General features: G+C 31.2%; 3 protein-coding genes across 3 annotated transcripts; 1 reads left to right on the forward strand and 2 right to left on the reverse strand.

Moving 5' to 3' along the window:
- Window positions 1-4,518: 4,518 nt before the first annotated feature.
- On the reverse strand, window positions 4,519-43,417 carry LOC143059220 (microspherule protein 1-like). Its single transcript, XM_076232699.1, has 13 exons — window positions 43,172-43,417; window positions 29,568-29,872; window positions 28,842-28,886; window positions 26,575-26,655; window positions 17,941-18,050; window positions 16,940-17,048; window positions 16,413-16,551; window positions 15,598-15,673; window positions 13,844-13,872; window positions 13,113-13,205; window positions 12,327-12,409; window positions 10,028-10,243; window positions 4,519-5,094 (listed from the first exon to the last, which is right to left on the reverse strand). Exons 1-13 carry the CDS (start codon window positions 43,329-43,331, stop codon window positions 5,008-5,010), a joined length of 1,533 nt encoding a protein of 510 aa, XP_076088814.1. The 5' UTR covers window positions 43,332-43,417; the 3' UTR covers window positions 4,519-5,007.
- On the reverse strand, window positions 21,301-25,214 carry LOC143059311 (uncharacterized). The gene is made up of 3 exons (XM_076232791.1): window positions 24,779-25,214; window positions 21,908-24,264; window positions 21,301-21,305 (listed from the first exon to the last, which is right to left on the reverse strand). Exons 2-3 carry the CDS (start codon window positions 24,231-24,233, stop codon window positions 21,301-21,303), a joined length of 2,331 nt encoding a protein of 776 aa, XP_076088906.1. The 5' UTR covers window positions 24,234-24,264; window positions 24,779-25,214.
- A 44-nt stretch (window positions 43,418-43,461) lies between the features above and the next one.
- LOC143059221 (dnaJ homolog subfamily B member 11-like) lies at window positions 43,462-54,419 on the forward strand. Its single transcript, XM_076232700.1, has 10 exons — window positions 43,462-43,565; window positions 45,874-46,033; window positions 46,951-47,042; window positions 48,940-49,072; window positions 49,690-49,832; window positions 50,292-50,374; window positions 50,558-50,615; window positions 52,788-52,899; window positions 53,508-53,667; window positions 54,061-54,419. Exons 1-10 carry the CDS (start codon window positions 43,492-43,494, stop codon window positions 54,132-54,134), a joined length of 1,089 nt encoding a protein of 362 aa, XP_076088815.1. The 5' UTR covers window positions 43,462-43,491; the 3' UTR covers window positions 54,135-54,419.
- Window positions 54,420-60,794: the final 6,375 nt, after the last annotated feature.

The following is a 60,794-nucleotide window of genomic DNA, read 5'->3' on the forward strand; positions in this document are numbered from 1 at the left end:
AATAACGTGCTCCTATAAACCGTCTATCAACAGTTTTCATTTATACTTACCGTCGATGGTCAATATAACGTATTATATGGTCCGTATATAGTGCTCATATATACCGTCTGTCAAAAGTATCTGAATTTACCTACCGTCGTGGTTAACATACAATATAGTGCTCCTATATACCGTCTATTAACAGTATTTCTTTATACGTACCGTCGGTGGTTAACGTAAAATATAGTGTTCCTTTATATACCGTCTTTCAATAATATTTCTTTATACCTACTGTCGGTGGTTAACATAGAATTTAGTGCTCCTATATACCGTCTATCAACCGTATTTGTCTATACCTACCGGCGGTTGTTATCAAAACAAACTATTTTCAATCGACGGTCCAAAGTTTCGTATCTATACTTCACTCTGAATGACCGATGACATTTATTTGAACAGTAACATTCCCTATTGTATTCATTATTTAGTTTTCTCCCTGAACTTGTCTGAAATATTTGCGGCTGTACTGATGGCAAACAACAAGCAATCAATTTCTTAAAGTACTTCTTAATCTAAATAATATATTATTTTTTAATCTAACCAGTAATATGTGATCGGTGAATGTACGTATGACAATTACGCCAATTTTGAAAAAGCATATTTTTTTTCATTTGCGCACATTGACATTTTTTAATTTGCGCCAAATTGATTCGAAAGGTTAGGTCTGATAAATTTAGATGATAAAATTAAACTTGTTTAACCAAACGTAGCAATTCAATGAACACAAGCTACAATATAGATAAATGTGTGTATAGACACATGTTGAGATCATGGGTATCATCATTTAATCACACTTCTGGTACCCGAACATTTACTTTCATATATGGAACCGATGCCATAAAGAAAAAAACAGGCTTTAACTTATAAAAATTTTGATAAAAAAGGGGATGCTTTATTGTAGGGAAGATATCACAAGGTTGCAGTTCAACAGAAGTGTTGCATGACATTACTCAGTTAAAAAAGATTTGTGCATATGCAAATGTGCTTTTTATGTCAAACTGTTACAATCTTATTTTATAAAGTGCTACTTCAAGTGTGATGTACACTTGCAATAAACTTATCCTGCTTTCAATCCCCCTCCTCCTCCCCGTCACGTGTGAGCAAGTGGCAGGTGGCAAAAGGCCAGAAGGATTTTTTTTGTTATAATATAAATAAATTCTATACATCTTATATGCCTCATGACTTGTGTTTACCTGTTAATTTGTGCAAATGAAGAAAATAAATTGGGCGCAAAGAAATAAAAAAAATAGGCGCTAATTAAGTGCAGATTGGCGCAAATGGAAAAAGCCGAAGCAAATATAATCTTTTCTTGTATCCAGATTTCAAGATTTTATTCATAACCTCAGACACATACTTGTGTACAAGAGGACAATAATATATACAACCATATTAAGATAATACATAGCGAGACAGGACAAACGAAACACAAATACATAGTATATTTTAAAAGACAATTGGTATAATTAGATTAAGTATTTTATGATTTTCTTCACGAAAATTGATAATTTCCTTTGAACTTGTACGTTACATATAGACAACAAGCCAGTGAATTTCTTCTTGCTTGGATTCATTACATAGTAATTTGGTACAAACTTTGATCTAAGAGCAGAAACATCAGCATTTTTACAGGTAAACAATATATGAAACTCATTCCCTATTCCCTCATTACATAATGTACATATTCTATTTTCCCTCGCGATCCCCGCCCATCTACCCGTCTCAATAGGTAACTTCAAATTCGAGCATCGAAGTTTAGATATGTAATATCTGTCCTTGGGTAATAATCGCAATAGATACGGTTCCAAACCAAACTCGAGTTTGAATAAAGAATAGAATTCACCCCTATCAGATCAAATTGGTGTTTTCTTTCTTTTTTTCGTTCAGTTTCATCTAGTCCATTTGTTCATTTGACTCTGTTTCCATCACGACTAGGATGCATTTTAATTTATAATGTAAAGTCGTTCAGGTTTTTGTTTTATTATATAAAAAAGAAGATATGGCATGATTGCCAATGAGACAACTCTCTAAAAGAGACAAAGTGACACCGGAATTAACTATTAAAAAAACCTTTAACAGATCACGGTACGCTGACGGTACAGATGTCTGTAAATTCAGAAATTAATGCGAGGTTTTTATTATTGCGACAATAATTAAGACTCGCATTTTGAAGTATTGTGTTTGAATTAATCAGCATTTTTTCTTAATCGTTGTAATCAAAATCTCATTTGAGGCTATAATGACACTCATCGCATAAAATATTTAACAATTGCACGCAACAAATTCATATTCAAAGACTATGAATTTGATGTATATTTGACAAGATAAGTTCGTTTAATTTGCCAAATATTCTATAATTCGTGTATTATTCTCCCAAGTTTATTTGAAAAGGTATAATTCCTCTATACAAATGGCAAAATCTTTCATAAAATATCCAGTAAGTTGGATAAACGTTTACCAAATCATCCCAATACAGTTTGATTTATATATTCACTTTGCTATTCCGTTCTTGCACAGTGATATAGTTCATTTTGCGTCATCCCATATACTAGCAAAGGGAGATTATCTCAGCATCACCGTTACATTAGTAATAGCTCTCGTACATAAAATAGCTAGCTCGAACTGTATGATCCTGTGTGAATCTGATCTTTATATTAAAAGTGCATAAATGGTTCACATATGGGTCTTATTTAAACATTAAACAGTATCAAAACAATTAGTGCATTATAATATAACCAAATAGGCATGCAAAAAAGAATCAATAGGCAAAATATGCTTGTCTACCGTCTAATTCTAATTGCTATTATTTACTGTATTGTACATAGCTCAATTCCATTCCATTCCATTCAATTTTATTTATTTTTTAATTTTCAGAAGAAAACAGTATTTCTAACAATTAAATTGAAATAATTTGATATGACGTTGACACACGGTAATCCACTCTCATGTTTTTATTTACATCGCTGTCAATCATCCGGTAAAGATGAATATTCATTACTACCCTCGGTAGTTAACGTCCCTCGATGGTTAACTTTAAGTGCCTACCTAGACATATGGCTTGCCTGTTTGTGGTATTCAGAAGTAAAATGAGAACGTTGAAATTAAAATATCAATACTTTAACATGTACTTTTTTAATAACTGTAAATCAAAAAATTATTGTGTGCATTTATTATTGTAATTTTGGCATTTTAGACTAAAATATTTTTTTTTAATTTTGAGATATTGAGAAAAATTCTGTTTAATTCATATAAAAAATTTCAAAATGTGATTTTAAATTATTGTGATATAAACCTGCCTCATTTTTCTCCATAATATAACATCGCAATAATTTCTGAATTTACAGTATGCAAATTGTTCAAAGTCAATGAACAATGACTGAAGATACACAGGCAAATGCTCTCCATGAAAATGCTATATGTTAAGGTTAATACAACTGTATGCTTTAAAATACTTTTGACCTATCACATCAATAGGGATTCCTTTTAACCTAACCTTATCACAAACTTCGAAACAATTGTGGCCACAGACCTGGTTAGAAACATCACATCTTAGTCTCACTGCAGAAACTTCCTCAAGGTTATTTATTAGATTCCAATTTCCCATCTTCATCCACATTTCACTGTTGAAAGTTTCAATTGTGTGAAAGTCTTCTTTTCCCCAAAACCAAAAATTTATAATGCTATCTGATGATACATTTGGTGGAGACAACTCTTGCAGCAAAAAAAAATTCAAATGCATGTGTAGACAACTCTTGCAGCAAAAAAAAATCAAATGCATGTGTAGACAACTCTTGCAGCAAAAAAAAATCAAATGCATGTGTAGACAACTCTTGCAGCAAAAAAATAATTCAAATGCATGGGTAGACAACTCTTGCAGCAAAATAATGATTCAAATGCAAGTGGAGACAACTCTTACAGCTAATAAATGTTTCCAATGCAAGTGGAGACAACTCATGCAATTGTTTTATTATTGAGTTTACATTTTGCGTTTTATTGCACCAAATTCAATATAAATTACCAACTAATCTGTTTATGATATAACTCAGACGAATGGCCGAAGCTATAACTATCTGTTCTCTCTTGGTTTTTTTGCATAATAAATTTTTTAAATACAATGGGAGACAACTGGCGTCCTTAATTAATATAATTACTGTGGATTTATTGTCATTCAATGGATACCAAATTTCATGGATTTCCAGAGTATAGGGGAACAATGAATTCCTATGTTACTATTTTCATGGATTTCCAGAGTATAGGGGAACAATGAATTCCTATGTTACTATTTTCATGGATTTCCAGAGTATAGGGGAACAATGAATTCCTATGTTACTATTTTCATGGATTTCATGTGTGTATTGGTGAACAACAAATTCTCTGGGCATGTAAATATATATGAAGACTTTGGCAGAACCATGAAATCCTCAATCATGGAAAAATGGTAGAACATCAATTACATCACAGTATAAATAAATAAAAATCTAAAAAAAATGTTTACACCATTTAATTGCTTCATAATTGAATTTATATTTCATTCAACATTAATAACTTTATTTGCAACACAATTTTTGTTCAATTCTTATATACGAGTATCTGTAATAATGTGTTTATACAGATTTAGAATTTCATACAAATATCATAATGTGTTTATGCAGATTTAGCTTTTCATACAAATATCATAATGCGTTTATGCAGATTTAGATTTTCATACAAATTTCATAATGCATTTATGCAAAATAAGCATTTACTACAAATTTCATAATGTGTTTATGCAAATTTAGCATTTCATATTGTGTTTAAGCAATTTGAGTATTGCATACAAGTGTCATATTGTGATTTTGTACAATGTCACTTCATAGACTGTCACAATGTGCTCTTGATGATTTTGATGCCATTTGATTGTTGTCAAATTTCATCCATTTCTACCGATTGTAACAGTCAGATCCATTCTCTACCAACTTCTTTGTTAAGCATGTATCATGTATTAGCTTGTTTCTGTGCCTCAGTTCGTATCACGTTTATTAAATCCTGGTTGATCAGAAATATAAACCGTAAACAGGAAATCTGCAAAAAAATAAAATAAAAATTTATTGATCCATATAACTGTTGTATAATGAATACACATATATTTTTTTATGAATTAAATTATACTTGATTTGTTCCATTGAATAAATGATTTTAATTGTGAGTTTTGGTTTGTAGTCGGGAACAGTGGACCTTTCCTGAGTTCACCTATATTTTTAATGGGGTTTTGTCTCAGTTTCTAGTTTTCTGTGTAGAGTGCACCTATCTCTTAAAAGATACTTTTTATTTTGGCCATAGTGAAGTCTTCCTTTCTTAAACTTGTGGTCTTGATAGTCCACCTAGAAAAACATGTCCACTACTTCATTTTTTTTATTTATCGTATGATATTTGAAATCCTCTTGATTTATCCATGTAATGCAAATAAACATTTTGCTAACCACTACTTTTCTTTTCCTAATATTATTACTAACTGTTTAATAGCAATTTTTTTTTTTAAAAGTCCTTGTTATTTCTTCATAGTTTTTTTGAAAGAAAAAAGGTGCCACTAAATTAAATGTAATTTATTCATACCACAACAACAGAATTATTGCTCTGTTAATTAAAAAGAATTTCTTAAACTGACTTTTTGTGTTTTTATAATTTATTCATACTTCAACAACAGAACTATTGCTCCGTTAATCAAAAAGAGTTTCTGAAACTGATTTTTTTTTGTGCTTTTATCACTCATTCATACCTAAACACAGAATTATTATTCCCTTAATTGAAAGAATTTCTGAATCAGATTTTTTTGTGCTTTTAGTTTAAATACTTTATTGAAAAGCACTTTACGCCCATATGGACCAATGGCTTAAAACATTATACATAATATACAGTTTACATAAAACAATGAAAATAAACAATGGACACACTTTGAACAGACAGAACTATAATTTGTCTTTTTTTTTTAAATCAATATATATATATATATATATATATATAAGAGATTCAAATTATATCAAGGACTCCCTGCCCTCAGTCTTAGTGACTTTTTTAAAAAGGAGCCTAATTTGCAAGTGTCCTGTTTTGTTTCAGGATTGAGAATATGTTTTAATTTATCTATATCATTTAAGTTATTATATTTATTTTCATTTAAAAATTCTTTTCTTAATTGTTCATTTATTTTACATTTAAAAAAGAAATGAAACTCATCATCTAGTACATCACAATGTGTACATAGTCTTAAATCTCTGGGAATTTTCCTGTATCTTCCAGTTTCTATTAATAAGCAGTGGTCACTTATTCGAAATTTAGAAATTAGTTGTCTATATTCAAAGTTTTGAGAAAGTAGGTATGGTTCAAAGTTATAGCTTTTCTTTATTTTTTTAAAAAGTTGGAGTTTGCTATTCTCTTGTAAATTTAATATTTTATCATTATATAAATTTTCATAGGAGTTTTCTAGATTTTTTTTGTATATTAGCCTATTATTTTTATCCTTATTTTGGTTAACAATTTCTAAATCATTTTGACTTCTGACATGATTTACATAGGAGTACCAAGAATAAATACCTGCATTATGTAAAGTTTTTGCCAAATTTAGTGTCTCTTTTAGTAAGGGACTAGTTTCTTCCCTTAATAGTCTATCATGAAAAAGAAGAGTTTGTCTTTTTATAAAGCAATCAATAGGGTAGCTGCCTAATTCAGATCGAGCAGCTATATTGCAGGAGCATTTTTTTACTCCTAAAGTTAACTTATTAAATTTATTTAGTACTTTATCAGGTGGACTTTTGTCAATGAAATTTAGAGTATCTACTTTTTTGTTATTTTTATCTCCTTTAATTGAAGCTTTATAAAAGGATGAGTATGCATCCATATACCATATTTCACTGTTATAAGTTAATATTGGTCTGACGAGAGAGTTAAATAAATGGTTTGACAAATTTACAGGAGTCTGATGAATCGAATTACAATATGTTTTTATAGAATACATTACTTTCATAGATTTTTTGGCTAATTCTTGTGCTGAATGAATAAGATTTCCATTCTGACTAATGATATTACCAAGAAATTTAAACTTTTCCATTTGCTCTAATTTATCACCATTATAATTAAAAGAATGGTTAAGATTTTTCCTATTGTTACTTGTGCTTAAAATCATAGTTTTAGTTTTTTTACAATTTACAGTTAACTGCCATTTATCACAGTATTGAGACAAATGGTTTAAACTTGACTGAAGACCCTCTTTAGTTTCAGACATTATCAAAATATCATCAGCAAATAGGAGGCTTCCAATATTTGTCTGTTCTATTTTCAAGGGATCACAGTCATCCTGTTTAAAAATTTGAGGTAGATCATTTATGAAAATATTGAATAGGGTGGGACTTAAAGAATCCCCTTGTCTTACCCCTCTAGTTACTTCAAACCAGTTAGTGAGTTTATTATTAATCTTTATTGAAAATTTAGTGGTTGAATACATATTTTTTATTACTTGATACATTTTACTGCCGATACCCTGGGACAAAATTTTATATAATAAAGCTGTTCTCCAAATGGAGTCAAATGCTTTACGTAAGTCAACAAAACAAATATATAATGGTTTCTTTTTTAAATTTAAATATTTATTAATCAAAGTTTTAAATACAAATAGACTATCTGTAGTTCTTAATTTAGGAAGAAATCCAAATTGTTCCTGGCTAAATTTGTTTTCCATATATTTAATTATTCTGTTATTTAAAATTGAGCTAAATATTTTGGCAATACCATTTATAAGAGATATTCCTCTGTAGTTATTTGGGTCTTTGGAATCTCCCGACTTAAATATTGGCACTAATAGAGAATATTGCCATGTTTCAGGGGAACATCCTGAATCAAGAACAAGGTTATATAATTTTGTGTAGCATTTAATAGTTACTGGACTACAATATTTAATCACCTCATTTACAATGGAGTCTGGTCCAGGGGATTTTTTCATTTTAAGGGATTTTATAACTTTATTTACTTCTGATATAGTTGTTGGGCTATCAGTTATTTCATTAAATCTATTTTCACTCTCTTTGTTTTTCAAAAAAAGGTTTATCTCATCTTCTGCTTTGTCGCAAGGTTTGTTCCAAAGACCTTGCTTTTGAAAATGGTTTGTTAGGTTATCTGATTTCATATTAATTTCTGTGGTATTCATATCATTTCTTAGAGATTTAAGTAGTTTCCAAAATTGTTGAGGGTCTTTAGTTTGAAGATTTGATAGTTTTTCAATCATTTGTTGTTGATATTGGATTTTTTTTCTTTTTACTTGCTTTTTTTAAATATTTTGCAGTTTCAAAAAATTGCTGTTTTAAATTTCTATCAAATGGTTTATGTTTTAGTTTTTTACCTAAATTATTGATTTTACTTTTTAAATCTTTTAATTCATTGTCTGACCAAGGGTTATTTTTATTTTACTTTTCTTTTGCTTTATTGGAACTTTTATTATACATGTTTTAGAGGCTACATTATCTAGAATTTCTGTTAATGATTTTGAAGCTTCATTTATGCCTTTTTCATTTCTTACAAAGTGGGTGATTTCAAAATTTAAAATCTTATTTTTCACTTCATCAGAGTTTAATGTTTCATACATCTTACCATGTGACACATCAGTCCATCTGTATGTTGTGAATTTTTTCATATTATTATTATTAAAGTCCTTTTTATTTATATATTGTTTTCTATCACATTTTAGTTTAAATGAGATCTGTACATGGTCCGATAAAAAATTCAGATCAGAGGTACAAAAATATTCTACTGAGGGCAGGAGATCCTTGCTCAATATTGCATAGTCAACTGTGCTACAGCCATTTTTAGAAAAATATGTGTGATAACCCAACGAATCTCCTAAATATCTACCATTTAAGATCCTAAGTCTTGAGGATAAACACATGTTCAGTAAATTATTACCTTGTTGGTTTAAAATATCTAAATTATTTCTTTTAATAAGAGAATCTAGATCATAGTCTTGGGGTAACATATCCTGTAAAAATTGGATACTATTATTTTCATTTTCAATGTAGTCAGCTTGTTCCCCAGTTCTGGCATTAAAGTCCCCAATTAGGGCTATATCCCCATATTTTGAATAATTTGCTATCTCAGCCTCTAAATTAAGTAAATCATCTGCAGTGTGTGTTGAATTTAATGGGGGGATGTACACCGCACAGAGATAGATATGTGTTCCTGTCCCAAAAAATGTTTTATTCAGTTTAAGCCACATTCTATTTGGTGACTGAGAGCCATCCTTTAGATATTCTATTCCTGGATATATTTGTTTTTTTATATAAACTATAAGCCCCCGCTATGTCTCTTAGACCTTTTATTTTTTTTCCTAGATTTTGAGATTGATACAACTCCATTTATTTGTGTATCTGCACTTTCTCCTTTCCATGTTTCAAGAATTACATTTATATCAGATTTAATATTTTCAATAAAACTAGGGTCCATGTATTTATCCCCAAGACCATGAATATTCCAAGACGCTACTGATAAATGCTTTTGTTGAAAAGTCATAATTACAAAAAAAGTGAAACAAGTTTTAAATTCTGGTGGGATAGTTCCAAGAGTTTTACTAAAGTATAACAGTTATCTTTAAACATATTTATTTACTTTAAACATATTTATTTATAGGTAATTGGGAAACAAATTATCACAACTTATATTAATCCCTTTCCACCTTGCGGGTGCAAGTGCCTCTTTGTACGGCATTAGTCTGCTCTTTTTCGAAAAATCTATATAAGGGTGTTTTTTTACATGCAAGAGATATAATGTTAACTCTCTCTTAACATGGGTCAACCATTTATTGTCCACTTCCTACGGACTATCATTTCTCAAGACCATACAAGCAAATGGTGTCAAGGGAGAGCCGAAAATAACGTCGCTGATATTTTCTCCCCAGAACAGGGATCAAACCAGGAACCGCTTTATTTGTAGTCCAACCACTACACCATGGCTTTGTGCTTTTATAATTTATTTATACCTCAACAACAGAATTATTATTGAGTTTCTGTTTGATTCCTCCTAAAATTGGTTTGCCATCTACATAAATTGGTCTCTTCCCCTCGTTAGATATAAAGAACTCTCCCGTACTCCGTAACTTTATGACACCCTGACGACGTGAGATTTTCCAGGCGGGTCCTTCCAATGCTAAGTCTACATCAACTTGGTTGTCTTTGGTGGCTTTTCCAAGTGTTATCTAAAATCAGAATAATCAATTAATTCATAAATCTAGTTTAATACAAATAAAATAAAAATGTGTCCATAGTACACAGATGCAAAATTCGACGAAAAAAAATACCCATGACCCATTTTCAATAATTAAACTTCCCTTCCTACCCACCAAAATACATTTAAATGTAATAGGCATAAAAGTGTGATAGAAGAACAATTATCAATCTTTACACAGGTTATTTGAAATATTCAAAGGATATTAAGGAAATCCTTAACCTTTCAACGCTACACAAAAAAAATAGAAAAATGGCTGCTGCTGCATTTTTTTCGTGTTCATTCATTAGAACAGTATATTCTTTTTCAGACTGCTGTATCTTTTTTATTATATGAGATAGAGAAAGTTATTGCATGAAAAATGCTCAAGAGAGCATGAACTGTAATGTTAGGCAATTATCTTAATGAATTTTTTATCAGGTTACCTGCATTTTCAGGTAATTAACAGGTAAGAGATGTAATGTATTACATTTGTATTGAATTTTGAATAAAAACTACTTTTAGTCTTCATTTATTTTGTTGTTTTAATTCCATATGATAAAGAAGACACCAGATACTTGATTCCGTAGCGTATTGCACCATACACAATGTTTTAAGTAATCGTGGCACAAATAAATGGCTCTGTCCTAAAAAAATTCAGTCAACCTCCGTTTTCCCCCCTTTTTCTATGTCTCGAAATGATCGATCAAATCATATTTTCCACAAGAATTCAATGTAATTAACACATTGAGATAACTAGAAACCTTTTAACTAATCCTCGTTGTTAGTTTCGTCATAGAAATGCTGAAATATTTCCATATTTACAGCTTCGTTTCCGATTTCCGCCATTTGCATTTGTCAAAATATTTGTTCTTTTTTTTCCTTCTTTTTTCTTTCTACTGTATGATTTTACAATAAAAATTGCCGGTATTTCAAGTGCAAATGAGACCTTGTATATCCGCGATTCAAACGAGGAAAAATTAGAGAGAACCCAAATGAAAACCGAATGGTTTAAGAGTCCTTATGAAAAATCCTTTGTCATCAAGGCATATGCCACGAATAGCAGTGGGGAAGGGCATACGTCATCGCGGCATATGCCGTGTATAGCATTGAAAGGGTTAATACAAAATTTGATGAGGGCTGATAACAAAAAACATCAGAACTAAATATAAGGGTATTTGGATTAATATGTTGTTTGATTGAGCCATTTCAATTGATATTTTATAGTGTGTCTTTCTATTAATGAGGAATTAAAAATTAAACCTGCTGCAAATGTTTGCACCTGTCCTAAGTCAGTAACCTGATGTTCAGTGGTTGTCGTTTGTTGATGTGGTTCATAAGTGTTTTTTTTTTTTCTTGTTTTTTATATAGAATCATATTCAAAACAGTGTAGCTGTGGCCATTGATTGACAATCTTAAATTATCCCATAGACTGGGGCAGATTAGGTGAACGTGTGTCTGTAACGACAACTGCTCACTCCTTACTTATTATAGAATTTAAACTGTGGGGTCACCAAAGGTTCTTAACGCCTTTAATATTAAAATAGTTCGAAAAATTAATCAGGAATAACTTTATGTTTTGATTTATATTATTGATATAAATCAAAACATCGTGTTATTCCTGATTAGTTTTTCTAATTTCTTTATTTAGGTGTTGAGAACCTTTTGTGACCCCACAGTTTAAGTGCCTTTAACAAGTACATAGTGAGCAGCGGTTGTTACAGACAAACGTTCACATAATCTGCCCCAGTCAATGGGATAATTTAAGGTTTTCAATCAATGGCCACAGCTACACTGTTTTGAATATGATTCTAGATTAGACCATTTGTTTTCCTGCTTGAATGATTTTACACTAGTAATTTTTGAAGCCCTTTGTAGCTTGCTGTTTGTTGTGAGCCAAGGCTCTGTGTTGAATACTGTACATTAACCTATAATGGTTTACCTTTACAAATTGTGACTTGATTGGAGAGTTGTCTCATTTGCTATCATACAAAATCTTCCTTTATCAATTGTATAAAACAAATGCAATATTTTCTACTTGTTTTTTTATAAACAGCCATATAACTTTGACTTACCTCCCTTGACCTCATTAAGTATCTCACCAATCTTCCTCTCAGGACTGCTAATGTTTGATTATCAAAATCTGGTGGACTAATACCTGTTATATAAGAAGAAAAGACAATGTGTCAAGAATTTTGGGGACATACATGAGTTGATACTTTTCAAAAGTTTTAAAATTAACAGACGATGACTGTAGGGTTAGGCCAAAAGATTTTTAGGTCTTTTCTTGTATTCTATCTATTTGTGTATCTCAGTGTCATAAAATCTGTATTTGTTTTGCTTATTTCTCTGAAATTTGTATATTTTTACCAATTATTCTCTATTCTGTAAACGCTATCCATTGGCTAATTGTAATTGCTGGTCTTGTACTCTTTCTGGTGTTAATGAATTAATATCTCCGTCACTGATGAGTCTTATGTAAACCAAATGCGCATCTGGCGTATTAAATTATAATCCTGGTACCTTTGATAACTATTAATATCTCTGTCAATTATTTTTTGTATTTGTTTTATAATGTAAACCAACTTGTTTTTGAAGATACTTTATTTCGCTTTAAGTTGTTTCATGCCCATTTTGCAGCGATTTAATTTTGTGATTTTAAAATTTACTTGATGTAGTATTATAAGGAAAGGTTCAAGTTTACAATTTGGCGACATTTAATATTCTTGGATTTTTCTCTTAGTGAAAGCTGAGAAAATAAATCACTCCTGAATGAGTTTGTGGGCAAGTAGACAAACCTACACCTAAATTTGATTGTTTAGTTTTTAGTTTCAGAAGGTTTTGTTGAAATATCTTTTTACCTGTAACACTGTCAACAAGGACCTGCCATTTTGGTAATTCTTGTTCTAAATGTCTGATTTCTTTTTTATTCCTTCTGTCTGCTACAGCTAATTCTGAAAAGCAACCAAAATAAAAAATTTAGCAAAAATTATGCAGGATTCAAGGATGAAATAATTCAAATGTACTAGGAAAGACAACTCTGAAAGTCAACAAAAATGTATCAAAGAAGCAAGTTGGAGGACTCCTCTGTGTGCTGGAATTTCTCGCTGCACTGAAGACCTGTTGGTGACCTTCTGCTGTTGTCTGTTCTATGGTCTGGTTGTTGTCTCTTTGACACATTCCCCATTTCCATTTTCAATTTCATTTAAGTGTAACTGTGAGCTATTGCTAATTTTTGATACCCCTATTATAAGTATTCAGTAAAAAGGAAGTTGAGGAGGAATAAATTTAAAACAAATGACTCTTAGAATTTTGGATCCTCAATGCTCTTCAACTTTGTACTTGTTTGGCTTTATAAATATTTTGATATGAGCGTCACTGATGAGTCTTATGTAGACGAAACGCGTCTGGCGTATTAGATTATAATCCTGGTACCTTTGGTAACTAATTAGAGCTACTACTTTCTTATGATACCCCAACCGCTAAAAGTATATGGTAAACAGGAAGTTGTTGAGTGATGAATCTCAAAACACATCACACAGTATAGCCGACTCATATAAACCCTGAAACCATATACAATAAAAGCCCTTACCATGTTCTAATATTTCGTCTGTAGGATCTCTGAAATAAAGCAGAAGAATGTAAGTAATTGAACAAAAAACTTTACATGTGTTTATTTCCATCATTTACAAAGGATTTAAAATACCATTGAATCTTATCATCAAACTATTATTACTGGCATATATTGTATTCATCACAATAGCAAGAAACTAGGAGACAATATCTGTATACATGAATTCTTTTATTTTCTAAGAACCAAAGTTTCATAGATTCAGTAAAAACTTACATGTTCTGGGATATTTGATTTAAGGTTTTGCAAATGTTAGCATAATTATATACTCATAAATTCAGAAATTATTGCGATGTTTTTATCCTTGTGAAAAATGTAACAGAGTTATAATCGCAATAATTGAAACTCGCATTTTGATATTTTCATTTAAATTAAACCGGATTTTTCTCAATATCGCAAAAATTAAAATTGAATTTTAGTCTAAAATGACAAAATCGCAATAATTTCTGAATTTACAGTACTTATAGAAAATTTGTTATTTATTGAACTTTGATTTTGTGATTCACTTGTTCCCACAAAATTTACAAAATAGATATCTCAGGACAGTGAATCACATTACTGGATAAATACTGTATGTATTGGTATACTGTGGATTCTTTTATTTTCATGGGTACCAATTTTTCATGGATTGAGGGAAACTTGCATATTTGTGGATAGTTAATTTCGTGGTTTTGGCAAAGGTTACATATTATGATTCTTTAGAAATTTTGTAAATCGTTGAACTTTAAAATTCATGGTTCCCCTTTACCCACGAAATCCACAAAAATTGGTATCTAACGAATATAAACGAATCAACAGTAGTGAGAAGGTCAATTGCAGAATAAAACAAAACTGTTCTTGAGTTCTAGTAATATCAACAAAGATCCAAATAATACCCTATTTGAAATTATCAAAGGTTTGTCACCTCAACATTAAAATTTAAAGACAGGTTTCATCAAATGGTTGTTTAAGTAATCAAATTCATCACAAATGTCTTCTCTCAAATGGGTAAATCCAGAAAAGCGCTTCGGAAATTTAAACTATTAAACGTGTTGTTTTCAATTTTATACATTACTGGATCGATACCTCTGCTGGAGGACTATAAGTCCCCGAGGGTATCATCCCCTCAGTAGTCAGTACTTCGGTACTGACATGATTTAAGAAACCTTTCTAAAATTGTCTGTTTGTAAATTTTGAAATTATTAAGAAACTAAGGGTTCAACTCCCTCAGGCAAATTTGAATTTAGATGAATTTGGCTATTTATTTTAAGTATTTTTGACATATAGCTCTTCAACGGTTTCAGTACTTATACATCCTCGGATTTCAAATGTTTTGCCTTGAGCGGTCCTGATGAAGGTAAATCCAGAACAGCGCTTGCGACGCATTAAATTATTAAACGTGTTGTTTTCAATTTTTTTAGAATGATTTTCAATGAATTTCATAGATGGCCAAATGAGTTGCAAACCAATTTAATGGCTTAGAGGTGTAAGTTAACAGTATGCATGTATGCATCACTGTACATGCTTATTTTGGGGATTCCCCATTTCCGTTCTCAATTGTATTTTCTTTGCCTATGGTTTTGTTTATTTTGAAGGATTTTTTATTTGTCCCTTTGGTATCTTCTGCCCATTTATTTTTATTTCTGTGGATTCTTTTATTTTCACAGTGTATTTTCTATTCAAAAAAGGGGGAGGGGAATTTGCCACTGTTTTTATCCTTATCTATAGATACTCACTTTAAATCATCATCATTCAGCATATCTTCAGCATCAGAAAAGTTTAAAACATGATCCCCTCTTGGCATTGGTTGAACTAAAATAAAAAGAAAACAAATAAATAACACTAAAGGCTCAAAATATCAATGGTTTTATAAATGCAGTATATAGGTTTTGCTTATTTATGAAGGCTGTATGGTGACCTAAAGTTGTAAACTTCTATGTCATTTGGTCTCTCGTAGAGAGTTGTCTCACAGGCAATCATACCACATCTTCTGATTTTTATATTATTTTTGATTTGATGGAAATGATTAGATATGATACATTAAAATGTGTGCCACAAAACGGCTAAATCAAAACATTTAAGCTTTTCTGGTGATTCTCCATTGGAAAGTGACAAAAAGCCTTGAAACATAGTTTTTTTTTCTTTAAATTACTGTCTAAAGTGCTTAAAGAATATCAATCATTCTACTGACTTAAAGAAAATTTGCTGAGGACAAAGACTTTGACAATTTACTGCTGATCTAAAATAAATTTTGAAGTCATAATAAAGAAAGACGTGTAAAATTGAATTTATAGATTTTTTTAATATACAAAACCGAAATTGCAGTCTTTTTCTATCCAGGAATATGATTTGATTAAATCCCAAACCCACCTAATAACAGACAAATACTGATGGAAATCTGTATATCTATCAATAACTGCTGAATATTCATATCTTACCTGATTGGTCTGGTAATAAATGATACTGTTTCATCAACAACCAATGGTTATGTAGAGATTTAGGGGTTCTTAAGGGGTAAAATGATTCTTGATTCCTGTCTATCAATTCTTACCTGATTGGTCTGGTAATAAATGATACTGTTTCATCAACAGCCAATGGTTGTGTAGAGATTTAGGGGTTCTCAAAGGGTAAAATGATTCAGGATTCTTGTCTATCAATTCTTCAAATACTTCTATATTAGGCTGGCTTGTCTGTAAGGAAGTAAACAAACAATTTAGTATCATTGTAAAAACAAGAAGGTATATAAGAGGTTTTTTATTTGACAAATTGGCTGTAATTTTTTTTTTTAGTACATATTTAACTTATTTTTCAGGGAAAAGCCAACTTAGTGTGCCTCTCTCTGCTGAATATCATAGTATGTCCTTTATATAATTAGCTGTTGTTTGTAGATCTTTGTTGTTATGTATCTAAAATTAATTTTCAACTTTAATCATTTGGAAATTCCTTCCTACTTGCACATCACAGATGTCAAAATCTTACTTTGATTTCAAATATTTCAAAGAGATAAGGAAAAATCTTCCAAAACCCTCCAATTTGCATTAAAACAGTGCATAAATTTTAACATATACTGGTACTTACAGACAATACTGTTCCCAGTAGTTTTTCCTCCTCTTTACTGAACAATGTTTTAGACTGGACACTAGATATTATATCTGGATGTAACTGTTTAATGGCCTGCATTCCCAATCTAAAATTCAAAATGTTTAATTCGATGCTAGTTTTAATAAACATGTGCTACTTCATCATTCTGTGCATTTTTATGTTGCATAAATCTAACTGCCAGTTTGCCTCAATAAATTGTTTTACATTTAACATTTCATGACAGGCTGTGCAATATGGCTTTTTCTCACTGTTGGAGACCTATAGTTGCTAACTTCTACATCAGTTTTTCTATGGTGTTCAAATCATATCAAATTTTCTTATTTTTATATTGTTTTTCTTTTTAAACTGTGCTCTGTCTGCCTGAAGTATGAAGAATTGTAGATTCAATCATGGAATCATTGAATAAGGCTTAGGAAATATTTTGGCGGTTATTATTTTGGCGGATTCAAAAATTTTATCAATTCCTTTGAATGTGAATTTTTAAATTGGCAAAATTTATTTTGGCGATTTTGTTCTATCAGTGAAAATAAGTGAAAATTTACATCCCGAAAAATAACTGCTATACGGTATATGTAAGGGGTCAAGGTTTTCTGCTTCAAGTTATTGATTGTTTCCCTTGAGAAAAGATCAAAATCCGTTACAGTGGCTTATTTAACAAACTCAAAATCTGGATTATAATTGATGCATGAAAATCTGAATAATATCTCCAAAATCAAGATAGTTGACAAGTCTGAAGATTGATTGATTTGCTTAATGTCTGACAGTTATCTTTCACATTAACTTGTAAAATAAGACTTTTTTTGCTGTTAGCTATAATATTTCAGTGATTTGTTATTTCTTTGTAGATATTGTCCTTTTAGAAATTAATGTTTTATTTTTTTGTCCCTTGTATGGCCTCTCATTGATGTACATAATGTATATTCATCACGTACTATATCTTGTAAAGTTTTCTGATCAATTTGCATGTAAAATCTTACTTTGATATAATAGGATCATACAACAAGGCAAACCATCGCTCTTGTATTTCCTTCAATGTAAATCTACAGGAAAACTTTATCCCAAGATGTACAGCAGTCAGGTCACTTGTCTGAAAAATAAAAATAAATTTTGTATTTACTAAACACTGTTAATATATACAGCAATACCTAATCTGTTTGATCTCAAATTTGGATAAAACAAATTAAGACTGTTGCCCGAAATTTTACTTCCAAAGTTTAATCTTATCTTAATTATTTTTAACAGCATCATTTTACTCACAAACTGAAAATGTTTGTTGGATTTTATTCAATGTATGAGTCAATCTGCCAAGAATATCATCACTTATCTCCATTTAAAAAATAAGCATATATTGACTTTAGTCAGGTTTCAAACTTTTCAGGCGCCTATCATTCTGTGGTTGTTGTTTGTTTCTGTATTTTTATTTGGTTTTTTTATTTATAGATTATCTTTGATCATCTTAACTCAATTGATTTTCGCGCTTGAGCCGGTACGGCAAAAGTGAGAAAAGCAATCGAGTTGAGATGACCAATGATAATCTGTTTATCTCTATTTTACCTATGACTTGTCAATTTCATATCAATTCTATTAGCAACGCCACATGTCTCCTTAGATCCTAGCGATCATTTTCCATCTCAATTGAGTAGCATGATATGAAAAATTATCACAAAAAAAGATCAAACCAAAAATGCACAAAATAGCAATAATTTTTTAAACATAAATTATGCCATTCATTTTCTGTTTGAATTGTTGAATTTACATTTGTCTTTTTGGAGCTTTTTATAGCATATTAAGCAGTATGGGTTTTGCTCATTGTTAAAGGCTGTACGATGACCTATAGTTTTTAATTTTTGTGTCATTTGGTCTGTGGTGAGGAATTGTCTCATAGGCAATCATACCACTTTTTCTAATCATATATTTAGTTTTTGATTAAGTGTTAATTAAACCTTCAGAAAAACATAATCCTAAGATCAACTGCCCTCAAATCATTCGTTAAGAAATAAGAATATTTTAAAGCATAATTATTTATCCTTTATTATTTTTATTAACTTTGTATCAGTTGCATTCAGGTATCACATATCAAATCTATTTGTTCATTGTGTGCTAATTTGTGTTTTTTGATTGAGTTAAGCCTTCCAATTGATATTTTATAGTGTGTCTTTCTATGTTGTGATGTTATACTATTGTTTCATAATAGGGAGAAGGTTTGGTACCATTTAAACGTTTAATCCTGCTGCACCTGTCCTTAGTTAGGAATCTAATGTACAGTAGTTGTTGTCTGCTTATGTAGTTCATACGTGTTTCTCCTTTCTCGTTTTATATAGATTAGACTGTTGGTTTTCCTGTTTGAATGGTTTTACACTAGTATTTTTGGGGCCCTTTATAGCTTGCTGTTTGGTGTGAACCAAGGCTCTGTGTTGAAGGCTGTACCTTGACCTATAATGATTTACTTTTAAAAATTGTTACTTGGATTGAGAGTTGTCTCATTGGCACTCATACCACATCTTCCTATATCTATAATCATGTTGAAAAAAATCTGGAAAATAAAATGACTTTTATATGTACAATTCAAATGGCCTAAAAATTCCTATGTTTATGGAAGTGTGGGCCATAGAGCTACAGTTCTGCCGCTAGTATTACACATGATTCAAAGACCAGCCGTCTCAAACTTCTGGTCTGAAAATTTATTGAGTGAAACAATAAAGTGAAATGAGCTGAAAATTTATTGAGTGAAACAATAAAGTGAAATGAGCTATCTTGAAATTGACTATAGTTTTATTTTTTGTTTTTGTTTTGCTGTGTTTTTATCTCTTAGTAAAGTTCATGTGCACAAACTGATCAATCGAAATCATTAATATCAGTGGTGTATTTCAAAAGCAATGAATTTCTAGCAATAAAAACTACTACCAGTATGTGATATTTTCAATTTTAATAATTATAAAACATTTCTCTCTGAATGTAAATGTATCTATCTCATAAATGGCCATATAAATCAGCATATGTACACATTTTTTATACATAATTTGTTTATGAAACATTACAACTTAATAAATTAAAAAAGTTTAAATAAACACTGTGTAGTCATTAAGTAAATATCTCATATACACATACTATATATATATAAATTAAATAGTTTCTAAAAATATATATATACAATTTACACGTAAAGGTTACATATTTTACAGGTTAAAGGTCAAATGTTCTATTCACAGAACTTTATAAATATAACAAATTAAATAAATCAGAATATAAAAAACACATAAAATAACAAATCTGCTCAAAACAATGTTCATATATTCCAAGTTTTCATAACAACAATTTAACAAGAATGTGTCCACAGTACACGGATGCCCCACTCACACTATCATTTTCTATGTTTAAAGGACTGTGAAATTGGAATAAATTCTCTAATTTGGCATTAAAATTAGAATGATCTTATCAAAGGGAACATGTATACTAAGTTTCAAGTTGATTGGACTTCTACTTTATCAAAAACTACCTTGACCAAAAACTTTAACCTGAAATTTGCACTATCATTTTCTATGTTCAGTGAACCGTAAAATTGGGGTCAAAACTCTAATTTGGCATTTAAATTAGAAAGATCATATCATAGGGCACATGTATACTAAGTTTCAAGTTGATTGGACTTCAACTTCATCAAAAACTACCTTGACCAAAAACTTTAACCTGAAATTTGCACTATCATTTTCTATGTTCAGTGAACCGTAAAATTGGGGTCAAAACTCTAATTTGGCATTTAAATTAGAAAGATCATATCATAGGGCACATGTATACTAAGTTTCAAGTTGATTGGACTTCAACTTCATCAAAAACTACCTTGACCAAAAACTTTAACCTGAAGCCAAAAACTTTAACCTGAAATTTGCACTATCATTTTCTATGTTCAGTGAACCGTAAAATTGGGGTCAAAACTCTAATTTGGCATTTAAATTAGAAAGATCATATCATAGGGAACATGTATACTAAGTTTCAAGTTGATTGGACTTCAACTTCATCAAAAACTACCTTGACCAAAAACTTTAACCTGAAATTTGCACTATCATTTTCTATCAGTGAACCGTAAAATTGGGGTCAAAACTCTAATTTGGCATTTAAATTAGAAAGATCATATCATAAGGAACATGTGTACTAAGTTTGAAGTCGATTGGACTTACACTTCATCAAAAACTACCTCGACCAAAAACTTTAACCTGAAGCGGGACAGACGGACGAACGGACGAACGGACGAACGAACGGACGAACGGACGCACAGACCAGAAAACATAATGCCCCTCTACTATCGTAGGTGGGGCATAAAAACAGAAAAGTTAAACTAGCAGTCACTCTGTTGAAATAAAGCACGAAACACAGGTAATCTTAGTTTCTGGTTGAATAAGTCGTTGATAGATTGGTGGATAAAACTGACACACTTGTGATGCCAGATATGAGTAGTGATGTGATACTGTTGAACAGTAGCATTTCTAATGGCCACGATCAGATCATTGTCTAGTGAGTCTGTATTTTTTCCTGATTTGGATTTTCCACCATAGAGTTCCAACAAGGTAAATAAATGCCATACAAGATCCCGGGCAAATATGTGAGGCTTGGAGCTCTGTGAGAAAACATTGGAAACCAATTCCATAGAGATCTCCTTAGTAACACAATTGTATCCTGGTACCTCTAGAAAATTGTGTGGATAGTTGTTGATAAGGTGCACGAGAAAGGTACCAGTCAGCGATCCTTGTAGAAGGTATGGTTTGATGTGCCATAGTTTCTCCATATTACAATGACTCTCCAGTTGATGAAATCTCAAAGGATTAATAAACTCTCTGTGATCAAGGCTGGTCCTGAACATTAAATTTTGATCACTAAGTATAGGACGAATGTTTGTAATATTTTCAACTATGAAAGGATCTGCCAAATTATTTCCATTTCTAAAGATATTACTGGTTCCATATCCATGATTTACATCAAAGCCTCGGTTGTCATTGAAACTAACAGAGTTGTCACTGGAACTACTGACTTTCCTTTCTACAACAAACAATTCACATTTCCCTGACCCACTTCTATAACTGGTCTGACTTTGTGCTTGACTATCATTAACACTAGGACCAGAAACTATTTCTTCAGCTTCGTAAAACAATGAATTGTCCATAGTGTCATCAACAATGTTAGTTATATGATCAACTGGCTCAATACAGGAAATGGCGGACAAACTTTCCAACGGTGCTCTCTCCATTGCCAAGTCATTGTAGTACAAGTTTGTGTGTGTTCTAAGTTTTAGTGGCAACACCATCTGAATATGATCCTGAGTATGTGGGCTTCTATTTCTTGGGTTCACTGATAATTGTGAACTTTGGTCCTCTGTCAACTGATCAGGCATGTCCTCTCCACCAGTTGTATCATTCAAAAGTCTTTCTATTGAAGCAATTTGTTTATTAAACCAGTGGTTGTAGTTGGTTTCTGACGTATGGAATGGTTCTGTCTCATCTTCAGAACTATTGTTCCCACTATAATCCAAATTTTGTCCACTGAAGTCCAGTTTGTGACCACTGAAATCCATATCAAACATACTATTATCTAAATTATTTGACATACCAGTTAGAAATGAGAGATCACCAAGTCTATCTGAAGTAGCGTTTAATGATTTATCAATCCCATCGTCAGAGAAGTCGTACTCAAAGAACTGAACCCCTGTTGAACTGGCTTGGACCGATGACGAGGATGTGGACTTTTTCTGAGTTTTACCACCCCAACTTTTCCTCTTGAATTTCTTGGTAATGAAGTTTTTAATTTTGGTAGCCCGGACCATCATAGAACTTTTGGACTTCTTGATCTTTCTCTGCTTTGTATCAGGTTCATTAATTACACACTCAGACTTGGCATGATGTAATTCTGTAGAAGGCCCATCCTGGTTCAGGCTGTCGTCTGTTCCCTCCTGAATTGTATAATATGGACCAGAAGCATTCATTGCTTTTCTAGTCTTGAATGACACTGGATTGCTCTGGGAACGTCTACGGAAATCCTCCCTTTGGAATAATTTATCATATCTATTCAAAGAATCAGATCTTTTCCTTTGGAATTCAATAAGTTCTGGTAATGGACTTTTATCATTGTCACATGATACAGAAATATCATGTGACTGTTTTGACTCTGCTTCCTGCTGTTCATTTTGAGTGGAAAACACAAGTTCATCATAAATGCAAATTCTATCTTTATCGTCAGCACTCATAGTTATCACACTATAGTCTTCACCATGTGACAGACCGACAGGAAGTGTGTAGGACCCTTCACTGGAAGACGATGGCAATCTTGTATTCTTATTGGTGAATTCATTGGAATCCGAAAGTAATCCTGAATTCTGATTGGTGCTTTCTGTATCACATGACTGACCATCATCTGCTGCAGATCTTATATCAAACTGGTTGCCATCACAGTTATCTTTTTGTTTTGAATCCATATCATCCTTATCTTGAAGATTTGTGAATATGACTAAACAATGTTGACCTAAGTTTTCAAGATGACAGAAACTACTGCCTACATTTTCTTTAGCAGTCTTGATTTGTGAGAGCCACATATTTAATTCTCTTTCTTTTTCCAGAAGTTCTTTAACCAGCCTAATCTTGAGTTCTTGGCATTGATCTTTAAGATAATTCACCCTGCTGCAGACAGTCTGTGAGAAAAGATGTAAAACACTGGAGCATTTTTCACAGCAAACACATGGTTGACTCTCTAGAGTAAGTGAATGTTTGAAAGACTCTGCATTTGGAACAGGACTGTTCTGATTGGTTAATAATGCACCATGTGATTTTTGTGAATGAAGAACAGGAAAGCTTGGGTTGGTTCTTATGTTACTTCTCCTTACTGATGCATTGCGATTCAAATTAGCATGAGATTTAGGAGTCAAATTTGCTTTTGCAGTTGACATGGAAACTGCATTCATTTTCTCCTGAATAAAGTCAACATATTGAACATGACGATCTACTTCTTTCTTCACAGTGAAAAGTATTCTGGGTAATTCCACCAAACAATTTGAGCAAACAGTTTCATCATGGCTTCCATCCAAGGGAATTGTGGGATTGCAACTTTCTTTTGATGGTTCTTTGAAAAACTGTGGTGTCCAGCATGTCCAGAGAGCACTTTGAGGACTGTGGCCTTGAGACAGATTTTGACTGACCTCTGTGTCAATTTTCATCAAGTTGACATGGATGTCATTGATTGCTGTCTCCAGGTAACTGAGCATGGAATTGTGGGTAGAACAAACTGATGCCATTTGGTGTTGGATTTTCAACTGCTTTCTAGGTCTGAAAGAAAAATAATTAAAAGAATCAAATTGGCTAAAAATGTAATTTCAAAATTCATCTTAATTGTTATAAATGAAAAAATCATTGTTATAAATTAAATATTCAATGTTATAAATGGAAAATTCATTGTTATAAATGAAAAATTCATTGTTATAAATGAAAAATTCATTGTTATAAATGAAAAATTCATTGTTATAAATGAAAAATTCATTGTTATAATTGAAAAATTCATTGTTATAAATGAAAAATCTTTAACTAAACTGTTTGTAAACTATGAATATAAATATGATCTATTAAAAAATCTTAAAGCTTTTTTTATATTTAGAAATTTATTTCCATTACAATAGTCACATTTATTAGTCATTCTTAATTCTTTAAACACATAATTTATTATGATGATTAGCAAAAATTTAAAAGTGAAGAGAATTTAAATATTAAAATTTCATATTAAACAATCATATATCATTTCTTTATTAATTTTTTTTCATAAAAAATTATAAAAAATGTAACTTACCAAAAATGTTATCTTCCAGCCAAAGCAAACACCTCAGTGTTACTGCATCAATGAAGAAGGAATTTTCACTGGTTCCAGATGCATATAAATATCAATAAGATACCAGTTTTGTAAAAATTCAAACAATCTACAATTTTCTGAAATTGTGTGCATATGATTTGATATTGATTAATGATATGTCTTCTTATCTGTCAAGTTATATATATATATAAACAAGTGCATCTGAGTAATTATCCATTTAAAGTAATCAAAACTCAAACTTGATGTGTACTCTTGAATAAGTAATGTTTCTCATGCTCATTAACATTGTTTGGATAGTCAGGCTTTGGCTAATGATTTCTGTTTTAAAATATTTTGATTAAAATGTTTTGATAACAATGCTTATCAAAACTTTTTATATAAGGGTCTGAATAATATTATGCTAAAAATATTTAGATAAGATTGTTTGATTAACTTGTATTCCCAAAACATTTTAATATGATAACATAGTTTATAACTTTAAAAAAAAACCATATAAAAAAATATGCTTATATAAATTTTACATATTTCAAAAAATGTATATATATCTATGTCATGTTTACTAAAATAAATATCAGAATTGTACTGTTAAACAAACTTTATGTACTTAATGTTAAGTAATAGAAATTTCATTATCTTCAGTTATTTCTATGTATAAAATTTTCACATTTCAAAAATCTTAACATTTTTGTATCATAAATACTGATTAATTATGCATATATATCAAATTGCATCTATTCTCATCATATCATTCTTTCTTTAACATTTCACCAATTAACTTCATTCAAAAATTACAAAAAATACCTATCAAAAGTGTAAGCTAATTTTATCAACACTTAGAGTTAGCTCCCCTTTTGAAATGTCCTCAACAAATTATTTATGGATTTTCATCCAAAAAGAAAATTTTTATAAGAAGGCATTTAAAATAAATGATTGGCTAGTGGGTTTTCAAACTGAATCTTTACTATCAGGTAAATCAACTTTATTAGGAAACATTTCATTTTCCAGTCATTTCTTAACATTTTCTACCAATTATTAGTTTTTGATTGACTCATGTTGAGCAAGAATAAATTCCATTTAGCCACCATGTTGGAAGTATACATGCACATATTCGTTCTTAAGGATGTCTGCTTGTCATGTGTTGGAATATTTGTCAGAATTTCGGAATCCTCTGATTTTATCCATGTGAATGCCTTAATAAAATTTCTCCATGAACCCCCATTTTTCTTTTTATAAATCTTTAACATGTATAGTTATAAGTCATTTGTGTAAATTTTATAAAATTTTATTTATTTTTTAATAGTATTTAAGAACTTTAACTGGTCAATGATAAAGCTATGAAAAATCAAGAGAAAACATTTTCCGGCCAAAATTCCAATGGCTAATATCTCGAAAAACAAGCACATTGACCCCTATATTTTTTTTGCTCTTTTGATTCCTCAATTTATTACCTATCAATACATACTATTTTTATGGAAAGTTATTTATTTTGAAATTGAGCAGCGAACATCCTTAAATAAGCCTAATTAAACTTGTCACACTGACTGCTAGACTTTTTTCTTAGCAAAATTTAATTCTTTAAGCCTGCCTTAATTCTTCAATATGATTATATTATATAGTTAAAATATACCATACTTGTTTGTACCACATGTTTCAACTTGGTAAGTCAAGTCAGAAAATCAACAATCAAAAACTCCATAATGGCAGCCAAGGGATATAACTCAATTATGTTACATCAAACCCTATCTAGTTTTGATAATTGTTGTTAAATTATTAACCTGTTGTACAGCTGTGATCAATGCCAAATCATCTTGTGGTTTCCATCTTCCAAGATCTTTTGTCGAGGCTGGTGTTGTTGGCTACAATAAATAGAGTCAAACACAAATATATAAAATGGTATTTATTCAACTATTAATTAATGAGTTATCTCCCTTTTTGAAATTATATTGACTTTTCTAAAACATGTTTTTTCTACCAAAGAAGATAAATTATGTTAGCTGTATCAACAAAACTTTGGAACCTTAATGTTCTTCAACTTCATATTTTATTTGTCCTTTTCAACATTTTTATTTCGAGCATCACTGATGAATTTTTTGTAAACAAAATGCAAGTCTGGCCATAGAATAATGAGTTCATTTTTATTGCAATCATTAAATCATGTTTTATGTCTTTGGTCTTTGTTTGTCTTTTTCTTTGCTTGTTAGTAATGTTAATTACTTTTGGTAATTTCTATAATTTATTTTCATTATCTATGAGTTATCTCCTATTTTAGAATATTTAAAATAGTCTAATGCCATTAACATATCAATAGTTCTGTGCTTATAAAACTACGAAGATGATTGCCCATGAGACAACTCTCCATAAGAGATCAAATGATGTTGAATTTTAAAACTTTAGGACACTACATATATGACTTTCAATAACGACCAAAACCCATACTGCAAAGATCTCTACTTGTCTGGTGCTATAAATTTGAGAGCAATAACAATATTAATACATTCATAAATATAAAGTAGGCATATTATCTAAAATATTAATTCCTTTAAAATAAGAATGAACATTGGCCGCTTGTGCTATTAATTTGATCTACCACACACATGTTATAAAGATATTGATTTAATATATATTAATAAGTAGCAATATATATTCTAATACAAATAAGATTTTCATATAAGTTGCAGCTTACATTTTAATATCATTTTTCTATTCTATATTGTTATTCATTGTAAAAATTGTTCAGTTTATTTTTCCAGTTTTGATATTAACCTAAATTGTTCATATTCAGTGTACAACACAAACTATAGCCAAATAGGGAAGTAATTTCTTAGTCTTTGAAAAAAATAGGCAGTGATTGAAACTTTTTTTATATTACGCAAACAAAACTAATATCATTTTTTTTTGTATGTACATTTTCATATGCAGATCATTTGAAGTGTTGTTGTCAATTTTTATCATTACTTTTAAGTGTTGCATTCATTCATTTGCATTATTTGATAACCTAGCATATCAAGGTATCAGACATTTAATTTCCATATACAATTGGAAAGATTTAGGATGTGTTGAGTAATATTTGCAAAATATGATTTTCTAACATAAACTTATAAGTCTACAATGATATTAATATTTTTCTCTCTATATATATACATATATCTAACTTATTAACCGACAAATGTGTTCCTTTGCACACATACACATGTATGGTGCAATCAACAGTTTTTGTCTATGACATCATATTTTGAGGGACCATGTATAAATGACCCTTAGTGGTGGACTGATTAATAAAGATACTTGTATAAAACTAGATCTCACTAGAATCAGAATGTTCTCTAGTTTATAATGAAATACAAAAAAAGTGAACTTTTAATAGTATAAACAAAATTTATCCAGAGAAACTGGGAAAAACATTGCCTAATTTAAGCTTAAAAATCAGGTCATGTGCACACTCCTGAAGACATAAGACATACCTGCACATTTTTCATAGTCAAAATTGTATGAATTTCATAGATTTTTACCTGGTCTTTCAAAAAAATCATGCTTCAGGGTATGTTCGCCTGCTCCGAAAAGAGCTACAGTGGCTGCAAATAAGTTTTCAATTTTCACTGCCAAAAAAACAGACTTTTTACAGTGTTGTCTTCCCTCAAAGTCAAAACATGTATGTTTAATCTAATTTTTTAAATTATTTTAATCATTCAACCTGATTTAATTGATTTAATTGAAGTTAATTAACATATTTTTACAACCAAATACAAAAAACATGATACTTTTTCACCAATTATATTGATAAAAAGGAACTTCCCTCCATGTCTATTTTTAGTTGGGGAATAACCCCTAGTTTTTTTTATACGAAAACTGTTTATAGCACCCAAAGTTTTCCTCAAAGCTGCATCATCAATTACCTCTTACCCCTCTCCCCCCACATAACACAAATAAGATTAAGGTAAGTAATTCGAGGTTTTGCTATTTTCCCCTAGCCGTAGTTAATGACTCTCATAATGATGTTAAAACTTTAGGGGTCAGAATCTACCACTATAGTTACCATGGTTACCTTTTGTCTCTTTGCTCTTCTTACAGCAGATGATGATTTAGAAGTCTAGAAAAAGAAATTAAACAGATGAAGGATTGGATCTGGTTTACAGAATAAAATAAACAAACAACAAGATTCAGTAAAAAATCAAATAAAATATAAATGTCAGTGGATGTAGGACTTTAGTGATTCACACTAAAATATATCATGGTTACCATGGTTATAGCTACTTTCATCATTGTTCATGATTATATGAGAGCAAGGGTGATTCTAAACCTAATCAAAGTGCCTGCACTTTAGTGGTTAGCAGAATCTGAGTTTTTCATCTTTGGTGTCTGGTTGTAGAAAGTTTTATAAATGGTTTCAAGCTCATATTTCAATAGTTATACATGTACCTTACAAAACAAAAACAAAATAATTATATATAACAGGTAAAATTTTTAAAAAAATTGTCTGAAAGATTTAATTTACATGAACCAAAAGAAACACAATATGAAACTTAATCAAAAGGTTAATTTCCACATTAATAGTACAACAATACATGTTGGATTCACTGGAGGTACTTATCTTTATTAGATATACACATGAACCAAGAATATGAGTTCAATAAAATACATATTTCCTAAACGCTTGTTGCTTGTGTCAGTTGAAGGTGGAATTTCTTAAAACAACAAAATCAAGCATTTGTTAATTCATATTAACTATAAACAACATACATGACATAACAAACTTCACAGTCGAACAAACCTTTTTCTTTTCAATGGGTACAACAACTGGAGTTTCTTTAATGATTTTAACGATTGGTTCTATTCTCTCCTTCTCAGTAAAGGGTGGAGGAGGAACTTTCATTCTAGTTGTTCTTTCTGTTTTAAATAAGCTACTTTCTACAAGTTCATCATCAAACTTCTTTCGCTTGATGGATCGGGAGGAGCTTCGTCTTTCTGGGACAGTATTTTGTAGTATTTGATTTCTAGAAAAGGCAGATCGACTTGGTCTTGAAGTGCCTGCCTGTATAATGGCAGGTTTGTTAGATACTGAGGCAGAATATGATGCTAAAATAGAAAGAAAAAAATGTTTACACTAGTTATTTTTTTAGCCCTTTAAACATTGTTAAAGCTCGCTGTTTGGCATGTCAGAGTAGAGCTATGGCTACATGTTGAAGACATTTCTTTGACCTATACTTTTACAAATTGTGACTTGGATGGAGATTGTGACTTGGATGGAGAGTTGTCTCATATTAGCACTTCTTATATCTATTTACCATATAATAGTATAATTATGTTTGAGAGAAAAATAGACAAGGCCATAATAAATAATAGGTTTGTTTGCCCAAACGCTACCTACCCAGAAAAAAGCTGCCTACTCAAATTCTTTTATTGTACTAAGTTTTTTTTTTTAATCAAATAGGCATGAAGACTAATAAACATCTGATACTTCAATTTCTTATTTTGAAAAAAAAAAATGCCTACCTACCTACCCACTGTCTCAACCTTTGGGTAGGGTTTGGACAAACCAAAATATTTTTAAGTGTGGCCCAATTAGACTAATAGTTATATGTTGTCTGTTCTACGGTCGGGTTGTTGTCTCTTTGACACATCCCCCATTTCCATTCTCAATTTTAATGTAGACTTGATCTAAAACTTATAGGGGAAACATTGGTAGCAGGGCATGCAGTAAACTTATTTAGATTACATACATGAATTAAATTATCAAATATTAGAGTACAAAGGGAAATCTTGGCGATACTTATACGTCCATATAAAGAAAAAGGCACTTAATACGTACAAATCTGAAAGTACTCCCAATTACTGACAGCTAGAGCTCTATACAAATGTATATAAAAGCTAATAACTACATTTGTAATTCATACATGTCATAAAAAAAATATAATGTGTCTAAGACTAAATGGTAGTAGTTTTTTTTTTTATCACACCAGTATGACCGGTTGAAAAGATTATTGAGAATATGAAGATCAAAATCATATAAAAAATTGTGCTTAATGTACATGTACATGCAGCCAGGCTAATATAAAGCATTATAACGATTGCAATAGCCGGATAGCCATGGTAACTTTTGTAATTTTATTTTTCATAGATGCATGCCTAAAAGTGTTTCAGTTGAAAGACTATTCCATATACCTTGTTGCTATTTGTCCGCAATTATTCATTTATAAGGGGATGAAGTCACTTATTACCGTAGATTTTTGTTTTTGATAAAATTAAAAATTAAAATAAAAAAAAAAATCCTGCAAAAAAATCATTCTATTACCTGACTACCATGACTTCTGAACTCAAAATCATTTACTTTTTTTTTCAGACTTTTTTATTTTCCTGCATTTGCACAGATATCTACTTCCTTTACCTGGTTTCGTTTGCATGGCAGCTGACTAAAGTTCACGTCAATTTATTTCCCTGAGAAACAATTTCCCCGGGAAACAAAGTAATTTTTAAAACCACCAGTAGCCGATGGAAATCCATACGCACAAAATAGTGCACAGTACTTCTAGTTTAGCAGACACTGTATACTGATTACATTACGTAACACAGATCACACATAATTAATTAATAATGTTTAAATTTAAAGAAAAGGAGTCATATTCACTTATCATAGATTGATTAATTATTTTTTAATGTAGAGAGTCTTATAACAACAACACTTTAGGGACTGCTGCAGAAAATTTATTGATCGACATGTTTCGGTGCCTAGGGCACTGTCATCAGGATAAAAACAATACATAAAATCATGCTGAAGTACAAAATCGGGTTGTTAAAATTTAAACGTCACAATGTTACAATGGTAAGTAACGTTATTAATAGCAACTGAAAGTGAAAGTGAAAGTTCATTGTAAGTATGGAAGTAAACTATAAAAAGAAATTAAAATAAAATGTTTTTGTTGTGAAAATGTTTGTTAAAATTATTCTGCCAACATGTGTTTGTCCTCTTGCATCATGGAAAGAATAATACAATAAGTTGTCAGGCTGTGTATAGACTGTATAGGTTGTGTGGTCTGAATGTTCATTTAACTTTCTTCCCCCAAAATAGACGACATTTTATCAGCAATTCCGTACCATTTCCACTGGCTTCCCTTGGCCAGAGGTACTGCTTCCAATCGCATTCAGACCACACAACCTATACAGTCTTTGTTCAAGTTAAAACATTTTTTTTTGTGTTTCCAGAGGAAACATATTGTTATGTTTCCAGGGGGAAACATATTGTTTTGTTTTCAGGTTTGTCTAATAATTTGTTAACTACTTGTCAATTTCCCCCCTTCCAAGTATGGGTTTATCTTAGAAAATTTTCATGTTTCCAAGGAACACATTTCATTCTTTTTTTTATGTGTTTGCAGGGGGAACACAGATTTTTTTTTGTGTTTCCAGATTTGTCTAGTAATTATTTTTTAACTACTTGTTAATCTATAATGATGTCGCCTAGTATTGGTTTCTCTGCTCCTGAAAGATTTCTTTTTTGTGTTTTTAAGGGAAACATTTTTTGTTTGTGTTTCCAGGGTAAATTTTATTTTGTGTTTCCAGGGGAAACATTTTTTTGGGTGATTCCAGGCGAAACATTTTTTTTTGTGTTTCCAGGGGAAACATTTTTTGGGGTGTTTCCAGGGGAAACATTTTTTTGGGTGTTTCCAGGGGAAACATTTTTGTTTGTGTTTCCAGGGGAAACATTTTTTGGGGTGTTTCCAGGGGAAACATTTTTTTGGGGTGTTTCTAGACGAAACATTTTTTTTTTTGTTTCCAGGGGAAACATTTTTGTTTGTGTTCCAGGGGAAACATTTTTTTTGGGTGTTTCCAGGGGAAACATTTTTTGGGGTGTTTCCAGGGGAAACAGTTTTTTTTTGTGTTTCCAGGGGAAACATTTTTTTAATGTTTCCATTTTTGTCTATCCAAAAAGCATACCAATCAACGAATAAAACACAAATCAGCTTTGGTTTAGTACCGTTAGTTTAAAAATTTCTCTTGAAACTTTAAAAAATATGCTTGCCCTGTAAGAGAAACCAATACTTGGCCTCAGAATTATAAATTAACATGTAGTTAAACAATAATTACTAAACAACGCTGGAAAGAAATAAAATGTTTCCCTTGGAAACACAAAAAAAGTTTCCCCTGGAAACAACAAAATAAAATGTTTCCCTTGGAAACACAAAAAAATGCTTCTCCTGGAAGCACCAAAAATAATAAGAATTGAATGTGTCCCTTGGAAACATGAAATGAAATCTTTCATAAGTAGTTAAAAAATTATTACTAGACAAAAATAGAAACACAAAAAAAAATGTTTCCCTTTGAAACACAAAATAAAGTTTCCCCTGGAAACACCAACAAAAAATGTTTCCCCTGGAAACACAAAATAAAATGTTCCTCCTGGAAACACGAAAAATAATTAAAATTAAATGTGTCCCTTGAGAACTTTCCTAAGAGAAACCAATACTAGGCGACAATTAACATTATAAATTAACAAGTAGTTATAAAATAATTACTAGACAACTCTGGAAATACTAAAAAAAATTGTGTTCTCCCTGCAAACACATGAAAAAAGAATGAAATGTATTCCTTGGAAACATGAAAAATTTCTAAGATAAACCCATACTAGGAGGGGGGAAAATTGACAAGTAGTTAACAAATTTTTAGACAAACCTGGAAACATAACAAAATGTTGCCCCTGGAAACACACAAAAATGTTTCCACTAGAAACACAAAAAAATGACCCCCCCCCCCAACCCCCCCTGGTAATATTATCCAATGTTCATAGTATATATCAAATATCTGATAAATATATTCAATCATAAGGATAAAATGTTTGGAATATTGTCCTGACGGAAAGAATGACACAGGGCTCACACTACTTCAGAATTATAGGGAGAAGTGACTTCTCTTTTTGAAACTGATAGGGAGAAGTGGTGAGATTTGAAAGAGAAGTGCTCATTCCCGCGGTGCGCTACAATGTTTGGATTTTACAATAGTATAAAGGGCCATATGTAAATAATGTTCTTTTTTTATATTGTTCAATTCATATCTGAGTAAAAAAAATACAATTAAAGTAACATTTGAAATTAAAAGTTGTTTAAGTTTTACTAAGGTTCTTGTGAGAAACTTATTCCAACTAAATATCTAGCACTAAAAAAAACCAGATGCTCCGCAGGGCGTAGCTTTATACGACCGCAGAGGTTGAACCCTGAACGGTTGGGGCAAGTATGGACACAACATTCAAGCTGGATTCAGCTCTAAATTTGGATTGTGATTAAATAGTTGACACAGCATAGGTTTCTGACACAAAATGAATGTGTTCTAATGAACTTAAAATTTTTTGTTTTCTCTTAGAGCAATTCACTATGCTGTTGAATATTAATCCTCTCAAAAAAATGTTTGAAGAAATTTTCTTTTTTATTTATGAAATTTCAAATGAGAAAAATTGAACCCAATTTTTTTAATCACATCCCCCTTTCCCTTATTCCAAAACTAATCTCAATTAAAATTTCTAATGGAGTTTGCAACAATAACTACTCATTTAAATACATCATAAAATATTAAGATGTAAAAAAACTGCTTGTTATCACTGAATGGTAAAGATTATTTTAATTTATCAGTTGGTAGTAAAAAGTGAATATACATTGTATATAACAAAGATTTAAGTTGATTCTGGACAAAGAAAGATAACTCCAATTAAAAAAAAATCTTGCTATTGCACAATATTTTGCAATTAGATATTTCTTGCTTACTATTCTGGACAAAGAAAGATAACTCTAATTAAAAAAAAATTTGCTATTTCACAATATTGTGCAATTAGATATTTCTTGCCATTGCGCAATACTGTGCAATTGAAAAGACTTGCTATTGCACAATACTTAATATAATAATTTTAGATCCTGATTTGGACCAACTTGAAAACTGGGCCCATAATAAACCAGATGCTCCGCAGGGCGTAGCTTTATACGACCGCAGAGGTTGAACCCTGAACGGTTAGGGCAAGTATGGACACAACATTCAAGCTGGATTCAGCTCTAAATTTGGATTGTGATTAAATAGTTGACACAGCATAGGTTTCTGACACAGAATGAATGTGTTCTAATGAACTTAAAATTTTTGTTTCTCTTAGAGCAATTCACTATGCTGTTGAATATTAATCCTCTCAAAAAAATGTTTGAAGAAATTTTCTTTTTTATTTATGAAATTTCAAATGAGAAAAATTGAACCCAATTTTTTTAATCACATCCCCCTTTCCCTTATTCCAAAACTAATCTCAATTAAAATTTCTAATGGAGTTTGCAACAATAACTACTCATTTAAATACATCATAAAATATTAAGATGTAAAAAAACTGCTTGTTATCACTGAATGGTAAAGATTATTTTAATTTATCAGTTGGTAGTAAAAAGTGAATATACATTGTATATAACAAAGATTTAAGTTGATTCTGGACAAAGAAAGATAACTCCAATTAAAAAAAAATCTTGCTATTGCACAATATTTTGCAATTAGATATTTCTTGCTTACTATTCTGGACAAAGAAAGATAACTCTAATTAAAAAAAAATTTGCTATTTCACAATATTGTGCAATTAGATATTTCTTGCCATTGCGCAATACTGTGCAATTGAAAAGACTTGCTATTGCACAATACTTAATATAATAATTTTAGATCCTGATTTGGACCAACTTGAAAACTGGGCCCATAATAAACCAGATGCTCCGCAGGGCGTAGCTTTATACGACCGCAGAGGTTGAACCCTGAACGGTTAGGGCAAGTATGGACACAACATTCAAGCTGGATTCAGCTCTAAATTTGGATTGTGATTAAATAGTTGACACAGCATAGGTTTCTGACACAGAATGAATGTGTTCTAATGAACTAAAAATTTTTGTTTCTCTTAGAGCAATTCACTATGCTGTTGAATATTAATCCTCTCAAAAAAATGTTTGAAGAAATTTTCTTTTTTATTTATGAAATTTCAAATGAGAAAAATTGAACCCAATTTTTTTAATCACATCCCCCTTTCCCTTATTCCAAAACTAATCTCAATTAAAATTTCTAATGGAGTTTGCAACAATAACTACTCATTTAAATACATCATAAAATATTAAGATGTAAAAAAACTGCTTGTTATCACTGAATGGTAAAGATTATTTTAATTTATCAGTTGGTAGTAAAAAGTGAATATACATTGTATATTGTATATAACAAAGATTTAAGTTGATTCTGGACAAAGAAAGATAACTCCAATTAAAAAAAAATCTTGCTATTGCACAATATTTTGCAATTAGATATTTTTTCTTACTATTCTGGACAAAGAAAGATAACTCTAATTAATTTTTTTTTTGATATTTCACAATATTGTGCAATTAGATATTTCTTGCCATTGGGCAATACTGTGCAATTGAAAAGACTTGCTATTGCACAATACTTAAAGGGAAACTTCGCAAAAAAATCAAAAATTGATATTATGTCCATTCTGTATAAAAATGCTCAAATTTATAGATATTAAAGTTTTATTCCGCTAAATAAGAGATCACCATCAATTTTAAATTTTGAGTATCAGTTCTCTGCTCTCCGCCATCTTGTCACCTTCTCCGATGAAAAATCCCGATATGTCTATAAACCACAAAGGAACAAAACTACAGTAAACGATGTAGTCGTAATTGCGTGTCGATATCTTGTCAATCGTACGGTTGTTTTATCTGACTGACTAACTTGATACGGAAAATGGTCTTATATTTTTAAATAACCATATAGTCTGTTATTTTTAAACTGATAATATTGTAATTAGTTAAAAAGTCAAAGTTCAAATCATAAATAAGTGTTCCGTGGAAATTGTTTTCGAAAATCTAATTCGTTCATAATTCTTTCAAGTAATAAACTTTATTTAAATAAATTCGGATCTTCCCTCATCTGATCACCAGCATGGCTAAAGGTATTACTCCCAAAGGTATTGGAAGGGGTGTAAGGTGACACGTCCAGGTATTCAATCGATTTCCTGTCCGGCTGGCTTGCAAGTTCATGCATCGTTTCACTTCTGTAGGTATTGATCAGTGTACACGACCGTTACTTATAACTTTCCATTTTGAACTATCAGGTGCATGTACAAATGTATAATATACATTTTTGTCTTGCGTGTCCGAAAGTGATATTTATACTAGTCATTACTGAACTCATACGCTTGTTTATAAATATCATTTCTGGTGTAAAGAATATTATCTATAAAAAAAAATTAATACAAAAAAAAAAATTGAAGAAATACAAATCTATTTACATATTTTTCCAAGGGTTAATTTGGGAAAATGTAATATATACTCATTGTCAATAGTTTAGGACAGATTGGAACATACCAGAATTATTGATTTAAAAAAATGTGCGCACTTGTCGACGATTCGTGTATACATACGCCTGGGTAGAAAGTTACGGAACTATAGTCAGTAGCGCAATTTAAAATATGTATACATGTATACATTGAACATAAGAAAGAAACATACATTTTGTGTAAATTGTGGTAAAAGTTTTGTAAATTATTATGGACTAGTCCACGTATGCCAACAGTATGTAATCAACGAATTCGATAGACTATTGTATACCAAAAGAAGAAGAAGAAAAAAAAGAAACAATTTGATTTAAATACAGGTCAATTTATAACTTGCTTTGGTTCATCGAAGTTAAGAACATAGTAAACTCACAGATTTATATATCAATTAGATTGTTCTCGAATAAAGGACGAAATTTGCCATCATCACAATTGTTCCAACATTCATGTAAAATATATGCAACCGGACGTACACTAATAATCCCCAAGGGATGTGAATATTTTCTAGGAAAACTATTGAGTATCAATTTCGGGATTTATTTTCTTTCTTGATATTCAATGACAGCAATTTAAAGAATAAACTGCTTGTCGGATATTTGTCCGCTTTAGGGGTATTCTTGCAAGTTGAACAGACTTATAATAACATTCAAAAATAGGGAATGATAACATTAAATTCGTTGTCTTTTAATTTTAAACATCGTTGGTCAAATAGTTATTTAAGTATATATATACGTTGGGAGACGACGATTATTATAGTAGTCTCAGATTTTAATAAGGACGTTCCCGATTATGAATAAATTTGGTTGACGTTTTTCACACTTGAAAAGAATATCTATTCGTAATTTTTCGATTCCATTCCAATACAAAAGTATTTTTTCTTTATTCGTACATATTATATTCCGCTTCGGTAGAGTTATCTTCAGATAGTTTCATATATTAATTAATACATGGCTTTCAAAAGTCTAAATGTAAGTGTTCTCGTACATTTTTTCGCCCAATAAAGACAAATAAAAATGATTTAGTAAAGCTATTTCTAATTTCTAAGTCCCCCTTTTTTATGAGACATAAATCAAGGACAAGACTTGTATATCATTTCATTCTGACATATGAATTAAGTTTCCCGTCTTTAACCGAAAATTGTGTATTTCTTAGTAAATTAACTTATTTGAATTCAAATAAATAATAGCACCAAATATAATTAAATAATTCCACGGCGACCAATTTTTATTTGTCACCAACTTGAATATGTATTTGTAATGTGTGTATTAAATGCTCCCACTGATCCGAATAGACAGTCACACCTGGCAAGGTGTGCCCTAGAGGCGTGGTTAAATACCGAAGTGCAAATAACAATTTACCTTTCAACAAGCCATCTACGAGTATTGCCACTGAACCGTGAATACACACATCGTATAAACCTAGTCATAGCAGAGATAGTAAAAGGTCAATAATCATGAGTACACCAACATATTGTCTTTACAGATTATTGTACTTTAATTTGTTCACCTTATCAGTCCGAAAATGCATTTATTAAAAATAAATTTATAACTTTTTGTGTTGTCTACAAACATAATTCGAATATATACGTTTAACATAGATAATTTATCTCACGAATGAGTACAATTGAACGTCTGTGCGTTTTATCTTCTTATTATCGGATGGTTATTAGATAAAGCATAAGTCATCGGCGCGCTTACGATTACGTTAAAATATGATTAAAAACCAAGACTTTTAATGATTGTATTTTAAATCCCGGCATGCAAAAATCAGGAGAAAACGTCACGACCTACAGGAAGTAGTTGATATTTTTTCATTAATTATTGAATTTCTCCTTTATTACTGCACATATAGCGATAAAACTTTGTGAATATATATATTATGTCATAATGAACATATTTAAACCATAAGTAAAAAATCGTGAATTTTCCCTTTAATATAATAATTTTAGATCCTGATTTGGACCAACTTGAAAACTGGGCCCATAATAAAAAATCTAAGTACATTTTTGAATTCAGCATATCAAAGAACTTCAAGATTTCAATTTTTGTTAAAATCAGACTAAGTTTAATTTTGGACCCTTTGGACTTTAGTGTAGACCAATTTGAAAACAGGACCAAAAATGAAGAATCTACATACACAGTTAGATTTGGTATATCAAAGAACCCCATTTATTCAATTTTTGATGAAATCAAACAAAGTTTAATTTTGGACCCCGATTTGGACCAACTTGAAAACTGGGCCAATAATCAAGAATCTAAGTACATTTTTAGATTCAGCATATCAAAGAACCTAACTGATTCATTTTTTGTCAAAATCAAACTAAGTTTAATTTTGGACCCTTTGGACCTTAATGTAGACCAATTTGAAAACGGGACCAAAAGTTAAGAATCTACATACACAGTCATGACAGTTAGATTCAGCATATCAAAGAACCCCAATTATTCAATTTTGATGAAATCAAACAAAAGTTTAATTTTGGACCCTTTGGGCCCCTTATTATGTTGGGACCAAAACTCCCAAAATCAAACCCAACCTTTCTTTTATGGTCATAAACCTTGTGTTTAAATTTCATAGATTTCTATTTACTTATACTAACGTTATGGTGCGAAAACCAAGAAAAATGCTTATTTGGGTCCCTTTTTGGCCCCTAATTCCTAAACTGTTGGGACCTAAACTCCCAAAATCAATACCAACCTTCCTTTTGTAGTCATTAACATTGTGTTTAAATTTCATTGGTTTCTATTTACTTAAACTAATGTTATTGTGCGAAAACCAAGAATAATGCTTATTTGGGCCTTTTTTTGGCCCCTAATTCCTAAACTGTTGAGACCAAAACTCCCAAAATCGATCCCAACCGTTCTTTTGTGGTCATAAACCTTGTGTCAAAATTTCATAGATTTCTATTAACTTAAACTAAAGTTATAGTGCGAAAACCAAGAAAATGCTTATTTGGGCCCTTTTTGGCCCCTAATTCCTAAAATGTTGGGACCAAAACTCCCAAAATCAATACCAACCTTCCTTTTGTGGTCATAAACCTTGTGTTAAAATTTCATAGATTTCCATTCACTTTTACTAAAGTTAGAGTGCGAAAACTAAAAGTATTCGGACGCCGGATGACGACGACGACGACGCAGACGCCAACGTGATAGCAATATACGACGAAATTTTTTTCAAAATTTGCGGTCGTATAAAAATCTAAGTACATTTTTGGATTCAGCATATCAAAGAACCCCAAGATTTCAATTTTTGTTAAAATCAGACTTAGTTTAATTTTGGACCCTTTGGACTTTAGTGTAGACCAATTTGAAAACAGGACCAAAAATGAAGAATCTACATACACAGTTAGATTTGGTATATCAAAGAACCCCATTTATTCAATTTTTGATGAAATCAAACAAAGTTTAATTTTGGACCCCGATTTGGACCAACTTGAAAACTGGGCCAATAATCAAGAATCTAAGTACATTTTTAGATTCAGCATATCAAAGAACCTAACTGATTCATTTTTTGTCAAAATCAAACTAAGTTTAATTTTGGACCCTTTGGACCTTAATGTAGACCAATTTGAAAACGGGACCAAAAGTTAAGAATCTACATACACAGTCATGACAGTTAGATTCGGAATATCAAAGAACCCCAATTATTCAATTTTGATGAAATCAAACAAAGTTTAATTTTGGACCCTTTGGGCCCCTTATTCTGTTGGGACCAAAACTCCCAAAATCAATACCAACCTTCCTTTTATGGTCATAAACCTTGTGTTTAAATTTCATAGATTTCTATTTACTTATACTAACGTTATGGTGCGAAAACCAAGAAAAATGCTTATTTGGGTCCCTTTTTGGCCCCTAATTCCTAAACTGTTGGGACCTAAACTCCCAAAATCAATACCAACCTTCCTTTTGTAGTCATTAACGCCAACATGATAGCAATATACGACGAAAAATTTTTCAAATTTTGCGGTCGTATAAAAATTATTTTAAAAAATGTAAAGAAATTATAATATATCATTATTACAATTTAATTAAAAATTATCTTGTGTATGAAATTCAGTGTTTCTCATAAAAAAAATATAAAAGTTATTAAGCTGGGCCATAATATATTGAAATTAGTATAATAGTCTCAGAGTTAAGCAACTTTAATCAATAGTTTGAAACAATCCATAAAAAATATAGGGAATTATATACACCAATCAATTAGATGTAACCAAAAGTCTCTTAATGTGTGTGGAATGCGTAATTTTTCCCTTTGGGATCAATATTCTTCTGTCAGCTGTTCCGTCCGTGCGTCCGTAGTAATTATTTAAAAAATATGGATTTCGATCATAGCTGGTCCGGTTCAGATCCAGAGTTTAGAAATCGGTCAATGGCGGACGAATGCAAGAAAATTTACAAAAATAAACGATGTTTGACAAGTTATTTGAAAAGGAACATGACGTTTTTAATGCAATAAATGGATTAAACATTTACTGGAGGCAACTTTTATCACATTTAAATGAAGTAACAAACTTATTTTGCTGCCGAAATTTAGGTTGATGTACGTTTTCGAGTAACAAGCAACGGAACTTGCGAAAATGCATGAAGTGATAAAAAGTTGTATTTTTATCAAATAACCTGCTACACACTGCGAAGACAATGCTTCAACCTCTTTTCTAAAGATAATGAATCGTTTATGTCTGAATTTCTTTAATTATCAATAAAAAATTGATGTTTCATCAACTTGGTAAAAATTGAAAATGTCCGATGACGGAAGCGACTGAAAGTGAGTATCGTCAAGAACAGGGCGACTTGATTTCGCTTTTGGGGGTCGGGGAAAGCGAAGTGACGGTCGGGAAGGCGACTTCTTCGCCCAAGTCGCCTGGTAGCGTGAGCCCTGATGACAAACTAGTGATCACTAGTGAACGGGCAGACAAAATGCAAACTTGTTTGACATAAACAATCATTTTTTATTGTTTCCCCTACTATTTACTAGAATCATTAAGAAAATAATTAATCAATCTATGAAAAATGAATATGACCCCTTTTCTTAAAATTTAAACATTATATATATTAATAAATTATCTGCGAAAATAGAAGTACGGTGCACTATTTTGTGCGTATGGTTTTCCATCGGCTACCGGTTGTTTTAAAAATTACTTTGTTTCCCGGGGAAATTGTTTCTCAGGGAAATAAATTGACGAGAACTTTAGTCAGCTGCGTTTGCATGAGACTTTGAGTAAAATTTATATTTATCAGCTATATGTACATGTAGTCTAGTAGCAAGGAAATTAATACCAATTTCATTTTTAATAATTCTTTGATATGTAAAAATGTAACCTGTCAATATAATTTCTTTGTTTACATTGAATATGACGTCAAATCATAAATAAAGTCACAAGTCAACTAAAATTACTAACAATAGAACAAAAATTGGAAATGTTAATTTCTGTTTCTTTTTTAACAGAACAGAAGTAAAATATACACATGATACATGTATATATGTGTTAAAATTAAAAAAAATATATTATACAGACTTCGTCCCCTTTCACCATGTTCACAGGTATTATAATGCCTGAGGCAGGACTGGTCATCACAAAATGTCCCTAAAATTGTTGACGTCATAATAAAAATATCTGAAACCCCAAGTGAAAAGTGATTGTTGTATGACGTCAAAAATTTAAGTGAAACAGATTCTTGGGTCAGGCAGGACAGATTTCCAAATGGTGATATAAAACTTATTGCTAATCACGGCTAAACCAGCCGTTGAACTTTTAGTGTCATACAACAATAACTTTTCCATTGTGGCGTCAGATATTTTGTTTTATAACGTCAAAACTTTACGTGAACCTGTGTGATATCAAGTAATGGTAGACAAATAGCGATAAGGTGTATGATACTTCATTTTGTACTTTGACTTTGAGTCTTTGTTGATGAGTGTAAAAAAAAGATGACGAAATTAAAAAATGTAAAGGTGTAAGGTTGAAGAAGGCTGGGAAACTATATGTATGTAAGTAGTTATTTTATTTGTTTATCTATCTGCTGAGTTATTAAAATCATGCAATGAATTTGTCAAATAACCTTGTGTTCGTATTTCATTTGACTGCAACAATGATGAAGGATTGTGAATGGCGTTGCTACTTGTGGAAATACTAGATTCAGCCCTTAAGTTTTCATTCTGTTGATCCCCTGAAGTTATGCTCTCATCTGTTGACAGGTTCCCCTGGTCTGTATCGGTCATATTTGATCACTAATATGTAATTTTTAGGAGAAAGTATCACTGTGTCTTTGTAACTTTTGACCGGAAGTTAAATATCAACCATTTTATTTCGACTGGTTCTGATTATCTGATTGCCAACTAGAACGACGTGGCTTGATAGGAAACCAGTTCAACATCCAACATGGCTGCTTTCGGCGTGAAACAAGTTTTGTCACTGACTATTTTGTTGATTTTGATTGTTCAAACATTAGGAGGGTTCGTAATTTTTTGTCTATTGACATCAGAAACTCTCATTTCCATTTCCACGTGTTTTGTACTTACAGTGTTAAAGCATTTATTGAGAAAAATATACATTTTCCACCTATTCTTCCCTGTAGCAGACAACTTTTTGGCGTGGAGAGCTGTGATTGGTCGATTTTTGTTTTTATTGAAATAATAATTCTGGCTTTATTTTATATTTTTTATGAAATTGTAGCACAAATTATAACTAAAGATTCTTGATAAGACTGAAGAAATTTGTATTTTCAGGGGCGTAGCTGCCGTTAGGCACTTTAGGCACGTGCCTACACATAATTGTTTCACAAATATTTTATTTTTTATTAAAAAAGATAGTTAACAACGTTATATATATATCTGTAGATGAACGCCAGTGAAGTTGTCAAAACTCTTTGATTATCGAATGTCATGTGTACACTAATCTCTCGTTCTTAGTGAATGAAATATTGGATAGAATTGAATGTTTTTTTATGATTTTACCTTAACTATAAACTAGAACTTTGGTTCAGATCATTTCACTTCTATCAACAAAAACTTGAATGAACCTCAACTTAGAAACATGAGTTTTTTAATAAGTTGTTGTTAGTGTACAACTAGTTTTCTGCTTTGTCTTCACCGGACTTACCAATGTTGGTCGTCCGTTTGGCTGTGCAGGATGTATAAATACGCAGTCACGTCTGGTCAGAATGGGGACATTAAATCCGATGCCTAGTTGTAGAGAAAATGCCACTCTTTGAGGAGTTCGTAGTTGTCTACTGAAAGTCGAAATGTCTGCTCCTATCCAATAATCTATCCTTTTCCAATGCATGGCATTTTCAAATTTCCAGACCTTCGTCATTACAGGACCTAGCTTTTTTTTAAATAAAGGATCCTCACAGTCGTACATATCAATCAGAACGGTATATGAAAATACCAAATGTGTGTACTGCTTAATTAAAGGGATACGCTTATCTACACTGGGCAATGCATATTGTAAAATTATATTTTTTTCTTCATATTTCCGATTGTACTGCGTTATCTAATTCCCCAGTCAGATGTTATGGTGAATTATTCATAATTTTTCAAACTTTTTATCGTGTATCATAATTATCATGATTAAATAACCAGTATATTTAATATTTTTGTACATAAAATTTTGCAGCTAAAATGCTGAAACCCGTTTTCCTTCTGGGGACTTCGCCCCCTGAACCCCCTACCTTGAGCGGCCCCCAGACCCCCTGCCGATTGGTGCCTACAGTTGACAGAATACCTAGCTACGCCCCTGATTTTCAGTCTATTTTTGTATTCAAATGAAATTATTCCAAATAAATATCAACTAGTATTACCTTAAGCCAAGGCTAAGAGTAAGACTACTATAAAATAGAGGTCTATCCTATTCCATGCAGCAATGTTCCATGTTGTTTGGTGGTCTGTTAACAGAATCCTTAAATATTGACACTGATTTAGCATTTCAGTAAATTGATAATCCTAAGTTCCTCCAGGTTCCAGATTTGTCTTGGTATGTTTTTTCCTGTTAGGTCAGGGTTGACATGGTTGACGCCTCTTTGAAACATTCCTGGTTTCAGTTCTCAATTCTATGGAAGATAGTTTAACATGCTAAATCATCCAATCATGGTCGAATTGTTGTCTGAAAGAGTTATATACAGGTTGACCTGGAGTCAATTGTTAATAGACAAATTTTCGAGTTCGATGCATTTCCGTCAAAAACTCTGGTTTTAGTCATGTTAGTGAACATCATTTGTGCGTTTAGGGGCATCGTCATTTTCGTTCCAATGTTGAGCAAGTGGTTGGAAAACTATGATGCTACATTGCACAAATTCAATGAAATTATTCAGCAAATTGAATGATCTTATAATTGTCAATCAGAACTGCTTTCATTAGGGAACTTATGGAACAAACATTATTTCTAGTTTGTCCTGCACAATGAAGATCACTAAGACGCTTGATGAACATTAATAGTACAGGGGTACAGGCAATCCCCTTTATCTGGTAAATGACGTCAAAAAGGCGCGCATAATTGACAAGTTTTTTCCGGTGATGGATGAACTCGAAAGTGGTCTATTGACTGATTGATGTAAACCATGTCCATGATGTCATCATACAATCATTATCAAAGAGGGTTTTTTGGTTCAAGCTAAAAATCAAAAATACCCTTCTTTCAACATGTTAAAAGGTAATCAGTATTAAATTCAGCTTGCTCTTCAGCATGTTTAGTATGTCATGTATGTTCAGTATTTTATCAAGATCTAGATTGATATATTTTTTTTTTTTTCTTGAATTATTTTAGGAGGGATTTTTACAAGATCCTTGGTGTCTCAAAAAGTGCTACAACTAACCAGATAAAGAAAGCCTACAGAAAAATGGCTAAAGAACTACATCCTGACAAAAGACGAGATGATGATGAAGAAGCTAACGAACAATTCCAGGACCTTGGAGCTGCTTATGAGGTATGTATTACCAGTAAGATAATTCCAGCAACTTGGGACATGCCATTTGGTATGTTCATGTATATATGATATGTGTTGCCATTAACATGATTAGAATAATTTCAACTTCAAGCCACAAGGAACTTGGGGTTGCTAATTATTAATTGGAAACAGCCCTCAAAATATGGAGAAGCTCCTTGAATATGCATAAACTATTCCTCAAACATGTCAAATAAAGTTTACTTTTAAAGTGTTTAAAACTATACAAAAAAATGAAAAACCCTAACCATGCGCTAACCTGATTAACTGAGAATTTACATTCTTTTAAAATCTTAAGAAAAATTGGCATCTTACAAGGCTTCTAACTTTAAAAATATTTTTTTGATAGAAGCTGTTCAATATAAACTCATGTCATTCTTAGACATGTTAGAAAAAAGATTCAGCTTACATAGCTAAGAGAATTTTGTTTTTACCCCCCTTAAATGATTACTAACTTGAGGAATTGTTACTTATTTGGTGGGTTTGTGCCTAACCTTTATCATTTTTATTGGGCTGAGCTTTGTTTTACTGGAACGATAAAATGAACAAATTCGTGCTCATATTAATGTACATGTTTCTTCAATTTTTGAGAGTTTTGTTTTGTACATAAAAGCACAAAAAAACATATTTTGTTATTATTTTAGGACTACATGTAGATTAAAGGGACATGAAAGGACAATTCTATATTTTAATCAAAAGAGCTTCTTAAATCTCCTCAAAACCGGCACACTTTCTATAACTAATAATTTTTTTATTTAAAAATTGACAACCTAAAATTACCTACATTTCATGCCACAGTAAACATGGTAAAAAAAACACCGCTCTTTTCCCTCCCACATTCATTGTAATGGAATATTCCTTATTGTACATCTCTTAAAATTTTTAATTTTGTTTTGCAGGTTTTATCTGATGCAGAAAAGAGAAAAATTTATGACAAGCATGGAGAAGAAGGCTTAAAAAAAGGAGACATGAGTGGTGATCCTTTCTCTAGGTAAATTGATACCTGGCTGTGATGTATCAGTCTTCACTATGAACTTTTAAATCTACAGGCTCGGAACTCAAGTTTCGGAGGGAAAAAAATAGTCTGATTCTGGGGGCCTGTAGATAGGATTTTTACAGACCGCCAGCAGTTTTACCAGTCTTGGCTGTAGGGTGAAGACTGATGTATTACTCCACTTGCCTGTCAACACTGGGCTCTCGGTCATAAAACTTTACTCAGTACTCCGAGTACAAAATAAGTGCTCGAAACACAAAATCCAGTATTTTGATTGGTTGATTCTTGAGTTTGAGTACAAAAATCGTGCTCGAAAGTTTTATGACCGCAAGGCCTGATGTTGTGAGTTCAATTTCAGCACGTGGCAGATGTGTTTGACTCCAGTATAAATTGAATAATATTGTCAGTTTTCCTACAAACGGTTGTGGATCTCGCTTCGTGCACCAATACAAACTGACTGCCGCTTAATCATGTTTGTTTATTACACAAAAATAGGTGTTCTTGGCATGAATCTGGGTCAATATTCTCTGCAAACTTCATGTTTCTTCTACCTCTTTCTTAACCATGTACAAATGAATTTCAAATATACATGATCATGATAATACTGGAATAATCGTTACTTTATGATTGATACACGATTGATATAGATTTATAATACTTACTTCACAGGAGGGGACCAAGAGTAAAAGTAAAACAGTAAGAAGGAACAAAGGATCGTAGTGTAGTTACAAATCAGTGCATGAACAGTACTACGAGTATGGTTTTCTGGTGAAAAAAATAAAAATGAAAAAAATACTTTAAAATTCTCTCAGTATGCTTTGAATCAAATGCTTAGTAGAATAAGTTGAATATTTTGTGCATAACAAGTTTTCAAGTCCCTAAAATTCACCATGAGCAGCTTTACATACAACTGGTGTTAAAGTAGAGCAGAAGTCGCTAAAACTTGCTTGCTATAGTAATAAGTAAGCCCTTCAAGTTTCATTAATGTTTGGACTAATGTGTAAATATTGATTAGTATATATATATAAGTAAATGCAACCCTTTCTAAAACTTTATTTTTATAATAAAAAAATTTATGAGCGAAGTTTTTTTTCCAGAAAAATATACTACTCTCTGTCTTTTCCAGCTGGACTTAGATTTTTAGAAAACTCCATTTACACTTATTATGATTTTATACATTTTCTTTTTATGAAATATTCCCACACCAGCCCACCCTTATTTTTTTGGGTCCAAGTTTATGGTTTCAGTGGTATGTGTAAAGTGCCTGTTAGGTTAGTTTAGCTTATTTTTTCTTGATATTAGATACCAAGGTTTTATATATTTTTCTTGCAGAAAAGACCTACAGAATTGAGATTTATAGTTTTATTTTGCATGATAGTTTGGTAATTGTGATTGTGTCACATTACAATGAGACTAGACATAACATCTGTCTAGCATTGTTGCTCATTGTTAAAGGCCCTGCAGTGACCTTTTTTTTGCCATGTATGCATTGTAGAAGTTTCCTCATTTGCATTTATACCACATCTAATTTTGATGCAAAAGACACATTTATAGTACAAACTATGAAAAAAAAAAAGTTTAACATTATTTCATTTCTCTTTTAAGATGATACATGTATAAAAAAGTAAAATCACAAAACAGAAAGTCCCTAATCAAATGGCAAAATCAAATGACAAAACACACCAAACAAATGGACAACAACTGTTATATTCCTGACTTGGTACATGCATTTTCAAATGTAGAACATTGAAATAAGGATTTGAGATAAACTGAACAGCTGTTATATGATACAAAATAGAAACATATTTATCATTACCACGTTTCCTAGTTGATGTAAACATAAAGATTTTGAGATAAATAACAAGTGTCTGAGTGATGTTTATTTATTTTTCAGTTTTTTCGGAGGTTTTGATTTTGGTTTTGGATTTGGAGGCCAGGAAAAAGACAGAGAGATTCCAAAAGGTGGAGACGTTACTATGAACCTAGATGTCACGTTAGAAGAATTATACAATGGAAATTTTATTGAAGTATGTTAATTTGATGTTTACACGAATTGTAGTTTAATAATAGTTTGTCTCACTTTTGGATTAAAAGAAAAAAGAAGATGATTAGTTAATTGATAAGGAACATAACTGGCACTTTATACAGAAACAGTCAAGCAAAGAAACATGGATATATATATATATAAATGCACAAGGACAAACCGGTTTTCACAAAAAAAATAGAATAAAGTTAGGGCTATTCCATAAAAAAATGTATGGGGGGGTTGGAAGGCACATTATATTAATAATACATGGGTGATGCGTTTATATATATATGCACAAGGACAAACTAGTACCGGTTTTCACAAAAAAAATAGAATAAAGTTTCACAATATTAACCTTATTAAATTCCAATGGTTTATTGTGCCTCCTAAAAGGCACTTTCCTGTAAGACAGTAAGTTAATGGGATAATAGTAAAAGGGAGATAATTCTAAAATTTTGTCAATATTTCTGATTATCTCCCTTCCTCCAAGTCTGATTGTTTCTGAAAAAAAGATCAAAATTCTTTAAAATTTTAACAATTATTGTTACAAATGTTACAGCAAATATATTTCTGTCTTCTTTAAGTAATTGTAGTGTAATTGATTTTTTCTTTTTATAGATTATAAGGTATAAACCAGTAGCCAAACCAGCCAAGGGAACCAGAAAATGTAATTGTAGAACAGAAATGGTAACCCAGTCATTAGGTCCTGGTCGATTCCAGATGACACAACAGCAGGTCTGTGATGACTGTCCTAATGTCAAGTAAGTAATTATAAAAATAAGGAGATGTGGTATGATTACCAAAGAGACTATCATGATTTACAAGAATTCAAATGATGCATGTTATAGATCACTTGATGGCCTTCAACATTGAGAAAAACTTTTAAAGTAAAGTCAGCTATAAAGACCCCCAAAAATTTGAATTAGGAAACATGAGCAGTTCTTTTAATTTTCTTTTATAAATTAAACTTTTTATGCCCAACTTAGGGACATTATGTTTTTTGGCCTAATTTCAAGGTCCATTGTCTGAACATAGAAAATGAAAGTGAGAGTGGGGCATCCATGTACTATAGACACATTCTTGTTAATTTGCTGTTAAGATATTGCTCCAGATTTAAATGCATGGGACAGGGGAGGCACTTAGTGATGCCCAAACCACCCATATTATAAAATTTACTAAAGCTTAAAACAATGAATAATTATTCTGTTATTTCCCATCAGAATGGTACCAGAAGAGAAGGTATTAGAAGTAGAAATAGAACCTGGAATGAGAGACGGACAAGAATACCCATTTGTAGCTGAAGGTAAAAAATCTATTTACAATAATGAATATACAGTTTAAGTTCATTTGTTTTTGAGATTTTGAAATTCTCTTCCTACACTCCAACATCAGTTTTAATGGAATAGTCCTTTTAACTCCTGTCTTGCATCCATTTTAATGGAATATCTCTATGTTATAACTCCACCCACTATTTTCTGCTTTTCAGGTGAGCCACATATAGACGGTGAACCTGGAGATTTAAGATTTAAAATCAAACAAATTAAGTAAGTACAAGTTATTTTTATTTTCTTAATCTTGGTTACCTTGGATTAAGGGGAGGGTTGGGATCTCACAAAACATGTCCCAGGTCAGGAGCCTATGTCCTTTGTTAGTCTTGTATGTTTTATACATTTAGTTCATTTATTTATTTATGTAATAGTCCTGAAGAAAAATGGGAAGTTAAGAATGGTGACAAATATTTTTAGCCATTATCACTGAACTAGTTCACATTTTTGTTTAGAGGCCAGCTGAAGCACACCTCCATGTGCAGGAAAACCGATGGGTGGTTTTCGTCTGTTATCTAATCTTTGGTCAGGTTGTTGTCTCTTTGACATATTCCCTATTCCCATTCTCAATTTTACCTGTATTCTACTTTCAGAACTATTTATAGATAATTTTTTTGACATCATTTTATACATATGCTAATAAAGAACATCTTTGATGAAAACAATTTTCTTCTTTTTTCTTCCCAAGAATTGATTATTATAGAAGAGGTGTCATAAATGTTAAACTCAGTCTGTCCTTGTGTTCTTACACATACAATTCAATCTCATTTTTGTCATATAAGGGTTTCCTGAAACTTTGCAGTTCCTTAAATTTCCATTTTTATACGACACAAAAAAAATTTGGGATCGTATAATGGTATGATGTCGTCGTCTGCATCGTCTGCGTCATCGTCCGAAGACACATTGGTTTCCGGATAATAACTTTAGTTTAAGTGAATAGATCTTCATGAAATTTTTTCAGAAGGTTCAATACCACAAAAGGGGCCAAAAACAAGCATTTTTCTAGTTTCAGGATAATAACTTGTGTAGAAGTATTTCAATTGCTCTGAAATCATACCGCAATGTTTAAAACCACAAGTAGAAGGTTTGGATTCATTTTAGGGGTTATGGAGTTTGGGAATAAAGGGCCAAAAAGGGGTCAAAACAAGCTTTTTTCTAGTTTCAAGACAATAACTTATTTATAATAGACAACTTTCGAGTTCGATGCATTTCCGTCAAAAACTCTGGTTTTAGTGAACGTCATTTGTGCGTTTAGGGGCGTCGTCATTTCCATTCCAATGTTGAGCGAGTGGTTGGAAAACTATAATTCTATATTGTACGAATTATTCGGCAAATTGAATTCTCAAAATTTACAATCAGCATTGCTGTCATTAGGGAATTTTCATTAAGTACCTACAGAACAACCATTATTTCTAGTTTATCCTGCACAATGACGATCACTAAGACGCTTGATGAACGTAAATAGTGCAGGGATACAGGCGACCCCTCTATCTGGTAAATGACGTCATAAAGGCACGTATAATTGACGAGTTTTTTCCGGTGACGCATGAACTCGAAAGTGGTCTATTGTATGGATCTCTCTGAAATTGTACCACAATGTACCATATAACAAAGGGGAGGCTGGGATTAAGTTTTGGGTTAATTGCCCAAAATATGTAGGAATTAGGGGCCAAAAAAGGGCCAAAAAGAAGCATGTTTCTAGTTTCCAAACAATCATGACAATAACTTGTGTTTAAGTGTATGGATCTCTCTGAAATTGTACTTCAAGGTTCAATACTGCATTGGAAAGCATTGGATTGAGTTTAAGGGTTATTGCTCCAAGGGGGGTTCAAAAAGTTGGGGGGGATTTTTTGTTTACCATTTTTTGAAGGGCTTTTTTCAAGAAGAAATCTTCAAATGCACAGTATTGTGCAATAGATTTGTTAGATCTTTGACCACATTAATTTTGTGACAAAAACCTATATTATTATTTATTTATCACAATCCAAATTCAGACAGAATCAAGCTTGAATATTGTGACCAAATTTGCCCCAACTATTCAGGGTTCAACCACTGGGGTTGTATAAAGCTGCACCCTGCAGAGAACCTGGTACATGTTAACATAGCACTTTACATGCTTTAATATATAAAAAAAATTTTGCACATAAATGCAATGAGTAAAAATTCACCACATTTTCGAAGGAACACTTAAATAATCTTGAAATTTTGAAGCATTATTTATATCTGTTTATAGACAAAGAAAATTTGCAAGAATTGGAGACAACTTAATGCAAGCCCTTCTACAATTTTATTTTATTAGGGTTTCAAAATAAACAAGTTTATAGAATGGGTGGCAATTGCATGTAACTTAATTATAAACCATTTTATAGTACAATCTTATCTTTTTTTCAGACATAGACAATTTGAGAGAAGGGGAGACGACTTGTTTACAAATGTAACTGTATCACTATCTGATGCACTGACAGGTTTTGAAATGGAAATAAAACATTTAGATAATCATATGGTAGATACTTAATAGAAGACTGGTTTGTCTGTCCTCTGGCCTAAATTAATATATTGTATGTTTCCCCAATGCTGACCCTACCAAGCCAGGTGTGGGTAGGTAGATAGGGATATAATTTTAATTTTTCCCAAAAGTTGGACCAATATCTATCAACCTGGCTAGAGCGAAAATCGGAAATGCATAAAATGATATTTGACTTAGTTTAGACAATAAAATTTCATGAGTCAGACCGTTTTTGCAGGGTCGGTCAGGATTGGGGAAACAAACAATATTTTATTTTAGGCCTTACACATATCAGAAAAAGATATTCACCAGACCTTTCTTCCTTTACATTCTCTCACCATGAAAATAAATTTCTGGAAAAATAGGGACGTTATAATATGCTGCATTTATATGAAATAATGTATTTTAGAAGGATATCAATACTTGCTTTAATTCTTATAAAAAAACATGTTTTCAACATTATCCCTGGTGTAGGATTTTTTCGCTGTGTTGAAGACCCATGGGTGGCCTTTGTTTTTTTTTTTTAACTCTTTGGGTTGTTGACTCTGACAAATTTCCCATTTCCATTCTCTATTATTTTATTTTTAACTTCTTTATTCTTTTAGGTAAATATAAAAAGAGACAAAATAACTTGGCCAGGAGCCAGGATGAGAAAATCACATGAGGGAATGCCTAATTATGAAAATAACAACGTAAAAGGCTCCTTATTTGTGACTTTTGATATTGATTTCCCTAAGGGAACACTTACTAACGAACAAATAGAAGGTATGTCTATATCTATTTTAAGTGCATTCTATACAAAGATAAGAAAATGTGGTATACAACATTTACAGCAGGTTCTTTATACCAACTAGTAATTTCAGTAGTGATGGAAAATTTGATTAAAATAATTTCACATCAGTTAGACACTTTTCAATCTACCACCTATTTATATTTAACACAAGGAAACAACAGTTACTGAAAAGGACAGGGCATTTTAAACTAATAAGTTTAAGAGAGATTGACAAACCATCGTATAACATGAAAAAGATGAAGAATAGACAAGATAGAAACATAAGCCACAAGTATACTACCAAAAACTCATCAGAAATAAACTGTAATTTTTTTTTATAATTTATCTTTAAAAGTGAGTGTTATATTTAGCCATTTTATTTGTAGGTATCAAAACTATATTAAACCAAGATACAGTTAAGACAGTTTATAATGGTTTACAGATGGATCATTTCTCGTGATGAATGATATCATTAGGAGAACGTGCTGTGTGACTGAGGGATGTATAACTGTTTCTTTTGGAGTATGGATGAGAGCTTGATAAAACATTATTTTCATATCGTTGGATTTTACTATGACTGACATTAATTTTGTGCCAGTTGACCTGATTATATATGAAAGACAGACACTTCTTGTCTGGATGGTCAAATGCTTTGGGTTTTTTTACAATTAAAAAATACAGGGAAATGTTATTTTTGTTATGTTTGACAAATTTGAAATTCGTGGAAAAACAAACATTTGTAACTTTGTGTGTCTACAAAGGAAATTGAAATTTTGTAATTTTAAGTTGTAAGGTAGTTTTATTTTTCCTATATGGAGATTTTCGTAATTTTTTACATTTTGCATCAAAATACAATGTACAAGTATAGATGATTTTCCTTTAAACTTGAACTTGAGATTGAGTTGTTGTAGATTTGTTAAGTTTTTATTATTATCAAGCTCATGAGTGCATGGTTCTTTGTTTTTTACTTAGAAATCTCTTCTTTGACATACCTTGTGTATTTTGTCTTGATTGAAGTGAAAATGCAAGGGACAATGAGTTGATTTATATTTAAAATGAAAATACTGTTTATTCAGAAATGATTGCACAACTTTTTTTGTTGGTTAAATACTTATTTCAATACAATTTTAAAAAATACTGCACTCAAAAAATGCGAAAAATCATTTAATTCCAAGTTTTTGTTATTGTGTAACTTGATCCATTGAAAATTTCACAATAGTAAATACATCACAAATAGTCCTGAATTTACAGTATACCTCCATGCATCCCTGCTAATATTAGATGTGGATTAATCACAAAACAAAAAATATCTGCAATGTGCTATTGGAGAACTAGTTATGTTATAATAACAGATCTTGAGTTGGGGATTTGCAGGGTTCTCGCTAAGGGTTTTTAAAGGCAAGTCCAGGAACTCATCATTTTTTACCATGGCCTCAACAGAGCAATGAAATGACATTAAATTCAGATTACTTGTAAACTTTTGCTATAAAATGATGATATTTGTGTTTAATTGTGTTGAGTTTATACAAAATATTTCAATCTTGATGCATCTGTATGTGGACTCACCAGTTTTGATAATGATGAGTCAAGACAGATTTTGATGAGTCCAAGACTCATGGACTTGCCTTAGCAAGAACCCTGATTTGATTAAACTGATTAAGGTATTTAATGGTATATTATGTTACTGATTATTGTGTATACACATTGCTGTAAATATTGAAATGCTTTTCTTTTCTTGTTTGTAAAGCACAAAACAAACAAATTTGATACAAAACTATTTTATTACACTTTTTGGAGGAAAAATGCGATTGAATAATTGTCTCTTGCAATTCTGATATATGTTGGTAAAATTTTATATACATGGGTATTATGATTACATGGTTTTGACAAAGTCTGCACATACAAGCCTATTGACATTTTATATTTTGTTAAACGGTCAACAATACCCAGGTTATCCAAGAAAATTGGTATCAAATGAATAATTATGAATCAACAGTAATTTAATAGGAGTGTGGATGTAAAGATAAGAAAAGGTTTGGGTTTTTTTTTAGACTGAAAGATAAAAAAAAAACAATTTTCCTCCTGATTGGAAGATGCGAAAATGGGTTGTTTTCTAGACTGAAAGATTGAACATGTATTACAAAAGCAATTGAAGCTTAGATTTTCAAAGCATTGTTTATCATGTTTATGTTTTTTTGTTTGTTTATTATGACCTGTTTTTGTTCTTTTTTTAGCTCAGACAAACCATGAATTGTTTTTATGTATGTCTAACTAGTGGACAGACTTTCATATTTGTTTTCTGTAATTCTTAGTCGATTTATACTTTTCCTGACCAGTTGATTATCTTTTTATAATGAACGCTTGGTTCTTTGATCTGCGTTCTTCATTGGTTATATTTTTGTAAAACCTCAGAGTACTGATGAAAATGCGTAATCTTAATTAAGAGATTGCAAAAAAATTGTGAAGGAAAATAGCTACTTAAATTATGAATTTGAGCTTAATCTTTCATTAGTGAGCACAAAAGTGTCACATTATTACCATTAGTAAAAGCTTTGAAACAATTTCTTAATTTACAATACATGTATTAGGTTATGAGAGAATTCTTTTTAAAAATCTGCAATTGATTTTCAGTGAGAATATAAAACACTATTACATCATGTACATGTAAGGCAATTTAAGAAATATTTCTATTAATAATATTTCTCAAATGATCTCACATGTTTTAGTATTCTATATTTTAGCATAATATGGTGTTAATTTATTTATGAAGATACACAAAACAATCAGCCAACAACTTTTATTTGTGATAAAAATTCTGATCTTTGAACCTGTGACCTACCTTGGAAAATTTACTAAATAATGCATCAAATACCTCATTTTGAAAATAAATTAAAATTGAATTACAGGATTTTAGATTTGCATCTTGTTTTTTTTATACAAAGTTTATATGCCTATTTTGTGCTGTTGTTATGTTATACAAAGTTTCATTTTTGGGGAAATTCATGTGTTGTTACTAATAAAAATTATACACTGCAGTTAAAAATATCATTGAAAATTTATTCAATGATAAAAGATCAGTGAACTTTTCATGACTTAAGGAGTGTTAGTAACAGAGTTGTCTAATTAGTAAGTAGTCCATTTAGAATTATCAAATAAATTGTAAATGATAGATATTCTAATAACCTTGATTTTACATGTCTCTCACTGGCTGAAAATAGAAACTTTATCAATTGTGTGATGAGAGTGTAATCTAGCTAATGTGGATTCAATTGGCTGGGTACAAACTTTCATGGAATTCAAAGAGGCAAACTATGAATTTAAAGTTTCTATTTAAAAAAAAGTATAAATTCCCTACTGGCTTAAATGGAAACTTTGGTAAAATTTTGAAAAAACAATTTATTTTAAATTCACTAAAAATTGGTACCGAAGAAGGTAACTAGTACCCTTTCAATTGTATTTTTAAATGTGGTGTACTTATGGGAACAATTATTTTAACATTGTAAGAGAGTAACTTAACAGATGAGTATGTTTGCTTATGAATGATTTCCATGAAAAGATGTATCTACATCAGACTATTTTTGTCTTAAAATTTCACTTTTATAAAAAAAATCCAAAATGTTGACTCATTAAATATATTTATTCTACTTTGTTTTGATTATTTACCAGTGGCGGATCCAGGGGAGGGGGTTCAGGGGGTTGGAACCCCCCTTTTTTTTGGCTGATCAATGCATTTGAATGGGAGTATATAGTTGGAACCCCCTTTACTCTGGGTTGGGAACAAACCTTTTTAAAATGGCTGGATCCGCGTCTGTTTACTTATTTCATAGCCTATCCAAACACTCTGTGGATTTATTATGATTTCTCCATTGTCCAGCGTAAAGATGAACCAAAAATTGACATGTTCAACGAAGTACAAATTTTCAGTATTCTTGTAGGTGACTTTTGCAAAACCATGAATTGAAATATTAATGAATGTATAAGTTTTCCTCAATCCACAAATATTGGTACTAAAGAAAATGAATAAATCCACTGCTCTCTACATCCAGGTGGTTTTTCTTTCGAGTTGTTTCATTTTTCATGAAAAGCAGGAGATAAAAACAGAAAAACGAGACAGAGATCTAGAAAAACAGACAAAAACCATGGGCAAATGCTAAATAAAGATAACAGTTACTGTAGTATATCACTGTTCAATATTTAATATTCATAAATTGATTAACCAAAAAGAAAATCAGGGTCACAAACCAAAACTGAGGGAAAAGACAGAACAATAGAAACCCTGAATTGCAACAAAAACAAATGCTAGCACCATATAAAAACAAACTACATGTATTTGATCACAAAATGGAAACTATGCAAACAACAATCATCAAACATTAACACAAAGCAAATTCTTATAAGAAAACCATTATATTAAATAATAAATAAATTTGTTGTTTTTACTGTCTTCTGATTGGTTAAAATTGTTAGTTTTATTTTCAATGTTGTCAATTTTGATGGTGACACGCCCACTCTTGACGTTGTGTATTCATACGCCAACATGTGTGTACGTTGTTATTGTTAATATAAATAATATGAAAAGTTCTTTGAGCCTTATTTTTGATAGAAATTTATTTATAATGAATGGCAATAATCTATTTTGATTTTATTGAACCATAAAACTAATTTTTGACTCTTCACATTTAACATAATTCGCTTCGCAGATTATTCAATGTGAAGAGTCAAAAATTAGTGTTATGGTTCAATAAATTCAAAATAGATAATAGCCATTCATTAAACAAATACACAAAAAAGGGTAAACAAGCTATGGTATTTAATTATTTAATTACAATGTTGAATTGGTTACCCTTTTAGAATCAGTTTATTGAAAGGATTGATAAAATTACCAAGGCACTGTAAACAACATTTCCGTAAAAATTAGGATGTGTTATCCTGTTTGAAATAAGTTTTCTACAGTACAACCAAACTACAAAACCAAATCTTTATATCTATGGAAAAATGTTTTACTGTAAAGGTTTTAAGTAATTTGTTGTAATGAAATCCCTGGCTTAACAATTTACCAGTAATACATATATTACGTTCCTTAAAATCAAAACGTCACAACAGACACGGGCATAGCAAACTAGTTGTGAAATATAAACACTGGAAGATGGTCCCAAAGAAACATCTACATCAAAAAAGGGAAAATTAAAAATAGGGAACAAAAATCGTCCCTTTTGTCCTAAATTTTAGTGTGGAGTTTTCTGTGTTTAACCGAAATATCTTACAGAGTCTTACAATAGTTACTTAAGACCCGTTATCATTTTAAATTAGTGTCCAACTTGTGACTATTTGAAATTGTTTTTAAATACTTTTCCAGTAGACATCTATACACATGGAAAAAAGTATTGCAACACCCTGAATTTTTAAACCTTGGAAAATCAGGCTCCTTTTTGGGATATTATAAGGTAAAATATTTGTATAATAATATTGAAACATTGTTAATGATAACATTGGCATGAAAACGAAGTAAATAATTGATGAAAAAAACCCTTTCAATTAAATACAATTTTGATAACAAAATCACGGTGGGTATGGTTGTCCTGCGAGAGAACGTACTGTGCTGGTGATTTGGTCCTGACGGGTGCTGGTGATCAATGAAAAAATGTAAACAAAGACGAAAATAATGGTTTTTGACGTTTTCACTCATAAAAAATGGAAGAAAACGGTTGAGATTTTTCAATTTGGTTTCTTATGGGTTCATATGTAAACCATTAAAAAGTTGACCCTCTAAACTTTTTCAGTAAGCGTAACACAGAAATGCTCCTTTTCAGAAAATCTCGAACTGAAAAAATAAAACAAAAATGAGAGTCCGCTTTCTATACCGCAATCCACGCGACAAAACTATTTTGTGAAAAAACATTGCAATTTATTAACATTTAGCATTTTCTCAATTTATTCATGTCCTGATACTGTGCTGGTGGGTCCTGATACGGTGCTGGTGATTTTGGATAAGAAGTTGGTCATATTTGAAACAAATGTTACAAAATCAATAAAATTGGGCAGATAATTGTTGTCAATAGGATCTATGACTCCTATTTTAGGTCTTGTGCATCCATTTGGCTGTTTAATATGTGTTTTGAAATGATCGTAACTTGTATTAAATAATTACATAAAAGGGCAACATCTTTCGTCCAATATCAGATAACAATATATAGTATCTAAAATAAGAATAGTTTTATTAAGATATTTTAAATGCTCCTTACATTGATGCTTCAACAATGATCAAAGCCAATGCCGCATAGACATGTTTGTTAGCGCTCCGCATACCCCTCCCCACTTCCACCCAACCAACCCTCCTCATTTCCTCCTTCATTGTTACAGTGGTGTACCAACACAACAATTTATTACATAAAATAATAACACAAAGACACACATTATTGAATAACGAATGCTTGCAGGTCCTGAAAGCTAGTTCAAAGCCGCATTTTCAACTAATAGATAAACCATGTTCTCATATACAAAAATCCCAATCGTGTAGATTAAAAAAGTCTCAAAACTTAAGTTCACATTTTAATGTTTGATGAAGCAGAACTTTAAAAGTGTGCAGTGAATCTTGTTCTCACAACAGTTATTGTCATAATTATGTTTACATAAGACTCATAAAGGAATTAGGAAGGTACCAAGCAGTATTTTACTGTTCAATTTAATGATTATGAATTGAAGGAAATGGTACGTAAGTTTACATAGGACAAAAAGAAATTGATAGTATTTTTTGGCGAAAGACTTAAACGCTTCCTTGCATTATATAGTACAGCTCTTCTATAAAAGCATGCAAAAAAAAAAACTTTGATTGACTTGCTTGCTATGTTTGCTTGGATGTTTTCAAACAATAGGTAGGCGGAGTTTCAATACATACTGAGATTTGATTGGACAAATACAAACTGACAGGAATTGAAGTTAATGTTTATTTTCCAAATAAATTGTAGTATATAGTAAACAGACTACTTACCTGTCGTTTACAAACATCCAAACAATCATAGCAAGCAATTTAATCAATGGTTTGCTTTGCATATATTTATAGAAGAGCTGTAAATTCTAAAAAAAAAAAGAAATTTTGTTGTCGTAGATGGTTAAATCCTCA

The sequence above is a fragment of the Mytilus galloprovincialis genome, chromosome 14, assembly GCF_965363235.1.
Source record: "Mytilus galloprovincialis chromosome 14, xbMytGall1.hap1.1, whole genome shotgun sequence".
Classification (NCBI taxonomy): domain Eukaryota; kingdom Metazoa; phylum Mollusca; class Bivalvia; order Mytilida; family Mytilidae; genus Mytilus; species Mytilus galloprovincialis.

Bases quoted from the DNA above. Each gene is read 5' to 3' on its own strand.
- LOC143059311 (XM_076232791.1), bottom strand. From the start codon at position 24,233: ATGGCATCAGTTTGTTCTACCCACAATTCCATGCTCAGTTACCTGGAG.
- LOC143059220 (XM_076232699.1), bottom strand. From the start codon at position 43,331: ATGACCGATACAGACCAGGGGAACCTGTCAACAGATGAGAGCATAACT. The intron at 16,552-16,939 runs GTAAGTACCAGT...ACTTCCTTACAG, and splicing joins TACTGGGAACAGTATTGTCT to ACAAGCCAGCCTAATATAGA. The intron at 13,206-13,843 runs GTAAGGGCTTTT...GTTGCTTTTCAG, and splicing joins AGACGAAATATTAGAACATG to AATTAGCTGTAGCAGACAGA.
- LOC143059221 (XM_076232700.1), top strand. From the start codon at position 43,492: ATGGCTGCTTTCGGCGTGAAACAAGTTTTGTCACTGACTATTTTGTTG. The intron at 49,073-49,689 runs GTATGTTAATTT...TTCTTTTTATAG, and splicing joins ACAATGGAAATTTTATTGAA to ATTATAAGGTATAAACCAGT. The intron at 49,833-50,291 runs GTAAGTAATTAT...ATTTCCCATCAG, and splicing joins GATGACTGTCCTAATGTCAA to AATGGTACCAGAAGAGAAGG.